Here is a 71,658-nt window from a genome sequence, read left to right on the forward strand (position 1 = left end):
AACATCATCAGCCGTACCCTGCAGATGAAATAGTTTTAATGCAATAAATAGGTGAGGGAATATTGATGTTGCTATGGAACAGTCATCTCTTCCCGAAACACCATAATAAGAAATTGTTAAATTCCCGTCCAAGGAAAGAGTTGTACTCTTCAAAAGGAAAGGACAGTCACATAGGCACAACAGTACAGCTATGTTGAACTTAATCTATCGCTTTACATGTGATTGTTTTACTAATTACATTATGCCAAATGAATATTCTTAAAACTTATAAGACCGGTGAGTGAACAGGTGAACTGGCTGTTGGACAGGCAAACCAGCAGGTTGACCGATGAACCAGTGAACCAACAGCCTGGCGGCTAGGGTCATCAGTTCGGTTTTTAGAACTGTGCTAGAAGCATCTAACTTGAAACATATTTGAAGAGAATGGAGAAAACAATATAGAGATAATCAAATCTAAAAAGGGCTCGAATCCATCCCCGCGCCACCAAACTGGTACGGGGCCAACTATTGATTTCCTTTTCATAGGAGGAAAGAACACCACCAAAATTAAAATACAAAAGCATTTCATGTCATATGGAGTTTTAAGACCTTTAGGGAATCTTGCTGTCATTAGAATACTCACATGGATTACTAACACGGGGCATTTGACCAATGCAACTTTGTCAATGTTCTGCAAACAAAAATATAGGGATCAGATCAAGGAAAAGATGAAACTGAAAGAAACAAAGTAAAATAATCACCTTATATATGTCAAACCAGTATGTATGTTTCACAGGATACATTACTCTCAAGCCAGACGAAATTGGGCTATGTAGAACCACTGCTCTCAAATGAGGCAAACGAGATGCCAAATCTAAAGTAGGGCCACTGCCAACTGATTGACCATACAGAATGATGTTTTCCTCGGAGGCCCCATAAGTTTCTATGAGACACCTATAAGCGGCCTCTATGTCTGCATAAGTGTTCTGCTCACTTGGCTGCAGAATCAAATAGAAATAAATCAAGTCAGCTATGCAAACCGATGGTAGCTGAACCTCTTAAAACAGAAAGCAAAGGGGATGAGGAGAGGAAAAGTACTTTCCTAGAAAAAGATTTGAGTCTATACCTTCCCAGATGATTGCCCATATCCAGAATAATCATAACTGTAAAAGCGGGAAAGAATATACTTCATTAGTTACTGCGTGAAGCCAAAATGGGTATTAGGATCAGTGAAATATATGTGACACTGCCAGCAGGATCATGACTGGTAAGTATCAACTATCAACAGTATCAAATGGAAGAAAACATACATATCATAAACACAAACACAGAGCTTAAAGCAAGTACAGTAATATATAAGAAATCTCCTTGAAATTTGCATAACATATTGTAGCTGCCACGCATCAAAGCAACAACTGGTCTACTCTATATTATAAGGTCAAGAAAACTAGAGATAGACCCTTTGGAAAGTCAAATATGCAAACAGATGATAGAAAGGACAAACTGGTATTGGAGCTATAAGACAGATACAAATGGTGCTCAACTGAAAAAAAATGACTACTCAAACAAGATAAGCTGGAGACACGATAGAACAATTGTTCATTGCTCCACACACAAGATTTGAAACTGGGTATGCCTAATATTAACTGGACAACTCAATTAATCTAACCAGTAAACAGCCCATCTGGCAGTCTATCAATTATAAACATAGTAACTGATCAGGAGTGCCCAATTCCCTCATCAAAAGCCTGACCCACTCAAATGAGTAGATGGAACAGAAGCTACCAACAAAAGCTCCTTCGTTCATTCACTACTACCTACACCTACACCAAAACTGATAAGAGAATCTAAACTTGGAACTGGAAAGAAACGGACAATAGTTCTAATCAAAGTGCCCAAGTGGGAAGTCATTATTTTATCAAGATCAAATCAAATAATCCGGGGGGGGGGGGGGGGGGGGGGGGGGGTCCATTAAACAGAAGAACCAAGAATTAAATGTGAACTCAATGGCCTCACGTTTTAATAGACTTCGGCAAACAAATCTATAGCTAAAACTTCTGGTCAAACCCAACCAATTTTGCAGGTACAACAGAAACAATAACCATAATAATTATACAAGAATTAATTATAAGTGAAGTGAAAGAAAAAAGGTAAAACCCCCATCTTCATCATTAACAGTATAAGATCCCTACACTAGGAAAAATAAATATCCAAACGGAGCAAACAACAATGATGCAAACCTTTTATTTTTTATTTTTCCTCAGGGCAAGAATCTTAATATTGGTAAAAGAACATATGAATGTGCCAATGAGGCATTCAGATTTTGACCAAAAATGGCGACCAAACTACATTCCGACACAATGGATCTTCAGTCCTTACCGACTGAATTATTGAAGGTATGATCAGAAGATTCACAATTCAACACTAGAATCCAAATGTTTCATTTTACGTGCACAGATACGAGAGTTTTCAAACGACTCTAGCAGTGACAATGACATAAAGTAGACGTTCCCACCACTGACTAGCACAGCACACTAACATCCAAACTTCGCAATCAGTCCTAAATCCTCTAACATTTATTAGAAAAATAATGATCGACTTCAATCAAATCAACCAATTATTGACCAGAGTGGCCTAGTCTTCGGACCACCCAGCCGATAACAACGGCCTCACGGACATTCCCATCCCGTGGGTTCAACAACCTCAATCAAATCACAAAAGTATCTAAAGACTAATACTACTTTCCATGAAGGCGTGGATGCACAACCAACTGCCAGCACGACCTTGAAGATTAAACTTCCATCGACTTTTTACGGAATAACAGAGGCCCAATAAGCAAAACCCAAGCAGTCAAGTTCTACTAAATCCAGTTCCTACCACCGTAATCAAGCAAACTAACGCTAACAGCACCATAATTCATAACGAAATGTTACTAACAGATGGGAGACGTACTTACCCCATGAGGTTGACGTTGAGGTGCGAGCTGAGCTCGACGAAGAGCTCGTACATCTGGCCCAGGTCGGCCGCGTTGCCGTGGGAGTAGAGCAGCGTGAGGCGCGCCCCGGGCTGGCGCACGTACATGGCCACCACCTCCGAGCCGCGCTTGGTCGGCAGCCGCCGCGCCTCCACGCCGCCCCGCCGGGGCACCCCGCTGAGCTCCACCACCGCGCCGTCCGCGGCGGCCGCGGCCGGCGAGGGCGGGGGCTCGACGCCGTACGACGGCGGGGAGGGCGGGAAGAAGGCGAAGCGCGCCGCCACCGTGGAGGCGACGGCGCCCATCGCCGCGCTCGCCGGCCGCTAGGGCTGGGATTCGGGGAGGCGGAGGCGGGGGCGGCGGAGCCCGAGGAGGAGGAGCGGGGGAGGGTGGAGAGATGCGGGGGCGTGGCGAGTTCGGTATTTTAATGGGGGCGGCTCCGTCTTCGCGGAAGCTGCTGCGATCGGAGGGGAAAAGGGAACGGGGACAGCGGCGGAGGTGGTTTTGTTAAGCTGCGGGTGGGGCCTCCCGGTCGAGTGGTTAGAGTGGCTAATGATCCCAGCCAGATCAAGAGTTATCATTAGGGCTTTGGAAAAAGAAAGTTGTCATTAGGCTCTTGAGTGGTGGATCATGTGTGTTTGTGGCTAATTTGGAAGGGTTTAGGGCACGTAACGAAAATTTGGTCACCATGCGATGTAGCCAAGACGTCCCCGGTGAGTCGACGCATCCCCTCGCCTCCGATCGCCGCTCCGACGATCGGGTGGCATGGACCTTATTTTCTCTCTCGATGTTTGTTTGTTTTCTTGTGTTTTTCGTTGTTTTCGTTCCTAGAGAGCGGCGGCATGGCGGTGGATAGGTAGGCGTCTTTTTCAACGTCGATGTGGAGCCAATGGAGGTGCCTTATGGCGGGTCTAGTTGTCGAGATCCCATGAGGCTATGTGTTCCTACTCTATCTTCAACTACGTCAGACAAGTTTGGAGTACGTCCATGGTCGATGTTTAAATGGCTAAGCCTTTGTCTTATCATTGTAATTGAGTTTCTAATGCATTGCGAAAGCCTATCGGTGGCGATTCTAGTATGTGTAGTTTATATTGGTAGCTAAGATCTCATTTGTCATCTATTTGTATTTGGTTGTCATGTATCTAATTATCACATATTGTTTACTTAACTACGTGTCATATGTACACTTCTCGATCTAGAACAGAAGTGGTCACTATTCATATCAACGACATATATGTTGAACTAGACCATGATGGCGCGCGTTGGTGATAAAATTTGCAGAATTTGCATAGATATATGGAGATATCAAATATAGTAGTTGAATTTCTATATATTTAAATCATATAGTTTCTCAATATTGGTGAAATTACATAGTTAAAAATTTAATGATTTCAAATAAAAACCAAAACCCAAGTAATCAAGTAGATTGAAAGAGGGACATTTTTTTTTGAAAGAACAGTACATGTGAATGAATTATTGCATCCAATTAGTAATTTCAAATGCCATGGGACTCTAATAAGTGAACTGTGATTAAATATTACATAGACTCATTTGGTCTCTTTCTGTATTAATTCCTCTATGAGGTAGATTATTCTTGAATTTGGAATTGTTAGTCAAAAGGCTATACATGATCACAAACTCACCATACTCAATGAATACAAAATAAGTTACAATTGGTGAGAACTTAAACAGATGCATGTTCATAGAACTACTTGGCAACTAAGTCAGTGGTCACTGTTACTTGGACCTCATTTTTTATCAAGCTATCACTGTAGTATGCAGTATCATATCATCACGTAGATGAAAACTGAGATTTCAATAAGGTGCCATTAAATGGAGTGTTGATAAGTACTGTAGTAAAAATAGAAAATACGTCAAACCAAAATGACCAAAGATGTAGCAAGAACTCTCTCCAATAGCTATACATGATACACATCCATTTCGAACTTATTAATTTTGACACACACTTAGTGGTACATGATACACATCCATTTCAAACTTATTAATTTGGATACACACTTGGTAACATCACCAAACAACAGCAGTGCCAAGAGCATATAATTTAAGGGAAAAGGGTTAATGTATATATTGTAGGACTGATGTAACTTTAAATTATATGAAATTATACCTGAAACCGTAATCTCTATTATGTTAAAACAAGTAGCAGTGGATAGAGAATGCTCTTCTGTGAAAAAATATCAGTACTAAATATATCCCTTCAAACATTATTTTCTGGAAACTTCCAACGGAGCATTTAGATATCCAACATTAGCAGCTCTGTTAAATGAATCTTGTGCCCAGGAGACACCAAAACCTCAAACAATATAGCTTCGTCTTGCATCTGCAGCGCACATAAATAATTCAAGTGGTCAAATGTTGAAACCATTCGCAAACAACAAATCTACAGATATTAGTTCCTAAGCAGGTCCCTATTTACCACTAATGGAAATGATAATGTTCAATAATTACAAAATTAATACAAGGCGAGCTGTTATAAGCAAATACTGCTAAAAACATCACAAATGGCGATGATGCAGTGCCAGATTTACATGGCAGCCTTTTTGAAAAACCATCTTTTTTTCTCAGTTTGACCAAGATATCCTGCTTATTACTCCTCTTGTGGTAGATAGATAACACCTCTTGGTCGAAAAACAGAATGAAATTAGCTAACTCATGGCCAGGACTGACTGAGGATCTATATCTATGGTTTCTAACATATATAGCAATTTGACGACAATCCACTTACATCGGGCCATATAATCATCCTATAGACGGGGATGTGGAGAGGGCTGTGTAAAGGAACTCACCACTGGCAGCCTCTCGTCTCTATTGTATGCACGCGTCGAAATCCACCACTGCTCCCACGAGCGAGAGTTCTGCGTCTCGGCCAATCGGACGAGGGTACACCTCTCCTGCTAGCGGAGCGGCGAGCATCCACACCACGAGCGGCCCGACTACATGCCCTCTTTATCACCCGCATTGAGCTAGGAATATAGATCTGATGCGGTTATTGAGGGGCAGGTGGTACGCGTGCCAGATGAGAGGAGAAAACAAAAACGATTAACAATGTTATGAAAGATTCGAGGTGATTTAAAGAGATAGTAAACGGGGAGTAGCACATCTTCATTACCATCAAGATGGGGAGCAGTGGCGGATCCAGGATTGGAGCAAGCCCAGGGCCCAAAAAAAAAATTTTGTCGCGAGAGAAAAACTTAACGTCCATCAAACTATAGCTACCTCAAATATGGCTCAATTACACCACAAATTTAGAATTTATAAACTCAATGCTTAAAAATACAACAAAAACTACGAACAGTATGTGAAGTAAAAAGAGTACCAAATCAATGGCTTGCTTCATCAGTTGCTTTCTCGAGTTGAGATTGAAGGCGGTGGTCCCATTTCTACAGTTGTTTCATTTTCTGGAGTTGCTTCAGTCCTCTTGGCCCCTTGAATCCCTGCTAAAACTCCGGGTGTAGACACTTCTGTTGCGGCCACAATGAAAAATATCTCGTCATCTTTTATTTCTACAAAATGAAATGAAATTGATATTAACAGTGGCAACAACAACATTCACATTCGAATACAACTCAAGTGAAATTGAATGTTTGACAGCAGCAATGAACCATAAGCAGTACTGTAGTACAGTAGTAGCAAGTCCAAACATTACAGCTGTCTAGCAGATAAAAAATGTTCAGAAAACAGCAAGTTATAGTCTAGGTGTGCCCAGCCACTTACACATCCGGCAGCAGAGAGCAGTCCTGCGCGTGGCGGAGAGCAGGAGCCAGCAGATCGGGCGAGACGGCGAGCTGGGCTGCGCGAGCGGCGGAGTAGGGCAGCAGGCGAGCAAGGGACGGCCGGACCGCGGGACGGGCGACGGCGCGAGCAGCGGAGCAGGCCAGGCGGATGAGCGGCGGAGTCACCAGCGGTCGTCACGAGCAGCGTAGGCCGGAGGGCACGGGCGAGCGGCGGATTCATCGGCGGCCGTCACGAGCGGCGGAGGGCGCAGGCGAGCAGGGGACGGGGAGTCGGGGCGTGACGTCTGCGCTTCGGGGGCGAGCTGGGCTGCGTCGTGTGCCCTGCGCGCGAGTGTGAAGATCAATAGCCTGGGCCCTGGCTGTGTTTTTGGGTAAGCCCCGGGCCCAATGGCTAGGTAATAACAAAAAAAAAACCACCCCCCGGGCCTAGGCCCTGGGGGCCTGGGGCCCAGATCCGCCCCTGATGGGGAGGGAGACGGTTGGGCTCCATCGCCATAATTTCGCCACTGCCCGGAACGGAGAATCAGGAAAGAAGACGCTGGGCGTTTTTTTAGACTAATCTGAAGCTTTTTTTTTTTTAAATTGGAACACTATGGTTCCATTACTCAAACAGGCGCAGCTAGATCGCTGGCCAACAGCACACTTAGGCCCCTCCCAATGCTCCATCTTGTACAGGTGCTAAGCCTTCCACGTAGGCAAAAAATCTGATGTGGCAAGTTATTTAAGAGGAGAGAGATGAGTATGGTGACCCAGGAAGAAACAATGCTAAGCGCGTGAACCTAGGCAAAACATTTAAAGGAAGGAAGGCCACCAATACATGAAGAGCTTTAGTTGCTAAATCATTAAATGAAGCAAGCTTAGCAACCATAAGTTAAGCACCTATGCATTGGGGAGTATAGTTGCTAAGCTATTTAATGTGCTTAGTACCTCATCTAAGCACCATGCATTGGCAGCAGCCTTACATCATCCGGCACTGCCTCCAACCACAGCCGTTGGGGCTCCTTGCCATTGCTACCCAACGCAGCAAAGGCGTGGGCGATTTTATTACAGTCTCGAGGAACAAATGAGAAGGCAAATGTGCTGAAATTTAAACTGACGGATATCTCTGAAGAGAACACCTTCCGGGGCCCAATCATACTCGGAGCTCTGTACTGCGTGCAGGAGGGTTTGGCAATCCGATTCCACCACTATGTTGGAGATTCCCCATACTGCAGCAGCCGACAGCGCCTGAAGGCATGCCTCCGCTTCAGTCTGGATTGCACTGACTGCATGTTGAATCTTTCTTGCCCCCGCCCCGACTGCATCTCCAGTATTATCACGGATTACAAATCCCCATCCTCCGGACCCTGCAGTATTATGGAACGCCCCATCGACATTGATTTTCAATTGGTCCCCATCAGGCTTTGTCCATCTGCATGCCGGCCTGGCGGTCCGTTCCGTCACTGAATTCATTTTGAGCTGCAGGTGTTCCAAAGCCCAGGATCTCACTTGAGCAGCCGTGTTCTCCACCGGGCAGATCTTCTCCCCTTTGTTTAATTTATTCCTTTGGTTCCACCATTTCCATAGCATGCATGCCACTAGCACTTGGTCTTGTTCACGAAGTGTGATAATCTGCTGTACCACTTGCCTGGCATTTGCACAGGCACAAAGCCGTAGTCGAACATCTTCCAGCTGCATTTCTCTTCGGAGTTTCTTCACCTCCTTGCATCTTATGAATAAATGGCACCCGTCTTCATCCAGTCTCCGGCAGCACAAACAGAGAGTATCACATTCAATCCCTTTACGACTGATGTTCGATTTGACAGGCACGCTATTGTGAGCCAGACGCCACAGGAACTGTTGCACCTTGGCAAATTTGACAATTTTAACCTGAAAACGAAATAAATTCACATAATGAACTGGGTGCGAAACTATTTCACACCCCTAACCCTTTTGTGTAGCGCCCGCCACGCCGGCGCCACACCCTACGGTGCAGCGCCTAGCTCCGGGGCGTTGCACCTCTGTCCACCGTGGCAGCCCACGGGCCCGCACCCAGCAGTGCAACGCCTCCGAGCTAGGCGCTGCACCTGTAATGTGCAACGCCTAGCGGCTAGGCGCTGCACTGTGACTTATATGCAAACGCGCCAGCCCTCTCCTCCCCCACCCTCCCCATTGGCAGTTACAGAAAACAGGGCGGCGGCCATCTGCACTTCCCCTCTCAATCCCCTCTCCCAAATCCTTCCGATCCGATGATTTCGTCCGTGCATTTCTTCACCAATCCATCATAGAAGATACTCTCCTCCGATCCCCTTCTTTCTATCCATAGAAAATATTATATTTTGAAGATTTGGGGAACCCTTGTTTGAATCTTGCATGTATTAGATTTGGGCAACTTTTTTTTGAATCTTGCATATATTAGATTTGGGGAACCCTTGTTAGATTAGAATGTGGTTTGGATAGATAGGTTGACATGTTTTGGATACATATGCTTTGAATCTTGCAAGTAGTAGGCGTACTTTAGTTTTTTTGAATTGAAAAGATAATCGTGTTGACAAGAATGCTTTGTTGAAATTGTTAGGATGGTTTGGCTTCTCGATGATCATTGGGACAAACAACACCGGTCGTACGCTATGTCGGTGCAGCAGCGGGTAATACTGAAAGTGGCCGGTGTTATGAATTTCATATGTTTTTTCAAACACAAATGCCCCATATGTAATGTTATGATTTGTTTGTTTGTAGGAGCTTGCACCTCTGAAGCTTCGGTCTCACGGGATCAGCCTTGGAGGGATGAGCTATGATGAGCGGTACACACCTTATGTTAGGGAGGCAGGACTTCTCCCTTTCATTGAGTTGGTCCGCCGGTCGACGCCACCCAACAATGCTGCAGCACTCACCGCGCTTATTGATCATTGGAGGCCGGAGACACACACTTTCCATCTTCGGACCGGGGAGATGACCGTGACGCTGCAGGATATTGCTATGATCACCGGTCTTCCTATCGATGGCAATCCTTTATGTATGAACACCGATTCTGAAGGGTGGCACGCGCAGATGCAAGCCCTTATCGGTATGGTTCCTCCGGAGCCTCGGGAGCCAGAAAGGGAACATAAGAAGAAGGAAAGAGTCGCAGCGGGCGCTACTTTCACGTGGATATATCGAACTTCGCTCATTGCCCCGATGATGCTAATGAGGACATGGTGAAGACATATGCTCGTGTCTACATGTGGTACGTGATATCGAGGACAATGTTTGCTGATGGCACAGGAAAGAATGCTCCATGGATGTGGCTGAAGGCGTTGACCGTCTTCGATAGCAAATGGAGTTGGGGTTCGACGACACTAGCTTACTTGTATCGACAGGTATGAAGTTGTTTCCTTTTCACTTCATTGATACATTATCAATGCGTTCTTGCGGCAAATTTGACCATGTTCTTTTTTATGTGCAGTTGGACGATGCCAGTTGTAGGCACACTGGAGGTATTGGTGGTTGTCTGCTCGCACTTTCCATATGGAGCTGGGAGCGTTTGCCGGTTGGACGACCTAAGAAGGTGAAGTACGAGGATTGGGACGATAAAGACGACCCACTACGGCTCCCCACTTGGGCTTACAAGTGGGATGTGTTAAATGAGACGATGGATGATCCCTCGGTAATGTACAAGTTGTACAAGAGCGAGCTGGACGCGATCACGCCTGAGCAGGTGAACCGACCTTGCATAAGTGATTATCATGCTTGTATCTTCACTCGATATCAATTTTGCATTCAATCCCATTATGCAGGTGGAATGGGAGCCGTATGGAAAAGGAGAGAGTTTTGGTAACCCTATAGAGTTCAGGCTTAATCCGATGTGCATTAGGGATAGGGATCTCTGGCATATGCGGTGCCCACTGATATGCAACTGGGCGGTTGAGCTTCACCTGCCACATCGGGTGTTCCGCCAGTTTGGTTTGTTCCAGCCACACCCGCCGGAGTGGGAGGACACGGACAAGTTGCTACACGCGTAAGATATAATTAACCTTGAGCACTTAGCAGCTTCTCGACGGTTTCGATGATGCTAATATTCTATTTCTAACTTGCAGGTTGGATAGGAAAAAGCAGCGGAAGATCAAGGATTGGGCCAGCCATCACAGGAAGTATGTCGTGCAGTTCGCTCTTAGTGTGGAGCAAGCAAGGGCTGGAAAACGAGCCCAGCTTCGTGAGCACTGCCCGATCGCGTTCAACAACTATCTCGCATGGTTTCTTGCAAGTACCCGCGTGGAGGTATGCAGCCGGCGTATGCTGAGGACATTCTGGAAGAACCCACCATTTTTGATGAGGTAGCCCAGCACCAGTACAACGCATTAGTCAGGAAAGGCAACTCGGTGATCCCTTCAGCTCCAATGATGAACTTTGTGGTTAGCCCTTTTTGCTTTTCCATTCGCACTTTTCACATCTTCGCTTGCCTAACACTTTGATACCGTTTCTGTTCATAGCGTGCCCAGATCAAGAAAGCAGCTGACGAGACCGAGACTATTTTGGAAACAACCCCGGCTGGCAAAAGCGATGGGGAAAGTGCACTTCGAGAATTCATTAAGGTTCACATCTCCTTCAAACTAGCACTTAACATTTGTTGGTACGTTCCATGTCTCATTCACTTGTACATGTTGCAGCGCTAGGGCCAAAAGTTAAGGCGGCTATCAAACCTTTTCGGTTGTCGTGACCCCGAGTATGCATCACCAGAACGGTCTAGGTCGGCGACACCATCAGATCCCGCTTCGGGGCAGAGCCATGGTGAACCTTTCGAGGATGAGGATGTGGGTGTGGTCACCCAAGAGGTATGTCATGATGATATATATTCATTTGTTGATGCATTGCTAACTATATCCTCACACACGGTCTTTCCATATCTTTTGTTGATGCATAGGTTGCTGATGATATGACCTTGGGGACGTACCAAGCTCGGTCTGCATACGAGTTGAAGCCAGGAGGGGAATCAACAAGTACACCCCTGAAGACTTCACCCAAAGAGGCAAAAGGACGGTCGGCACCTCGCGGATGGCGGCTTTGGATGACTATTTGGATGACGACATCGAACCGGAGGCGGAGCCGGAGCCGGAGCCGGAGCGGGTTCCTCTTCCTAGGAAGGTGAAGAAGATAAGCGTCAAGAGGGGGGAGGATCCAGCAAGCGTGGAAAGCACTAGTCATCTTAGTTTTTTTATAATGTTGAACTTCGAGTGCAATTTGTTATGTCGTTGAACTTGGAGTGGTCGTACCTTTTATGTCGTTGAACTTGTAGTGGTGGTACCTTTTATGTCGTTGAACTTGGAACTTATTGTGATGGTCCTTTCTAAGAAATGATGTCAGTGGTGAACCCTTTTTGAACCTGAATTGTGGCTGCAAATGACCCAGTAGAGGGGGGGAGGAGGCACAGTAGGTAGGCCTCAAGTTTGAGGCAAAAAAATTGCTAAGTGTCTGTGCAGCGCCTAGCTTAGAGGCGCCGCACTCTACAGTGCAACGCCTGCGAGCTAGGCGTTGCATTGTAGAGTGCGGCGCCTCCGGGCTAGGCGCTGCATATGTCTGTAACTAGCCATACTTCTGTTTTCCTCTGGATAGCTACAGACATATGCAGCGCCTAACCTGGAGGCGCCGCACTCTACAGTGCAACGCCTAGCGCGCAGGCGCTGCACTATAGAGTGTGGCGCCTCCAAGCTGGGCGCTGCATATGTCTGTAACTAGCCATACTTCTGTTTTTCTCTGGATAGCTACAGACATATGCAGCGCCTAGCCTGGAGGCGCCGCACTCTACAGTGCAACGCCTAGCACGCAGGCGCTGCACTATAGAGTGTGGCGCCTCCAAGCTAGGCGCTGCATATGTCTGTAACTAGCCATACTTCTGTTATCCTCTGGATAGCTACAGAACTGTGCAGCGCCTAGCCTGGAGGCGCCGCACTCTACAGTGCAACGCCTAGAGCGCAGGCGCTGCACTATAGAGTGTGGCGCCTCCAAGCTAGGCGCTGCATATGTCTGTAACTAGCCATACTTCTGTTGCTCTCTGGATAGCTACAGACATATGCAGCGCCTAGCTTGGGGGCGCCGCACGCTACAGTGCAACGCCTAGCTCGCAGGCGCTGCACTATAGAGTGCGGCGCCTCCAAGCTAGGCGTTGCATATGTCTGTAGCTATCCAGAGAGCAACAGAAGGTATGCCTCCAGTTTCAGGCAAAAATTTCGCTAACTGTTTGTGCAGCGCCTAGCATGGAGGCGCCGCACTATACAGTGCAGCGCCTAGCCCCCAGGCGCTGCACTGTACAGTGTGGCGCCTACTAGCTAGGCGCTGCACTGGTCTTTAGCTAGCAGGAACAACAGAAGGTACTCTACAGTTTGAGGCACTTGGACTTGGACTTGGACTTAGTGACTTTTTTAGCTATCCGGCCATCTTCATCAAAAGCACGTGCCCACTTGTTCCGGTATTGAATGTGCCTATTGAGAAACTCTTGACCCCCGGGATCAAGTTTCTTGTGTGCGAGCAATTTGTTGTACAAAGTGGCGAAGCGCTTATCGGAGAAAGCGAGACAACAATCTTGAAGATCATCGGCCAACTCCTTAAGGCCACATGCCCTATAGAAGTTCGAACAAAAGTTCCTCATGCACCATCGATGGTGCAACGGAGCATGCCCGGGAATGTCAATCTCCACGGCGTTAAGAATTCCTTGATTCCGATCCGATATGACACAAATTTCTCTTTGAGCGGGTAACACCTTCGTCCTCAAAAGATGCAGAAACCACTCCCAGTTGTCATTGTTTTCCACCTCAACCAAAGCAAATGCCAATGGCAACACCCGGTTATTGGCATCACTTGCTATCGCAACCAACAAGGTGCCCTTGTATTGTCCGGTCAAAAACGTGCCATCAATTGCGATGACCGGCCTACAATGTTCGAAAGCCCTCACACATTGCTCGAACGCCCAAAAAGCACGGCCAAATACTCTGACTTTCCTTCCTTCATGAACCGTTGTTTGGTGCCCATGAGGCTCGACCACATGAACCATGCCCGGGTTTGTCGCGGCCATGGCTAACAACAACCTCGGGATTCGGTTGTATGCTTCCTCCCATGTACCATACAACATCTTAAATGCGGCTTGCTTCGCCTTCCATGCCTTGCCGTATTTCACCTTGTAATGAAAGATGGCTTTCACAAGGTCAATGACATGTTGGACGCTCATTGTTGGAAGTGTGGATATTGAGTTGGAGAGCCTGTAAGCGATGAACTCGGACGTGAGTTGTTTGTGGTCTTGGGACACAATCTTGCCATCCACCCTTTTGCCTTGGCACATGTGAGTTGGCACACAACTCACTACATGCCAAGTAGGACCTCCTTTCCATGGTCTTGCACGCACAATCCACGGACAACCGCCACGGCGTCTTGCCACTCCTTGTTGGACCTCCTTTCCACGACCTCTACCACCACCACGGCCTCTTGTAAGTCCAAGTTGGACCTCCTTTTCATCTTCACATGCACATGCAACCGTGTAGCGCACATTGACGTCCGAGTGCACCACCTTGTGTGGACGATAATGCGTAACCGAGTAGTTGTCGAGCCACATCTTCAAATCCAACAAGCTGTCGAACTTAGAACCTTTAGCAATCCGGTTCTTGTCGTCTACCAAATCACGGTGAGAGCTTGGCCTAACCCCAAGAGCTACACATTGGCCACCATCTACCACGGCTTCATCCGCGAGACTAACATCCTTGAACCATGTAGTCCGATGATCCCGACCAAATACCTTCTCGAAAGCTTCGGCCTCCTTCACCGTGAACCCCTCCGCATCAACTTGTTCATCGGGACCATCGTCATCCGAGTCCGATGCATATGCACGGGAAAAAGGGATGGAATGGTCCATTGTCTCTTGCACATGATATTTGTCGAGATCACCCACATTGTTGTCATGGAGATCAACTTCATTGTCATCGTCCGCATACTCATCATTGTCCTCTTGCAAAGATTCATCTTGGTTGTTTCTACACGGGCTCAATGTTGGCCTCACTTCTTGGGTCAAAAGAGGTTCAACAATTTCATCTTGCTTCAAGGGTGGGGGGCTACTAGCAACCAAAGGGGAGGGGTTCCGGTTCAAGTCCAAATGCAAACTTGACTCAACCTTCTTCGTTGCAAATAACTCAAGAGCCTTGTCTAGTGATTCAGCCACCGTCTCCTTGTATGCAACCCAACGTTGCTCCGAGTTGACACGCATTGTCTTCCAACGGATGTGCATTCCAAAACCAACGTTATGCCTTCCCTCCAACTCAATGATATCACTAGGGTCCATCCAATTCAAATCTTTCCTAACTTGTTGCAAGAGCTCCGCATAGCTAGGACTACTATCAAACACAATGTCTAGCTCATCCGGGTCCGGTTCTTTATTGCCTTTCAAAAAGGCGTCTTTGTCCCCATGATGAACAAACGCACATGTTCTTCCCATCCCTATAAGCATTCAAAGAACACAAGGTAACATTGCTTGCATGAGTACTAATCCATGGATTAACACCGAATACAAACCCTAATATATATATGAAACAACAACCCTAACCCTAACCCTAACCATAACCCTAACCATAACCCTAGCCCTAAACCTAACCCTAGCACCAACATAAGAACACCCATAAGAATAACCCTAGCATACCAACAAAGCCTAATCATAGAAATTGGCAAACAAACATCTCACATCTCCATGCAAATCTCTAGATCCAAACAAAACTAGGGTTTCCCCAAACTACCAACAAATGAGCAATGGGAGAACTTTACTTCGATCAAAACAAAGGGATCGGAGATTATTACCTTGAGGGAGGGTTCACTTCGAAATCCACGGACAAATTCTTCAAATTTGCAAGATTTGGAAGAAGATTTGAGAGGGGGGAGAGTGGGAGAGGGGGCAAAGCTCGGGGAGAGAGTGTGTGGTGGGGGGGTGGGGAGGGGGGCCCAGCCAAGTGGCTGGATAAGTCACAGTGCAGCGCCTAGCCGCTAGGCGCTGCACATTACACGTGTAGCGCCTAGCGGCTAGGCGCTGCACATTACAGGTGCAGCGCCTAGCTCGGAGGCGTTGCACTGCTGGGTGCGGGCCCGTGGGCTGCCACGGTGGACAGAGGTGCAACGCCCCGGAGCTAGGCGCTGCACCGTAGGGTGTGGCGCCGGCGTGGCGGGCGCTACACAAAAGGGTTAGGGTTGTGAAATAGTTTCGCACCCAGTTCATTCTGTGAATTTATTTCGTTTCGAGGTCAAAATTGTCAAATTTGCCATTGCACCTTGGGTGGGCAGGGTATGTCCCATAGCTTTTTCCAGTCAATCTCCGGCTGTACTGGGTTGATAGTAGTAGGAACAGCTGCATCATCTCTAGCTTTTATATAGACCTGATACGCCGACTTGACGGAGAATTGGCCCCTCCCATCATAGTGCCACGCGTGAAAATCCTCAAAATCCTCTCTTATAGGCGTTGCCAGTATGACAACAACATCTTCAGGCCAAAAAATGTCCCGGACTAGCTGCTCATCCCAAGTCATTGTCATAGGGTCAATAAGCTCCGACACTGTAGTAAGTACACAGTTGCCACGCGGGGTTCGAGGTCGTCGTGTTCCATCCTTGGCAAGCCACGGACCAGACCAGATGTTTATGTTGGTTCCATCTCCCACCATCCATATAACACCTTCTTTCAGCAATTGCACACCTTTAAGGATACTGCGCCAAGTATATGAGATTCCCACCTTTGGTTGAGCATCCAAAATTGATGTATCAGGGAAGGCCTTGAGGAATCGGGCACATAAAGAGTCAGGGACCGTGAGCATTCGCCAAGCCTGCCTAGCGAGCATGGCAAGATTAAACCCATGCAAATCTCTGAACCCCATACCCCCTTTACTCTTTGGTCGCGTAAGTAACTCCCAGCTTAGCCAGTGAACTTTCTTCATATCATCTTGCTGAGCCCACCAATATCTACAAATCATTGCCCCCATTTGCTCACATAGTGATTTTGTCAGGTCAAAGCACGACATAGCAAAGGTGGGAATCGCTTGTGCACAAGCCTTGATCAGCACGTCCTTAGCTGCCCTTGAGAGTAGCCGCTCGATCCAGCCTTGAATCTTCTTCCATATTCTGTCCTTCAGGTACTCAAAGACCTGTGTTTTTGCTGCACCAACATACACAGGAAGGCCGAGATATTTTTCAGTTCTAGCATCTGCTTGTATGTTCAAAATATTCAGCACCACTTGCCGGTCCTCACTCCTTGTATTCTTACTGAACATCACTGAAGACTTATCAAAATTTATCATCTGCCCCGAACAATTCTCATATAGTTCTAGCACATGTTGCAGTGTCTTGGCACTTTCGCCATTGGCTTTCATTAGTACTAATGAGTCATCTGCAAACAACAAATGGTTGAGACTTGGAGCAGTACTACACAGTTTAAGCCCTTCAAACTACCATCTTCATCAGCTTTATTTAGTAGTGAAGAAAACCCTTCAGCACACAGCAAAAAAAGGTAAGGAGACAGTGGATCTCCTTGGCGTAATCCTCTCCCTGGGATAATCTCCTCTGTGTAGCTACCATTGATTTTGACTCTGTATGACACCGATGAGATGCAGAGCATGATTCTGTCAATCCACCGTCTGTCAAAGCCCATTTTTTCCATCATTTTTTCTAGAAACTTCCACTCCACCCGGTCATATGCCTTACTCATATCCAACTTGATAGCAGCAAACCCATCTCTCCCCTTCCTCTTATTCTGCATATAATGTGTGCATTCATAGGCAATCAAGATATTATCTGTAATGAGCCGGCCAGGTACAAATGCGCTTTGGTTTGGAGATATAATGTCAGAGAGTATTTGCTTGAGTCTATTTGCCAGTACCTTTGACACCAACTTATATACCACATTACATAAACTTATTGGTCTCAGGTTCTTCATACTATCCGGATTTTTTGTCTTGGGGATCAAAACCACACAAGTATCATTCCACCCTACTGGCATAGGCCCTCCATTAAGAACACTCGGTACCTCATGCAAGACTTTATCACCAACTATATCCCAGCATTTTTTGTAAAACAAGGAGGGCATACCATCTGGTCCAGGAGCCTTGAGATCTCCAATACTATCAAGGGCAGCCAGTACTTCCTTCTCAATGAACTCCTTGCAAAGCAATTCATTCATGGCTGGAGTCACTCTTGTGTCAATGTGACACAAGAGTTCCTCCATGCGGGTACCTGCAAAAGAAGTGAAGATGTTCTTAAAATAGTTAGTTACTACTTCCTTCATGGCTCCCTCCTCCTCCACCACACTCCCATCCTCTCTCCTCAACTTCTTTATTCTGTTCACCCTTCTCCTCTCCGACGCATAGGCATGTAAAAATTTTGTATTTCTATCCCCCCATTTAAGCCAGTCAACATGATCCCTCTGCTTCCAATAAAGCTCACGTTGTTTCTCAAGTCTTGCAAGTTTAAACCGCAGTAGCCCTTCTCTTTTAACTTGATCCGGCCCAATTTGTCTCCTCCTACAAGTTTCCAGATCTTTCTTTAGCCGGGAGATCCTCTTCTCAAGATCCCCAAGGACATTCTTATTCCATATACATAGCTTGCTCATAAATCCCTTCAGCGCCTCCCCCACCTTCTGCTGGTTCTCCCCTATCTCCCTCTCCCATTCTTCTTTAATAATCTCCTTACAATCTTCTTCCTCCAGCCACCGAGCTTCAAATCGAGGCACCATATTTCCACCCGACCTCACTCTTCTTTCGGCCAACCCTGTGGTATCGATGATAATAGGACGATGATCAGAGTGGCGGGGGTCTCCATTTGTCACCGTAGCAGCTGGGAATCTATCTCTCCATTCATGCGAGGCAACCGCCCTATCGAGCCTCTCCCGAATGTACTTTTGTGAGGTGTGGCTATGGTTACGCCACGTGAAGACATCTCCCATAAAGCCGAGGTCATGCAGCTCACACTCCTCCAAAGTCATCTTAAACTTGTCCATACACGCTTGTGACCGGGGCACCCCTCCTTCCTTCTCCCAAGAGTGCAGCACTTCATTGAAGTCCCCCGCACACAGCCAAGGCTTGCTATTCTGCTGTTTTAATGTACGCAGCAGTTTCCAAGTTCGCTCCTTCTCCTCCATCTTCGGCTCCCCATAAATTCCTGTAAATCTCCAAGTGAAACCATCCTCTTCAGTAATCCCCGTGTTGATGTGGTGTCGCGATACAAACCCAATAAGCTTCACATCCACCTCTCTCTTCCAGAATAGAGCTAAACCACCTCCTTTTCCACAGCAGTCCTTCACCACCATGTGAGGCATACCCAGTTTCCATCTTAAACCCTCCAACCTGTCACGCACCATCCTTGTCTCTGACAAAAACAACACATCGGGGTCCTCCCTCTTCTGGACGTCCAGAAGGCCTTTAATTGCCGGGCCGTTCCCCAACCCCCGACAATTCCATGTTATTAGCTTCATTGATCCCAGCAGGACTGCTTCGGCAACCCCGCTTCAGTTGTTTTTGGTGGCTCGACCTCCTCGGTAGCATCCTGGCCCTCCTTCCTCATCTTCTTCTGTGTGTTTAGGTCATCTATCTCCATATATTCTCCTCCCCGCTTCCCCACCATACTGCCAATCACTTCTTGGGCCGCCACAAAACCCTCTCGCTGCTGCCTCTTGAAATTTCTGCCCTTCTTCTCCTTTTCATTCTTCCCTCCATTCTTACTGTTCAAAGCACTATTATCCGTCCCACTTTTACTTAAGTCTCCCTCCGCATGATCTTCTCCATGACCTCTCTCTCCCCCCATTTCAGAAGCATTCTGCGAGTGTGGATCAATCTGCATGTTACTTTGCATATCTATCTCCTTGTTTACTTCAGCCACCTCCTTAGGGAACGACAGTTGTTTAACTGCATCACTCCTATTTTTTACATTGATGTCATGCTTCTCTGCTGCTACCTTAATCTTCAGTGGGCTCGTAACCTCCTCACCCCCTCCACCAGTATGTCCACTACTTCTAGAGCTCGTCCCATCCTACCTCCACGTGGGGGCATCGCTGCCTGACCCACCGCTTCCTCTGCCAAAATTGTATATCTTCCAGTCTCCCTGGTTCTGACCGCCACCCCCACCCCTACCTCCACTAGGGTTCCTACTCCCGCCGCTCCCTCTTCTATCATACCACTTCCCCCCTCCTCCTTCGTCTCCCTTCTTGTATTCCTCCTCTGCCCGCATCCAAGGACCAAAAACTGAGGTGCTTCGCCCTTTACCGGTTTTTTCACACACTCTTTTTCACCATGACCAATGATACCACATGTATAACAAAAATCGGGCAAGTACTCGTATTCAAATCTACACCAGAGAAACTTCTTCTTCCTCCTCTTCTCGCTGTCCTTTCCCTCCACCGTACCTTCGGTTTTCTCCTCTTCTCTCTCCAGAACAAAGCCTCTCATCAGAGGTAACTTGATGTCCAGTTTGACTTTAATTCGGAGAAATTTACCCGCCGCCTTGCCATCATGACCCACATCCACCTCCACTAAATCATGGAAATCCTTTCCAATCAGCTCACCCGTAGCCCGGTTCATCGATCCCAATGGCAGCCCAAAGACACGGATCCACATTGGTATGATGTTGAACTCGTACTCCTCCACAGTCTTGTCCGGGTCGAACTCCTCCATGACCAGTAACTCCTTATCAAACCACCACGGCCCATCCTCAAGCGCTCTTCTCCATCCCGATGCTTGCCGAAACATGAACAGAAACGTGTTTTCTTCTAGCTCCTTACAGTCCACCCCCTTGATTGGGCGCCAAATCCTTCCCAGCGTGTGCCCAACTACCCCAGCATGCGCCGGCCTCTCTGAGAGCAGCCTTCCCACCGCTTGCAGTTCATCCGACACCCAATCGTGGCCCTTTTTCTTTTCGTTTACACCGATCTTCAGGCCCCTCCTCTCCGCCACCGACAACCTCAGCCCCTTCATGAGCCCATCTACTTCCTCCATATCTCCTAGCGAAGCCTAGTCGCTCAGGTCCACGCCGAAAACCTAGGGATGAATTGGTGTATTATGACCGTGCTCCCTAGTCAACACGGAAGGCCTATGGTGGTGGGACGGGATGAGAAGACGGCGGACGGTGATGCGGCAATGGTTTGCTTTGGGAGGACGCGCTCACGATCATCCACAATCACACGGCGAACGATGACACAGGCTAGCGGCGGCCAGAACCCTAGACGAGATCCGATCGCCCCTCCGTGATTAACGCTAACCGTCACCCAGGGGACGGACAACTAATCTGAAGCTGGGCAAGTGGCTAGGAGCAGATAATGCTATTGGGCCATCGAATCAGCCAGCCTAGGAGCCACGGCCCAGTTCATGTAAACGCACCGAGGTCGGTTTCCGGAGCAGCGACCCGATTAGGTTGGGCATGCGGGACTCGTAGCGTGGCGCGGGTGAACGAGAACGAATGACGGCGCGTGCTATCGATCAGGTACGTACATGTAGTTAATCCGACGGCAAAGGACGCCAAATCGCTGTGGAGGGGCGTAGGTAGCTCAGTCTTACTGTTTAGTAATTAGCAACCGAGGAAAAATATTGCACACAAAATTGTTAGTGGGATAGTGTCGTGGATGAGTTGTTGGAGTTTAGGAGAACAAGGACATGGTGGCAAGAGTTCCCTCTCTCCGAACCTAGAGGAATCACCATGGAAAACATCCATCCGACGGTGGAAGTGACTGCTTAAAACATGGTGGTGTGCACTAGAAGAACTAAAGGAGGCGATTGTCGCCGGGGAGGAGCCTAGTGAGCAAAACAACCATTTTACAGTAAACTAACATCAATGAATATCAATGGCATGTTTTTTTTAATTCTTTTTTAGTTTCTTTCCAGTTTGAATTGTGTGTTCAGTGTTCTGTTCAGGAGTGGTAAGCGAGAGAAAACTAAAAGCACTATAATAACAAAACAAAAAAAACCTTGAACTTTGGAAGCATTATTAGAAAAGGAGTTCCAACGGAAAAGAGAAAATGCTGAGGCGTCAAGCCATCAACTTTTGCGACAAACTTCCATAAGGTGCAGAAAGCTAGCATGTGAAGCAACTTAAAATGCTCGACATGGCCTGGATGGAGAGGACACGCTATTACTTTCTGATTAGGATTTGGCGGTCGTGCTTAGAGCTAATAACAATTGTCACTCGCATGTCGGCCGGGGTCTAACACTCTGGGCGTCATATATCGTTCGCTACTTACTGTGGACTCTGTACACTGTCAATGACCTTGTTTAATTAGCAGGCAGTTCATACCTTGTTTAATTAGCAGGCTGAATTTTGTGATATACACACTTGCAGACCATATTTATAGTTTTCTCTGAGATTTCTGACTAGACATGTTACTGGTTTGGTCTTTTTGGGCTATGTTATGGTGTACCCTGCTTCAGGTTAAACTCGTCTCATCTCATTGAGCCAAAGGTTAATCTGTTTGCTTCAGAAATCAAATCAGGCATAGTATAATACATTTACAAGGAAATCATTCTAGGCTATGTATGTTTCCAAACATTGACTGTTTACTGAGAACAAGGAGAAATATAGCATCAGTATCCATACACCAAATGTATCACACACCAACTCATTCATATGCCCACACATGATAGCCAAGCCAATACATACAGTTATTACCCACACACCAACTCATTAATCTTAATCAAGCCACACATATTAAATTATTATCCACACAGCAACTCATATACATATGCATACACAATGACCAAGCCACACACACACACACATTAAAATGCGCATTTGTCAAGGGGCCATGTCTCGACACACTGTAAAACCCCATTGAACCTGTAAACGTTACCAGCTTCCACTGTGGCTTCGGCAACTTGCCCGCCATAATGCAGCCGTAGAACTGAACTATTTCTGTTGTTAAACCACAGCACTGCTTCCTGGAGCTCCCCTTTCTCCCAGAAGATGCTGACAGTGGTGTCACCCCGGGCCCTCAGCCCTTTGACACACCCTTCAGGCCACTTGTCGCGTGGAAGCGCGGGCAGTAGATGCAGGTCAGCGGGAGTGCTCTGAAGCAACATTTCAGCGATCGCAGCTGAGAATCTGCAGGACGGTACAGAATTGGAGATGCTAATATTACTTTCAGACAACAGCCACATACCCAGAGTTGGTTAATTGGTAATTACGCAACCCGGAAACTGTCAAACTGATCAGAGAGAATGAAGCATATATCGTATACTGAAAAAGTAAGAACCTTTCGTACCCAAAGTTTCCATCGATCTGGAATGGTGGGTGTGCTGTCCACAGATTGGTATACAGTCCTCCTTCGAACCCAACTTTTTCACCAGGTGGAACCAACGTGATTAACTTCAGGATCATTCTGTATGCATTTTGGCTGTTAAGAAGGCGCGCCCACAAAGCCATCTTCCACGTGCTTGACCATCCAGGTCCATCTTCCCCTAGTAAGAAACAATGATGTATTAACTTCCGATTTGAGGAGAAATGTCCCTTTATTAGTAAGTGTTATGCAAACCTCGTTTGTGAAGACTATTAGAAATAGCTTCGCAAATCTCAGGATTTCTCTGCATGGTTATAGTATGACCAGGATAAAGACCGAAGAGATGTGACAGGTGCCGATGGGTAACTTCAGCATCCTTAAAATCTTGTGCCTCCGTGAAAAACACCAAGATGTGAGTCATATTATAATAGAAATAAATCCAAACCCAAGCAGAGCTTGAGCATTTACCCATTCCATGAGTGTTTGATCTTCAGCAATCGTATTCTGAGGGAGCCTTGGAAGCGCTTCCTTGATATTCTGGACCAGAGGAGTATCAGATTTTCCCAAAATCTGTTGCGTAGTAGCATCAAAATATTATCTCTGAGAGATGATGGAGTCAACACACATTTCACAAACAAAAACAAGAAAAAACTACACCAGCATATTTTTTTTATCTTTCTGATTATATTTTATAGTGTTATAACCAGTTACGGCATTAATTGTTACCTCTGCAGAAGAAATGACTGCCGAGAATATCTCTCGGATGATTGCGATATCCATTGTAGTTGAATAGCTTACACTAGCTTGCTGACCACCAGTCCCTGGAGCAATGAAAACATGCTCGGGAGAAGTAGATGGGTTTGTTTCCAAAAGACCTCGAGGTCCCTCAATCAACCAATCAGTCAGAAACAGCGCGCATCCTTCCAATAATGGATATGCAGTGTTCTTCAAAAAGTCCTAGAAGAAACATACAAGAATAATAAGAATTTCAAAACTGTGAGATGCCAAATGATACTGCTGTAGGAACACTGGGACATCCTTGATACAGTTTTAACAAGAAATATAGTTTCAGAAAACATTCCAGTGTTGCAGAACCCCATAATTATGTGAGTATCAAGGTAGTAATGAATCGAAGACAAGTTGCACAATAAGAGAATAACAATGTGGTAACATAAAACTTGCAAAACATTGAGACGTTGTAACCAGACTATATTTGCAAAATAATATGAGGTAGTAAGAATATTTATATGAGCTAACAACATTAAAGCATATCTATTTCTTACTTTGTCCAATAAATACTGGTAGTGCTCCCAAAGATGCGTACAAAGCCAGGCACCCCCCATTGGCCACACTGAGAACCTGGCATCTTCATTGTAAGCTGATGATTTTGCCCATATGTCTGAGACGTGGTGAGTTACCCAGCCACTTGCTTGGTAATTGATCTGTCACAAACAAAGAATTCCCCCAGCAATCAGATGTTTTGATTCTTCTACACGTTAAGGATGTTATGAATGGAAGAAAGACACTGATTTCGTCTAGGTAACTTCGCCTCAGTTTAGAGTTAACAAGTATAAGCACAATTATCATAAACAAACATACTGTTTGCAGGACTTGGCAATCAGAACAAAATCTAAAGTTCAGTGGCTACCTGTCTACCTTTGTGTCATGGATCTAAATCAGATAGTCTACTGTCAACCTTTTTTTATTTTTGTGTGCGACATGCACATGTGTGAATGTGTGTGTGTGTGTTTAGCTCCCGTGGCGAGATAACACATCTCTAGCAACTGTCGTGGGACCTAAGAAATTAAACTGTTCAGTAAGTAGATTTCAGTCATGCCTTTACAAAGTTGGTCATGTGTTGTCTGGTGGCATATGACATATTTCTCCCTAGTATAACTTCCCAAGGTATTACAATTCTATTCTCATGCTACTCACATTTGTGGTAACCTCACTGTTTCACTAAAATCAAATATTGAAAGCAGTAGAACTTACTTTTGCAGTCTTAGTTCCGTTAACTGCAAGAGATGCTATGAAATCAAGTAGTGGTTCTTGGCATTCAGTAAGGTTGCAAGGAAGTATTGGCCAATAATTCATCTGAAGATTTATGTTGAGGTGCGGAGCACAGCTGCAAAATTAAAACAGTATGAATATTTGATTCTTAAGGCCCTACTCACATATCTCCCAGTTGCCTAAGTTAGCAAGTCAGATATTTTATAGTCAATTCATCAGCAAGTGCATGTATTAGAGTAGGTAGTTATCGCCTCACATATAAAAAACAGATAAGGGAAATGAAAAATAAAGGATATCGATGCAATAACTTTAGACATAAGAATAACTTACTCCCATCCAGGCACGAGGTCTTGATTCCAAATTCCTTGCAGATTAGATATCTGTGTTCCAGGTCGAGAGCATGAAATGAGCAGATATCGACCATATTGGAAGAGAAGTTCAACCAAAGAAGAATCCTCGTCGCTTCGAAAACCATTCACTCTTTCTGCTGTAGTCTTGATGGCTTCACCAACTTCTTTCATGTTTATTTTTTCTATAGCTGCTGCTTGTGATAGCCGCAGACTAACACGGTGAAAAAGACCCTGGTAATCTTTCAAATGAGCAGCTTTGAGCTGATCAAATGTGAGATTCCTACTCATATTCATGGCCCTCAGAGCAGCTGATTCAGGATCCAGTTTTGAGTCTGACGGATTCACAAGAGGCCCATTGAATGAGGAAGCAGCTGTAACCCACAAAAGCACCCAATCTGCATTGTCAATTCTCAAACTTTGATCATTTAGAACTGCTACTTTTGCAGCAGTGCCGCTCATCTGCAGGCTAAGGACAGCTGCAAACCTGATACCAGTAGCATCGTTGGCTTCATTTTCTTGTAGCTTGTGTCCTTGTGCTGGACAGGTGCCATCCATGATCATCTCATTTGCATTCATTACACGAACTCTGTGGTTTAACTTACTATTTAACGATAAAGTCAATGATACATGTTCTGATTTGTTTGCTGAAATCTTGGTAACAATGACCTGGTGTGGATTTGAGCAGAAGTGCTCCCTTGTGTACTGAACTTCTCCAATGTTGTACGTGATAATTGTGGTAGCAGTATGCAGATCAAGCTCCCTTTTGTAGGAACTATACTCCTGATTGGATGTGTCAAACTCTAGATTCATATCTCCAAGAGGTTTGTAGACCTTCATAGCATCAAGATAAGATTGTGTTATGAACTTCTATTGCAGATGTGTAATACTGCATCTTGCAACAATAACCTTCAACTTGAAAATCAATGGTAAGTTTAGTTCAATTTCTTCGGCTATGATATGCTATTTTTGGAAATAATACTTTTCAACTTATAACAGGTTAACAAAACAATGACCTTTTATCATGGTTTTTATAAGTAAGAAAAAAAAGGTCTCTTCCAACATTTTTTTGCCGATGGTCCATACAGCCATGGTGCAGTAAAGGCTAAAATGTTGCATATATCGTCAACCAAATCCCCAACTATAACGAAGTAAAACACACATTTAATGTGCAGTAAGATGCATCATATCATAATTCGGAACAATACTCAATGACGGCAAGGGTCAAGGAATTCATGGTGCTAGGTCCGGCCTCACCGCAACACAGCAATCAATAGCATGCTCCGACGTGCAAAGCAGAACACCATGGCATATAGCATACCTCTGTTAGACCACCGAAAAGGCCCGAAGCCGCATTGGTGGCATCCACAAACCGTCCCTCGTCGACGAGCTTCCTGACGGCGGCAAGGGCGGCAGGTGCTTTCGGGTCGGTGTAATCTCCCGGCACACCGCTCCAGAGAGTGTCAACTGCAAGAACAATTATGGTTACTTTATCCTTTCACTTGCCATGATACTCATATAAGGGAAGGGACGATGGTTTGGTTCGGGAGTTTCGTCGAACACCCTCCAGGCGCCGTTCTTGGTCGAGTCATGAGTCACAACCCGGTTTGCTGATCTGATCCCGCTACGTGCTCCGTTTGAAACACCCGTCGTGAACAAGGAATGGCAGGCGGCTGAACTGGAGACCGGGGCAAAAGCGTAGGCAACGGGGGAGGCAGCTGGTACGTACGGTTGAGCTGGAGCTTCTCGGAGGCGACGCCGCCCCAAACCATGGCGCCGAGGCTGCCGTTCCCGATCGGCGCCGAGTCCGTGAAGTGCTCCGCCGGCGACGCGAACACCACCTTCAGTGGCCGCTCCTCCGCCCCCTCGTCCGCCCACCGGCGCGCCCGGACCCGGTCGCCGTCCATGAGTGGAGCGGTGGTCAGTGGTGGAAGAGGGAGGAGGAAAGCTTGGAGAAGCGGTGCCGAGCGAGCGAGTGCTTTGGCAGGGGAGGCGGCCTGCGGGGGTTTTTCAGGGTGGCAGAGCTTCCTTTTTTCGCAGTGGCGTGTATTGGCGCCAACGGAGAGGACAAAACGCATCGTGTAGCGTAGCTTCAAAATGGCAGTGTGCGCCTTGCAAGGCTGGCTGGCTGATCCGTCCGTGTGAGCGATGGATGCGATCGTTGCGTGGCACTGTGCGCGCGCTAGTGGAGTGCACGGCATGCCATACCGATCCCGATATGGCGAGCATCGTGTCGTGCACCGGCAAGGCTTTCCTTTCTTCATAGGGAGGCTTTTGATTTCATGTCGTGCTGTGGCGGTATTGCTCGCACCGCATTTTAGAGCATCTCCAGCCGCGGCCGCAACAAGGCTTTCCAGGTGATTTTTCGGCCGCCGGCATCAAAAAAATCGGCCCAGTCACGTTTCCAGGGGCTTTTTTTTCGCCGGCTCGGGTCGAAATTGGCGCCGGCGGACCCAACCCGAACCCGGCGCGCTGGGGGGCGCTCGGGTACGCCGGGCGAATCGTTTTTGGCGCGAAAGCGCCGCGGGTCAGCCGCGTCAGCGACACCGCCCGCCTCGTCTTTTCCCGACGCCTCGGTTTCCCGCGGGGAATCAATGGCAAGGCTGCCGCCGGTCAGCTTTGCCATTGATTCCTCACGGGCGGCGCGTTCACGGGGCGGTGCGCCGACGCCTCCCCTCCCTCGGACGCATACACACGGACGCGGCGCGGCTATATATGGCCTCGCTCGCCTGTGATGAGTGACACCTCCCACCTCTCCCGAGCGCCGCCGCCGAGCTCTTCTCCCCCAGCCCTCCCTCTCCCGAGCGCCGCCGCCGATCTCTTCTCCCCCAACCACTCCATCTCCCGAGCGCCGCCGCCGATCTCTTCTCCCCAGCCACTCCATCTTCCCGATGGCGAGCGTTTCCCCGGAGACGAGGCGGCGGCCAACGGCTTCGGCCGCCGTTCGCTCCGCGAACAGGAGCCCCTGTTCCAGGCGAACATCCCGGCGCCGCCGGACATGCGCGCCGGGCCGACGGGCTGGAGGCTCAGCAATGGGGGAGTGCCCATTCCCCCGTTGCTCGACGCCGTGGCCAAACCATCCTACTTCGCCGACGAGGTCGAGATCGTGCGCGCCTCCCTCACCGACGCCGAGCTCTCCCTCCCCCAGTACACCGCCGACAACCACACGGCTTGGGCGGCGTACTTCGAGCGCCGCCAGCAGCAGCGGCTGGCGTCCACCAACGGGGCGCCGGCGGTCGGCAGCGTGAAGAACAGCGAAGGGCGCCACCTGTGGTGGGGCGCCCCCGGCCGCACACTTGAGGGCGTGCTGACGCACCTCGAGGGCGGCAACAACCCGCCGTTGGCGTACCCCCCGGCGAGGGCGGCCGCCCCGGCGCACCGCCGACGCGACGGGCAATGGGCGCCAAGGAGGTTCGGCGCGTCCTCCTCCTCTTCCTCCTCCCGCTCCTCCTCCCACTCCTCCGGCACTCCGACGCTGCTCGGCGTCAAGGCTGAGCCCGGCATCGTCATCAACGAGGGCGGCCGACGCGCCTCCTCGTCGGCTCCTCCTCCGCGCTTCGTCAAGCCAAAGACGGAGCCGGGGCTGGCGCCGGTGAAGACGGAGCACGGCGAGGTCGAGCTTGACGACGACGCGGCCCTTGAATGGGCACGCCAGGGCTCCATCAAGATGGCGACGGAGCGCCAGCGCGCCGCCCTGCGGCGCTTCGAGCAGCGCCGCCGAGGCCGTGACGAAGGAGGAGTCGTCATCATCGACGACAGCGACGACGACGACGACGCGTCGCCGCCGCCACCAGCCGGGGAGGGGTCCAGCAGGGGCGCCCGAGTCAAGGAGGAGGCCGACGATGGCGGCGACGACGGCGACTTCTCGGCCTTCAGCAAGTTTTTTTATATTAGTTTTTATATGTAATGGCGACTACTCGAATTAAATCCGCGAATATAAGCCCAAATTTGCCGAAATTTGGCGTGTTTTAGCCAAACTTTGCGTAAATTTGCTATTCAATTTTTTTTCCCGCGCCTGGGGCCGGCCCTGGGGGCGGCGGCTGGGGGCCAACTCGCCCCAGGCCCATTTTTTTCGCCGGTCACCCCCAGGCGGCGATTTTAGGCGCCCCCTGAGGGGCCAACGGCTGGAGATGCTCTTAGGCCCGGCCTCTTTTGTGATCGTTATACATCTGGCAACAACATTGCTAATCTGTTCTCATCTAGCGACCGTGGTATGGAAAGTGGAGTGCACGGCACATTCGTATGATTATTGTTGTGGACCAAGTTAAAGGGCCCGTGCGTTTCGACGGAAGAAAAAAATCATAATCGCCAATGACTAAGACCGTATTTTGCTGCATCATCGAGATGCTCTATCTCCTCCTTTCGAGTTGGTTAACCGAGTGTAAGGAGCTATTACCTTCATTAGTTGATATGTTATTGAGAACCTAAAATCATGAGGACATACATTTATGTACACAAACTAAAATAAATAAATGTATAAGAAATTGATGTTTAATTGGTAAGTTGACAAATGTTCATTAGTGATTACAAGATTCTTTCTGACCTTTAAAAACATTATGAGAGGGTTTGCACGTAACATGAAAAATATTTTTCTCTCTCTAAGGAGTGCACAAAGAAAATTCGCCTAGTTATATCAGGTCAGTTGAATACATTTGTTGAGCTTAATCAAATAGCAAGGTTTCATGTTTGCCGACCAAAGATTTTACCCACCCAATAGTAAAATCTAGCAAATAAAGCAAAAACCAGTAAAAATAGGCAAAGGATTTCCAGACTCTGTGCCATGGGATTGCTCCTATTGTCGAAAGGTTAAAACTTAAAACCATGGAAATTCGTCGCCTGAATGAATGCCTGTGTCGCCGAGCAGTTAAGCTATCTGCGGCCATCTGTGGCCAAGGTGCCGTGATGGCACTCCTTGGATAGGTGGAGTTGCGCGTGTGAGCTTCTCCTCGAGGTCGTGCACCTCGGTAGGCTTGCCAAAGAGCTGCCCATGAATGTCATCGAGCACAGCCTCGCGGTGTAGTGGCATGTGAGGCGACGGGGTATGGTGTGGTGAAGGGAATCGGAAGGTTCACGGATTCGCTATTTCTTAGAACAATGAGATGGGTTCGAGGGCGGAAAATCCTATATGACGCTCTCTGTGTCAAGGAGTTGACCGAACTCACAGAGAGCACACCAAGCGATCTAAAATGGGCCGGCCCTTTTTGTTCATAAATTCAAAAAATGTTTGGAAGTTTCAAGTTTTATTCAAATTTTCAAAAAACGTTTGTGTTTTTTGAAAAGTGTTTGGAATTTTCAAAAATGTCATATTTTACATAAGAATTTTAAAAAATGTTCATGTTTTCAAAAATCACAAACTAAAAATGTACGGGAATATATAAAAAGTTCATGTGTGCCCAAAATTGTTTGCTTTTAAAAAAATTCAAAATTTAAAATGTTCTTGATTTCAAATTTTGTCCACAAATTCAAAGAAATGTTCCCGTTTTCAAACTTTTGTTCAGGAATTAAAAAAGGTCTCCATTTTTTAAAACTTGTTCACAAATGCAAAACAAGTTCCTGTAGTTAAAATTTATGCACAATTGAAACATTGTTCACAGTTTTTTTAAACAGTTTGTTAAAATTTGTTCGGAATTAAAAAGAATTATTGTGAATTTCAAGAAGAGTTTCAAAAAAAGTCAAAATATTCGATCTGCCCCTGCAGTTAATTCTTAAACTTTTGTGCGGCATAATAGTCACAAATATGCATAGGCTTCACTGGCTAGCAATATGCCTCCGCAAGGTGTTGGTTGTGAGTTAGATTCCTCAGTATTACACCAAAAATATTTATATTTTTCCACTGCTTGTGGGCTGGCCCAGACGGGGTCTCCCCCTTGCGAAACAAAGCGTTTTTTTAATCAAACGAAATGTTTTTTTTTCACTTACAGGTGACATCGGTGGGCAATATTTTACAACTTTGAGGGCAATTTACGTGATGGACGAACAGAAATTTTTGTCCATTTTTAGTAGGTACAAATATAGATATAGAGATTTAGATAAAGATTTCAGGTGGGCTGGGTACGCCGTGCGTCCATGCGGTCGTTCAACTAATTTTTTTTACCCCCTCAAAAAATAAAGCTAATGTTTTTTTCAGGTGGGCTGGATACATACAGCTAATGTATTGCTTTGTTTGCATAATCTTGGAGTGTCCTTTTTATAATTTCAACAACTATTGTATGGTCCCTTTTATCTAGTTTTGCTTTGTATACATAATCTTGGAGTGCCCTTTTTTTATTTTGAATAAATATAATCATCACCCCTGTTCATTTGCATCTTTATGGAGATTTTGTGCTTGGCTTTGCTATTTTACTCGTTGTGCTTCACTTTTATCCCTTGGAGTAACAGAATTGGCAATATGCGGCTATAATTCTGCGCTTCACTTGTATTTTGTTAGAAGTTAAAGGATTTGGGTGGCACTTGTTTCAGTGATATATCTTGAGCATATTATCTTTGGTTTAGTACTAGAAATTAAGTCTTGCATGCTTAGGATGGTAATTAAATTGATGGAAACACTAAAGGAGAGTCTATTTCAATAGCTGTTTTTTTTGGCTTTGGTTTTAGGTAATTCTTATCACTAAGGATTTGTATGCAAAGTAGCTATTGCTATTTGAAGATAAGATAATGTAATCATTGTTTAAAATGAACCTTTGCCTTTCTTTCACCTAATAAAAAAATGGGGACTCTAATGAGAAGCTGGAACTGATTAGTTTTATTTGCATGCAGCCATTATAGACTAGCGTCATTGATGCGGCCGGGTGCGAACGATGTTCTTGAACCTACCAATCAAACCAAATGGGATACTTGGCTTGTTTGTACTATGCTCTAGTAATGTCGTGAGCCACTACTTGGTTGATGAGTTATTTATGATTAACATAAGTCCTTGAGCTTTGAGCTTGAACTACATTAAACCTTTATTGCTAGCCTCTTTGGTAGTGAGCATTGCTCGCTCTCACATTGAGGCATGGTGCATCATTCGCTAGTACATCCAAACCCCGTGGAAGAAATTTCACTTGTTCTCCTACACATAAACTCAATCATCTCCTCAAAACAGCCACCATACCTAACTACTTATGGCATTTTCATAGTCGTTCAGAGTAAATTGCCATGCACTCCCATTTATGTTACATGATAGAGATATGTTGTCATTATCATATGCTTTGCATGGTCATTATAGCTGGCACTGTGTTTTTTATGACTTTTCCATTTTTTTCATTATAAACATTGTTACGCTAGATCATTGCTATCCAAGTACACTGCCAGAGGTATCATGTAGAGGGATTCTTTCATGTTCATAGCAAGAGCTATGCTTGCATTTGGATGAAGTTGAGTAATGATCATTATTGAAAGGTGTTGCTTCTACCTTAGAAAATAAGAGATCCATTTTTTTTAGAAAATAGTCCAAATAATAAAAAAAATGTGTCAAGGAGGCACCAAAAAAGTGTGTGTGAAAAAGAAGGAGCAACACCGGTATCCTTTTTACAGTACACATGCAAAAGGGCTTCAAAGTAACGTTAAGTGCTCATACTAGAAAATTTCATGAGTGCTTCAAAGTAACACCACTTCATTGCATTCCATTATCGAGAGTACATGATTTCATACATACCACTGGGGAACTTCACATTATAGAACTTGGCTTGTATACTCCAATGATGAGCCTCCTAAAATGAGCTCTAGATCTTCATGAGCAGGCAAGTTAGATGCACTCCCATTAGTCCATAGGAGAGCTCTCGTTCATATTTAGCTTCATGTGCATCCTAATTGTATGGCAACAACTACTTCTTGCACAATATGGATCATAAGGTCTTTCTCTTGTCCTAATGTTCAGCTGCATTGTTGCAAGACTTTCTGAAAAATAATACACAAATATATTCTTATGCGACCTCCACAAAGGTAACAAACTATGTATTTCAAGAGTAGGATATTTTGGACACCGAGCTCCACGAAGGCCTTAATTTCAAAAATTTCAAAATTCAATCTTTTTAGTTTCAAATATTCTAAAAAATACATATTTATACAGGGATGTAATGCGATGTGTATAAAATATCAGGATGAGACACCTTGAATTGCGAGCTGCACAAAAAACTTTCATGGACTTTGAGGGTGAACAATACATATGCTAAAAAGCTTTAGATTTATGTTTTTTGTGTACCTCTCATTTTAACATATTTTGACCTGAAAATTTACACATGTACATTATGTCTCTAGGTATATGTGTAATTTTTTCAGAAAAACTAAAAAGTTAGAATTTTGCAGCTATCAAATTAAGGCCTCCATTTGGCAGTTTCGATGTACTATTCACTATAAAAGTACCTGATTTTTTATACAACTCACAAAGAAAATACTTCATTATGAAAATTTACACACATACAGTATACATCTAGAAGTAATTGTGTATTTGTTTTAAAAAATGGAACTTAAAAATATTTTTGAACAAGCCTCACTCCAACATCTGCCCTCTATAAATTAATAACGAGGCGACGGACCTATAGAAAACAGGAGTACAATTCTGTAAGGAATAAGTTGCACGTTTCTATCAAGATTCTGAATCTATACAAAGTTGCATTAACAAATAAAAATAGCTGCTCCGCGCTTGGTTCACTAAACTCCAGCTATACAGGGTTTTGCATGAAGCTATTTGCATATAGTGATATCACTTTACTGGACAAATATTGTGAACCGGCAAGATATGATCTTTGTCATAAGAATGGATATGCAGCTCAGCTGAGATGAGCAATGTCGATCTCATCAGGGAGCTTGAAGGTCTCCGCAGCCCCAAACTTCCTCCTGCCATCCTCCCACTCCTCGTCATCCACGTCGTTCTTGTGTTCGTCACTGTGGTCGTTGTGGCCGTGTGACGACAACGGGTCACTGAGGCTCATTGACTTGCAGGGTTCGTTTGCTAGCATGGTCACCTGGCCTTGGTGTGAGATCTCAATGACAATAGTGTCATCGTCCTTTGGGAGGGGCTGCTTCCAAGGTTCCCCGTCGACCCTCATGAAGGTGTGGTCCACCACGCCTTTGTGGAACTCGAAGCGGATCCTGTGGGCCTGGTTTTGCAAGATGCCAGCATGAGATTGCAGGGTGGGAAGAAGAGAGTTTTGATGCAGGAAGTTGCAAAAACACATTAATGCACTGTAGCAAGCAATCTTGTCTATATTCAGTTGTGAGATGCCAACAGGACGGGAGGGACGAAAGAAACACTTCATACCTGTGCAAGGCGATGGCCGTGCCCATTAGGAGCCAACAGAACCAGCCCGTGCCAAGCATCGCGGAACCCGACAACCTCAATAAGGCCATCATCGACGTAAGGCAGTGTGAACTCCGTCTGCACATTGCCACGGAAAACATATGAATCATATCAACATGCAGCTCAAACAAAAATTGATGGGGCATGGCGCATGGGAACTCACATTTATTCTCCTTGCGCCAGGATCGCCCCATGGATTCAAACCTCCGGAAAAACTAGGTAGGTTCACACAGACGATTGATCGAATGCTGCAAGAGATAAAGTAGCACAGATTACAACTCCATCTACTACCCAAGAATGTTACAGAAATGATGTCATGATATAAGTAGACCACAAAGAGTATGTTGTAAGACAGAACAGAAGAACAGAGTGACCAAAAAATTCCATCATATTTGTAAGCATGTATGCTTAAATTACAGTATACAAGAATAGAATAAAATGCACTGTAGTGAACTGGAAGACATCAAAGTTCACCTGTGATGAATTTGTAGTTCTTCCCAGTGGCCACCAGGCTTTTTCATGACCTTCACCTTTGCAAAGTGAGGAATATTCCTGGAACAAAGCATTCCAGCTTATCAACAAAGGAGATGAAGATACCAACTTCACAAATATGTAATGTATAACCTTTTGTAACCTAAAATAGTCAAGAAATAAGCTGAAGACTTGATCTGAATTACAAATAAATAAATTAGCCTTGAAATGTGGCTTGTAAAGTACACTCCCCTTGCACTTTATTGGCAGGGCTCTTGGAGTTCTGTGTTCTGTTTTTCATATAAAATTAGGGGTTGGATCCAATCAACAAACTACCTCGAAGACGGATGACTTAGAGAAGCGCAAAACCATCCTTGTTTAAGTCCAAGCTTAGCATATTGTCCCTGTATAGATGATTGCATTAACAATTCACAAGGCTCGGCATAACTTGAAAAGCACTATCTGGTCATTTGTCTAATCGACAACACGGGATGGTAAGGAGATTGTCTCCTGAAGAATACAAAAAAAGAAACCTGATTTGTCAGCTGATTTTTGAATTTATCTGGATTTCTCTTCCTTTCAGTATGAAATGCATAAGATATTTCTGCATCCATCCCTGCAACATGCAAAAACATGATCATCATGTCTGACAACCCAGGTTTTTCACAGCAATATATGCTTGAGGGTTCATGAAAGGAACTTGAGATTTTTAATCTGCTATGGAATTAAACAGCTAGACACTGTAGGGTACATACATAAAGTTCATTCATAAACAGTTAAACAAGTAGAAAGCGTACGGTATGTGGTTCATGTTGGCAATAAATTAGGTAGATACATAGAGAAACCCTTACCCATACTAAAGTAATTCCAAAATCCTCCGCGGAATGTGTGGTAACCTTCCTGGAGAAACAAGGAAAAACAAACATGGAAACTTTGAATTAGATTTGGTAACAAGTTGTCTTACTTTGATGGAACATATTTATCAAGAAACATAATACCATAAGAAATACTTGCATAAAGATATATTTTTTCTCGACATGCGTGTTGGGATCCTCCTTATGTGAGATGTGAGGAGATGACCATTTTAAGACTCTAGTCAGTCCAAAGTTTTGCAAGAGCCCACTACCAATTAGTGTTGTGACCTAAGGACATTTTTAGACTTTGAACAAGGGGAAAGCAGGATGTCTAGCCTCCCATACAGAAGCCACCAACACAAGCAACAAATTTCAGGTTAGCCCCCATTGGAGAAGAGAAGAGAAAGCCAAGAGATAAAGGAAGGAGAGGAAGATTAAAGAAATAAGCTTGCCATCGAGCAAAGGTATCTCATCCCCAAAGGTTTTTATTCTTCAAGCTGTCGTTCCAATATGTTGGTTAGATTCTTCCAATCCCTAGCTCTTGCAGCCACAAATCTTATTGTCATCCAAGATAGAGAAATCTCGAGAGAGCCTAGAAGATTAGGGTGGCTTCGGCTCGTGATTTTTACCCCAACTTGGGGTTTTCTGTGTAAATATCTGGTGTCTCGGTGTGTTGATATTGCTATTGCAGTTCAGAGGTTCTCTTGACTTGGACAATGATTATTTGTTGTGTGGGTTGCTTCCTCCATATAGGTTGTTGCATATGTTTCCTTCCGTGCTGAGCAACGACCCTTGAGTTAGTACATTAAGTGGTGCAAGATTATTTTGTTTCCGCTGCAGTTTTAAACCATAAGTATGCTAATTCACAACAAAGTGCTATCAGAGATAGGTTTCCCAGGAGGTTTGCTTATCCCGGTTGCTTGGTTGTTGTTGGAGTTGCTGCTCACAATGTCCATGGAAGCCCATGATGTAAGACATCCTTTGCTGGAAGCCCATGATGTAAGACATCCTTTGCTGGAAGGATTTATATGAGCCAGTTGTGAAAGATAATATACCTACCAGTGTCATGGAAGAAGAATGGAGAGTGTTGAACCGAAAAGTGGTATATATGATTCGTTTGTACATCAATCGTAATATATTCCACCATGTTGTAAATCAAACAAACAGGTATGTGATGTGGCAGAAGTTGGAATCCATGTATGAGAAGAAGAATCCATGGTGGCCCCGGTAGTCAAAATACTTGCAAAGATTGAGTGCCGAGATGGCAGCAGTGTGATTGAGCACTTGAATGTCTTCCAATGCCATATAAATCAACTCTCGACCATGAAGATCAACTTTGAGGACGAGGCGCAATCATTATTGTTGCTGAGTTCCATGCCTGATAGTTGGAACACCCTCATCATGTCACTTGGCAATTCAGCTCCGGATGGTAAGCTGGTATTGGAAATGGTGAAGAATAGTATGTTGAATGAAGAAGACAAAAAGAAGGAAAAGGGTGAGAATGACGCCTCTTCTGCTGATGTGTATTTGGCTAAAACCCATGGGAATAAGGAGAACCGTGAACGCAGTCATGCACGATTTCAGCAAGGCATGGGTTAATCCAGGGAGATCAAAGTCAAGATAGAGAAAAGAGTTTACTTCCTTTCATTGGGGTAATCTGGGAACACAAGAGTGGTTGCAAGAAATACAAAAAAGAGCTTGCAGAGGGTAAACATGCAAACAAAATCGAGCAAAAAGCTAAGAATAACTCGACCATGATTGCACAAGATAAGGACTATTTAGTTATTGAAGATGAAGAATTTTATAATGTTGTCCGTGATGATGCAATGAGTTGTGGATTCAGGTGCGGCCTTTCACATTACATCACACAAAGAGTAATTCAAATCCTACACTAGTGGCATTACTAGCCAAGTGAGGATGGGAGTAGTGGTTCGTCCACCATTCGTCAACACAGGTTGCAGGTTGGTGCTCGATGACGTGAGACATGTTCCGGATATAAAGTAGAATCTATTATCTGTGGGCAAGTTTGATTGTATCAACATAGGGTTGTTGGAGACATGCCCTAAAGGCAATCTAATGATGATTATTTACTTATGTATTCATGAGTTATTTGTATTTTCCTTGAACAACATCACTGATATGTATCAATAAATATGTGACTTGTTTGTGAGACTATATATTATCTGATTTTTTTTAATGGTCCATAGTCGATAAGGTTATGCGGACACACACCCTTTGACTAGTATACGATTCGGTTGATGACTATGTTTCACAAGTCATGGGCATAGAGATGCCAACCCGATAGTATGGACTCGGGGATGGAGATCACCGAGCAGACAAACCCACTATGAGACGCAATGAGACCCACTACGAGTCGCAGTGAGATCAGGGGCGGAGCCAGGAATTAGACATAGGGGGGCGAGTCGGAAATTTAAATTTTCACAGCCCGTGACGAGTTATAAACGACTTCCTTAAACAATTATTTTTACAAATAGAATCTAAAGCTTAGCTCGTAAAATATTGTACCAAAGATAGATCAAACATACAACTAATAAATTTAATTATAAAATAGAAGGATATCAATAAGCAGCAATGTTTATTGGGTTTTTAAAGAAACTTCTTATCGGTAAAAATTAACATATCGTCTTACATGCTTGACTAATAGGCTGCTAGGTAGTAATCCATAAAACAGACTGAACCAGGTACTAGTATAGTGTACGCCAGCGTACCTTTCAAGCCTTAGATCATGCTTGTATACTCGATGGAATCAATGACATGGCTAGATGGCTGAATAAACAAAGCGGTTAATTACATGGAAGCAACTTGCATCTTTGCCTTAGTAGTCTCCTAGCGTCGGCGGCACCGGCGAACGGGAGCAGCGCCTGGCTGTTGGCGAGCGGGATTGGGGGTGCAGCGAGCCATTGAGCGGCGGCAAGAAACCCTAGCGATTAGCGAATTGGGAGATAGATTTTGGATCAGATAAACACACAGACTTAAAGAAATATCAAACTTGTAGGCCTCCTGCCTCTAAACTGATGGTTAGAATGGGTGGATGGGCTACTATTTGGGCTTTAGTTTGCATGGCCATACATTAGCATAATTTGACTTGAGGACCTCACATGTTCTCAGGATGAGGATCGACTCACTTAGGGTCTATCAAACGCTACTCCGCAACTAAGTAGTTATAAAGGTAGCTTTTGGGTGAGTCGTGAGATATGCAACGAGACATGGTTGACCAAGATGGGATTTACCCCTCCGATATGGAGAGATATTCTCCAGGGCCTCTCAGTTGATCAGATTCAGAAAGCATGGTCATGTGACTTGGGTTAAGTGTTAACCCGGTTCAGGAATCTGTATCACGGTTTCGAGGAGAGGTCGAGCTACCACAAGGGTGACAAGTACTCGCCTTGAGCTCTGCTCAACAACATATATTGTGAGGCAAAAGGAATGTTGCATATGACATATTGTCGAGGTTCATGAACCAACTTTATGCACACATGGGAGTTGGCATGTTCTGGTAGGAGCCACTACCAACTATCGACTCGGGTGGTGTCCATGTGTAGGTGAACCTATAGGGCCGCACACTTAAGGGGCGGGAGCCATTCGGATTGGATCTGAGTGGAAATTGGGTGTGGACTCCTAGTGAGCTTCAAGTGTTCAGTCCACGTCGGGATCTATATAAAGGGGAGTGGGAACACCTTTTAGGGTTGATCTTTTCTCTCCCACCACAGCCACCGCTGCCGCCACTTCCCACGCCCATATGTCACGTGACCGGACCGAGCGGTAGCCGCCCGACGCTACTCCTCGTATATGTGGATATCTTGGAGGCATCACATATGTGGTGCTTGGATGAACCGTTCACGGGAACGGCAAGGAGTTATTCAAGGGATCTGGGAGGAACTATTCACGAGAGATCGGCTACACGAGGAGGTGACTAGGTTGATCAGACACACGCACCACCAATTGTACTTTCACTACCATGACTGTGTGTCTAATAGTAAAACCTGATCCGTGATCTATCCCCAGCACTATGATCTTGGTTGCGCGGTAGAAATTTTTATTTTGTGCTAGCATAGCGTTCCGCGTGCCTCAACAAGGGTTACATTTTGTAAACTCCCGCCAAACTATGCGGATAATGCTCTTGATATTATGCACACTCATGTTTGCTCTATGACTGAAATAATCCCTTCATGGAGCATTATAATTTGTGACTTCCATTGATGACCATTCCAGAAAAGTTTTTGTATATGTGATGGAAAACAAGCATCATTTGCTCGAAGCCTTCAAGGTGTTCCATGTGAAAGTTAAAAGAAGTGTGTGAGATAATACAATGGTGGTGAATATGAAGGTCCTTTTGAGAGGCATCGCAGAAAGTATGGCATCAGGCTAGAGAAGAGTAGTATGGCATCAGGCTAGAGAAGAGTTCACCAAAGACACCTTAGCTCAATGGACTTGCAGAGATAATGAACAGGTCAATCAAAGAGATGGTCACAACAATACTCTCTCATGCTAATTTACCTAATCCATTCAGGTTGAAGCATTAATGAACAATGTGTATGTTCTATCTATCTCCCTCACTTCATGTTGCACGTGATATTACTCAGAGAGTTTGGTCAGGGAAAGAGGTGCCATACAAGAACTTGAAGGTTTTTGGCTGCAGTGCATGTTCCAATGGACGAGGGGTCGAAGGTTGATAGCAAGACAAAGCAGTGCATCTAACTCAGCCGACCAAATGAAGAGTTTGGTCATAGATTGTGTGATCCAACCAATAGGAAGATTGTGAGAAGCCAAATGTGTTGTTTGTCGAAGATGAAACAATTGAAAATATTAGGAAACTAGAGAAGCCTTATAATGATGATGCCAATGATGGTCCACCTGATTCAACGCAGGTGCAACAACAAAGAAGCAAAAGAGGTATATTACCTTCCATCAAGTATCCACCACATCAATATGTGTTGAGTGATGCACGTGAGTCCTCATGCTATGAGAAGGCAATGCCTGGTGAGTATAAGAATGAATAGTTGGAAGCCATGAAGGATGATATGAAATCCCTGTATGAGAATGGCACCTTTGAGTTGGTGAGTTTGCTGAAGGGAAAGACACCTCACATCCAAGGTACAAGGCTAGATTGATCCTGGAAGGTTTTAAACAGAAAATGGGTATTGATTACAATGCTCCGGTGGTCACCACAGATAGGAAATTGAGCAACTTGATGTGAAGAAAGCATTCCTACATGATGATCTAGAGGAGGAGATATATATGGAGAACCTAAAGGAATTCATGGTTTTAGGCAAGGAGCACTTAGTTTGCAAATTGAAAATAGTTTGTATGGTTTGAAGCAAGCTCCTCGGCAGTGGTACAAGAAGTTTGATTCTATTATGACTGGGCTTGGTTACATAAAGCACAACCCGATCATTGTGTCCTTATGAAGAGGTATGCCGAGGGTGATTTCATTATTCTCTTGCTTTATTTTGATGATATGTTGATTGTTTGGAATGGTACAAAGATGATTGCTCTCCTCAAGAAGTCATTGAGTAAATCATTTGTCATGAAGGATTTGGGACCAGCTAAGCAAATGCTTGACATGAAAATCTCCCGTGATAGATCAAACAAGTTGTTTTGGCTCCCACTGGAAAGATACATTGAGAAGGTACTTAAAATTTTCAACAAGATGCAACATCTTCTAACTCTCCGTTTGCAGGTCATCACCAACTGGCTGCTAAACAATGTCTTACAAGGAAGAAGGAGAAAGAAGAAATAAGTTTAGTACCATACCAATGTGTTTTGGGCAGTTTGATGTATGCCATGGTGTGGTGTGCACTAGGCCTGATATCGCCTATGCATTTGGAGTTGTTAATCGGTTCATGAAAAATTCAGGCTAATCCTGTTGGAATGCAATGAAATGTTCTAGGTATCTCAAGTGAACTTCAAAATCATGTTTATGATTTGAAAGTGGTGATCATGTATTGCATTGCTATACACATGCAGATTATGATGGTGACATTGACCATAGGAAGTCAACCTCACGATACCTGGTGACTTATGCAGGGGGCAGTGTCATGAAAATCAAGATTGCAAAAATGTGTTTTGACGTCGACCGTAGAAGTTGAGTACATAGTTTTGGCTGATGCATGCAAGGAAATGTTGTGGATAAAGAACTTTTTGCGGGAGATAAGCATGAAGCAAGAGAAGTATGATGTGTTTGCAACAGTCAAAGTGTTATTCACCTTGCCAAGAATTCAAGCTATCACTCTTGTATAATTGGATTTGAGATATCATGAATTCCAAGTTGCTACAACTTGAAAGATCCTTACCAATAAGAATGGTTCGGATATGATGACTAGGATATTGCCAAGCGAGAAGCTACAAGCATGTTGCAAGATAAAGGGCATGACGAGCCCACCTCATGGGTCAGAGGGGGGATTTGTTGACATGTCCTCATGTGGGTTGTGAGGAGATGAACCTTTGAAGCCTTTACGCAGGCCAAAGTTGTGCAAGTGCCCACTACCGATTAGGGTTAATGACCTAAAGACATTTGACTTTGCACAAGGGAAAGGGGCCTCCCATCCAACAACCAACAACAAGTGACAAATATCACGTTAGCCTCCATTGGAGAAGAGAAGAGAAAATCAACAGATAAAGGGAGGGAGAGGAAAATTGAAGGAAAAAACTTGCCATCGAGCGAAGGGGTCTCACTCTAAAGTTTTGAAGTTCAGATCCACCATCTTGTCTCCTTCAAGCTGTGGTTCCACCATGTTTGGTGAGATTGTTCCAACCACTAGCTCTTGCAACCACAAATCTTGTTGTCATCCAAGATATAGAAATCTTGATGTATGAGAGTCTATAGTGCTACCTAGAGAAGAACTTGTTATATCTCATCTATGATAATAAAGAAAGAAGATTTGGATGGCTTCGTACTATGGTTTATTATGTGTGAGCACCTGTACTACAATCGGCAACCACTCCTGGAGGCGCCATTGAAGGTCGAGAAGCTATTCAGCATCTCCACGGAGAAGACTGAAATGTTATTTCTTCCCATGAGTAGACTGGGCCTTGGGCCTTTTTCTTACTTTACTATGGTCGTGGGTCAGTTCCAAAAAGAATAAGATGGTGGTGGGTCACTCCTAAAAAAAAAGATGGTGATGGGTCAGGCTGGGGCAGATGGCACACTAGTTCAGTAAAGCCATTCCTTTCTAGAAGATGGAATTAGGTATCAATTGATCCTTCCCTTTAAAAAATGCTATCAATTGATCATTGTCTAAAAAAACTATTAATTGATCCTAAAAATCGATACTAGGGAATAGCGAACAGGGACGACACTCTCGGTACTCTTGTCCTCCCTACTTTGAATCAATATTTATTCATATATATTTTTCAAATTGATTCCATGTTATAAATTGTCGGCTCACTGTTGTATTAACTTTATTTAGTGATGCATATTTTATATATTAAATTTTGACCTTCATATGTTCATATAGGCCCATTCTATTTCTTATCTTGCTGATTTTGCATTTTAATTCATAGAAATTTCTTTGCTATCGGTTTTACCATACCAAATTGCAACATCGCAAGTGTAATTTGGCTCATAAGATGGTAGCCGCAATTTGGCTTGATATCATGTGCTACCTCTAGCGGCAAACGCTTGATCTTCTATGACCAATGCTTTGATCTCTCGTGCGTCTTGGCTGATGATGCCCCCATCATCGCCTCCGCGTGGCCACATCGAGAGGCCGAGTCGCCAGGAGGAAACTACACCGCGCTCACCAATCACTGTGACCACTAGAATTTAGATCAAGTATGTCTCTTGATAACATTTATAAATTACTTAACATGGATATTGTTTTCGATGCATTTTAAATGTTTATTGATAAAATTGTATATAGGCATATATTGATTATTTTGATGTTTATATTAAAGGGCCCCTGTTCTAGTTTGGCCCCGGGCACCCAAAATCTCAGGACTGGGCCTAGGTTTATACCCCAACTTGGGTGTTTTCCACGTAAAAATTTGGTGTCTTGGTGTGTCTATATTGCTACTACAGTTCAGATATAGAGATTCTCTTGCAGTGAAGAGATGCTGTCTCGGTGTGTTAATATTGCTCCTACAGTTCAGAGATTCTCTTGAAGTGAAGAGATGTTGTCTCCGGGTGTTGTGTGGGTTGTTCCCTTCATATATGGTATTGCATATGTTTCCTTCCGTGTTGGGCAACGATCCTTGAATTACATGAAGTGATGGTGAGATAACTTTATTTTCACTGTGGTTTTAGACCAAAAGTGTGCTAAATCACAAGAATGTTCATCAATCGTGTGACATAATTACTTGACCCACGCCCAAACGTGTGACGCCATTACTTGCATAAATACATGCTTACCACATCGTGGGAGTCACCACTTGACACACGGTGGAACGCATGAAGTGAATGAGGCAACTCTAAAGGAGCAATGGGTTCACACGGACCTTCTTTTGGAGCTCGCATCCTCAAAATTAGATGCCAGCTGAAACATTAAAGTGGGCTTCAGATTAGTACCTTGCGCATGCATGAAATACATATATGAAGCATGAGGAGATAAAATTAGCACCGAAGCATATACATTGTTGTTAATGTTGACAAGGTAACCATTTTTTTAAATCTTTCGAGCAAGCCTTACATGCATCAAATAAATTGAATAAGAAAATATTAAGGTGGCACCTATCAATTTTAATCTCTTTTGCATGCTTCACAAGCCCAAGGAATAATTTTACAGCCTCTTGGTCTGTAGAAGGATTCTCCTTTCCCTGCGATGTAGAATTCAGGATGAATAATAATACTTCCCTACATATAGGAAGTGTGAAAGAAAGAGCTAAATTTGTCAGCCAATAGCATTGGCATCCAAGCTGCAAGAAACCAATAGACATTAAAGAACTTCTACATGTACCGCAGTTTAAAGTTTAAACCAAATAAAACATTAAAACATAACGGCTTCACGCCATGCACAGTACTAGTTCATGCATTGGCACAGACTTCAGCTGAATCACCACTTCTCTGCTACCTTTAACCATGGAGAATAAAGAAACATGATTTGGCTTTTAATGGTTGGAGCAAACTTGAGGCATAAAAAATGAATGGAATTTGTTTTACACACATACTGTACACACTAGTTGATCACCTACCCATCCAAATGAAAATGGAAGGTTGTTTCCAGTTCCCAGAGGTACGGTGGCAATTGGAGGTGGGTGGGAAAGCTTAAGATCACTGACGACCCCAAGCAACCAACTCGCTGTACCATCGCCACCTGCAACCTATCCAAATCTATTCAGTCAAGAGCATGAAATGGAAAGCCAAGAAAGGCATCATCTTCGCATAATATAACTTGAAGATGGTATCACTTACAATTAATCTCATAGTCCTCCAAATTTGAACGGCAAGAATGTCTCCTTCCATCTTGAGCCTTTCAACATTCACATATAAACGCTGCAAAACCTTATCCGGAGCCTCTTCTGAGAGATCAATAACCTGAAAAAGAACTCAGTGGCTCTGACAACAATTCCAAATTCAAAATCCAAAGACAGAATAAGTACCTGGGCTTCATTCAGAAGTTCACGGTATGTTTTGATCAAACTACTTCCAAGTTGACCGCCAGATTTAGAATTGATGAACACTAATACAGGACACTGTGGAGCATGATCAACAAGTACTTGTTGGGCATCTGGTCTCAAGACGTAATCTGGAATGCGGTACTCCTCCAAAGGCCCACATGGCTTCGGATCTCTAGGGGTTTCTATCTCCTCTTCCATCCTGCAGATTAGGTGCACACATTTTAATGATTTAGTTTAACTCAGCAAACTACAATGTCAATGTATAATGATATTTGTTGTATTTAGCATCACGCAAACAACAAATCAAACATATTGACGTCGAGAAGGGTAAATAAAACCCCAAGGGCATAATGAAAAGGGGAATTGAGTTAACCATGAAATAAAAACCTAGGTAAGGCCTTAAATTATCCACAATCATGAGATTTATGTTTTTTAGTTCCTCCAACAGAATAGGAAATTTCAATATTATGTAAGAATTAGCAATCCACTAGATCTAATATTATGTAAGAATTAGCAATCCAGCAGATCTATATTCATATAAGAAACATGAGTGTGAGAGATCTGGAGCATTTTGGTCTTCCATCTTCCTAATTCTTCAAGTATCACGTAAGATTATAATCCTAAATATCATATACAATAATTAAAAAATCATAAGAGGGGGACATTCCACCCTTTTTCTTAGGAAAAGCATAAATAATATGCAGCAAGATATGCAATAATCTTGTCACAGGACAAAAATAATATGCAGCAAGAACAAAAATAATAACCAATTTTTCTCAAGAGGACGGATGCATGCATGCATCTATCACCGCGAAATCATTCACGAAACGGCTATACAGAAGGTATTCTGATCACCAAGGTGCTCGCTAAACAGAGAATTCTCGAATCATGATGTCTAGATAAGAGTAATTTAGCGCGCACCGCGTCCGCCGTTTGATTGCGTACCTGAGATCCCGAGGTGCGCCGTGTACGGGCTCCGCGCGGCCGAGATCTAGGGCGTGTGTGGTTGATCCGATGCTCCGATTTGGAGGGGAATGAATTGGAGCAGGACGAGTGGTATGGTGGGGGAGCGATGAAGAGGGATGATCGGAGGCGCTCCCGTTCTGGATTCACCCGCTCTTTCTCAATCGTTTTGGGCCAGCATGTGCACTGTTCCTCACTCCAAAAATACACAAAGAAGTATGTCCAGTCAAAATATAAATAAAGCCAAACCAAATATAGGGTGATTCCTAGCATACCTAACAAAGACTACAATGCAACATGACACACAAGGGGAAAAAAGAAATGCATATATGTGGATGCCAGTCAGGGGTCGGCGCACCAGGGCCAACGCTGAGGTTGCCGGACATGGCCATGACCCGACCCTCTTGGCCGAAGTCGATGGTGCACGATGCTAGTAGACCCATGTCCGGGCGGGGATCTCTGGGCTCAAGGCACCAACAGTGCCGCCCAATGCACGAGCCAGACCCCCACAATTGCTTAGCAGCCAAATTCGCGCTGAAACACATCGCCTTGGTTGGGGAAGAAGCCAGAGAATCTCTACTTCTAATGGATGACTTGGTGAATAGTCTTCGCGGTTTAATTTCGCTGGTTTTTTTTGTCATCCTCCCACCTCCGGTTTTTTTGTCATCCTCCCACCTCTGTTAACTCGCAACCCTCCCGGAAAAAAACCGTGCCAAAAAAACCCTACGATCGATGCCTCGTAATCATGGTGAAGGAGCGACGACCCCTCGATCTATTCGCGACGCGAACGCCGCCGCCTGGCAGATCCCAGGCGCTAGCCGTGGATCCCTTTGCCGGCTCCGAGGGGTCGTGGAGGCGCCGCCGCCGAGGTCCTAAAGGAGGTGCCGCCGCCATCGTTGTGGACCTCCGGGTCGCCACCGGGACACCTCTGCTGAGGTACGCCTTCGCCTTCGCACGCCGCCTACCTCTCCTATCGCGATCCCCTCGATCCCCATTTGCCGCCATCGTACGCACCTCGATCCCCTCGAACGCCCGCGCACAGCCGCCCTCTCCCGTCTCCCCCACACATAGCTGCTCTCTTCCCCGCCAGTGCTGCCCTCTTCCCCGCCCTCAAGCGGGGATGCCCCAGATCGAGTCTCGCAAGTCAGCGGGGCAGCGGCCAGATCTGCCTCGGCCACATCTCGTCCAGATGGATGGCTCTAGGAGAGGTAGATCAAGGGGACAGGTACCGTGTGGGTCTTCTCTTTCGGGACGCCGCTCCGACCCGATCCGGTGAGGAGGCAACCTCTGTGTGCGGCAACGAGGGCGGCGGCCGGCTGCGTGAGAGGTCGATCTGGTCGTGCCTCATTGATGGGATCGGGATGCCCACCGCCGACGGCGCTGCCTTGCTACCAAAGGGGCACCCTGCCGCGGCCAGGGACTCGCTACCGTCGAAGCACGACACCTCACCGCCACGTATGTTGCGTGTTGTTGTGCTGCAGGTCCTTGGGGTTGGGTGCGGCAACTCGCGACTCGAAGATGATCTTTTCTGGTAGGGCGTCGCCGGCGGCGGCGGCACCTGCATAGACCGTCTCGGTGCAACAGAAGAGTTCGGAGTTCACTCCCCGAGAGAACAGCTCTGCATGTACATTTGTTGAAAGACTGATCTGCTGAACTTTCGATGATTTCGATTTGTCTCTGACATAACCTTTCCTCTTTTCGTTGATACGTCCGAAAGAGATCCTTATTTCACCTTTTGTTTATAGGTATTCAACGTGAGGAATTTCATACTTTTGGAGTGGAGGAGTAAATTGCACAAAAGTACCACAATTGGGGCATTGGAAACAGATTGGTACCAAGTTTCGTAATTTTTACATGTCAGTACCAAGTCTGGGACTAGACGGTACAAAAAGGTCTAAATCGCGTATAAACGCGTATTGACAGTGTATCTGACCGGCAGGGCCCGCCTGTCAGCTACTGACGTGGCATTTTTTTGCAGAAACCCCCCGCACGGTGGCGCCCGGTCTGGATCGAGGGGAGGATCCCTCGAGCCCGAGCTCCCACTCGCATCACCGCGGCCCCCGCTTGCGCCGGAGCTGCCCCTGCTCGCACCGCCGCGGCATCTGCTCATGCCGTCGTGGCCTCTACTCGCGCCTTCCCTCTCCGCCGCGGCCTCTCCTCGCGTCGTGGCCTCTCCCCCCTCCGCGGCGGCGCCCGATCTGGATCGAGGGGAGGAGCCCCTCGAGCCCGTGCTCCTTCGCCTCCCGTAACCCCCGCCCCGCCCTGGCCTCCTCCTCGCCACGCGTGAGGACGAAGGAGGTGCGGGGGGGGGGGGGGGTTTCTGCAAAAAAAAGTGCCACGTCAGCAGCTGACAGGCGGGCCCCGCCGGTCAGATACACGGTCAATACACGTTTATACGCGATTTAGACCTTTTTGTAACGTCTAGCCCCAGACTTGGTACTGATACGTAAAAATTACCAAACTTGGTATCAATCTGCTTCCAATGCCCCAATTGTGGTACTTCTGTGCAATTTACTCGGGGTGGAGCTATCAAATATATGTGTGCTCGATGTTGGTCTTTTAATCCGGATCCCTCGCTGAAGGTGCTTGATGTTGGTGTTTGAATACTGCTGCTGTACTTCAAGGTCTGTAGAAGCTCTTGCAATGGATTCTTTTTAATGATATTATAGTTTATTTTCGTTTAGATTTGGTATTGTTGGTCTGTCCACTTAACCCAGTCTGTGGCAGCAGCTTTTCATGTCGTTTCCTCGCCAACATATGTCATAATTTATCATGTACGCGTGCAAATGGTTTTTGGCTATAGTATGAGTATATGGTTCAGAGAAGTTCGGTCAGATGAAAAGCATGCTTAGCATCTCATAGTCGTAGGCTATTCCTTTTAACATTGAAGCCATCCAGGTTTTCAATTACGGAGATGATTTGGAAACTCAGCATAGAAAATTATTTACTCTAATGCAGATTACACATATTAAGGCCTTTATTCTTTTATATTTGTGCTCGTACTAGGCAATATAAGGTCTCCAGTGCAAGCATTAGCCCATCTTTAGCGCTCATAAGTACACTCTTGCTAAGATTAATCTTTGATATATATAATTCATTGCCTGGATATAGTTTGCTCTGAATGTTTTTTTGCTCTTTAGTCTATGAAGAATTACAAGGAGGAGGATAATAGAGCAGCAACTAGAGCTGACCATTGGCCTATAAATGCAGCAATGTTCTTCTAGAGGTGTGATGTTGGTGGTGATTTTCTTATCCGGGGATATGGATGGGGCGGGTCTGTGGGCACCATGCTGACGCGGAGAAGGAGGTGCAGGTAGCAGGGTGCTTGAGGTGAGGTGGCTGCAGGGTTGCTCGAGAAGAACAGGCTCATCAGCACCACCTAGATGCCTTTGTCATCAGCAATGTGGACAAGGTGCAAAAGGGATATCTCCCTTACCTCTTATTTAGTCTGAAAAATTTAGCAATGTTTGGTTTGGCAGATTTAACAGTCGTTGGTTTGGAAATTTGTTACCTATAGAAGTATATGAATAACATGACTAATATTTATTGAATTTATAGGGTTATTGTTTTTTTTCTACAAAGTCAGTTGTTACATTAGGAAGAACATCGTCTAAAATCTTGACAACATAAAGGAGCATAGAGTTAATAGATTATGAAATCCTGATGCACCCTTCACTAATTTTTGAACACATTTATATTATCCAGGTTCCGACCTCATTCGCTGTGATGTCTTTTTTATGTGGGCGAGCAAAACATTTTTGGGAATGATACTCCCAAACTTTGATTTCTTGGTTGTCGAATCATGGTGTTGATTAGATTTTATTTAACCTTAAATAATCTATTTATATTGCGGCTGTGTCTTTTAGCTCATCCTTTAGTTTCTCTTCTCCCTTCGCACAAGATTTTATTGTAGGCTACCAAGTACAGTTATACCACTTAAATTCTTCCTATCTGATTATGCAAAGCTTGTTCTATACTCATTGAACTTTGTTAGATAGTAGGCCATCCTATCATTGTGCCTAAATATATATGTTTCCCTGTGTTTATAGTATCTTAGTCCAGTAAAATGAATGTTCTCGAGTAATTAGAGGTATTTGGATCAAGTGAATGTGGGAATACCACTAAAATCGAAATCATAATTAAAAAATATTGACCTTTTTCTTCAGGGCGTCTGTTCCTCCTCCCATGGTCAGCACCACCAGCTACTCTGAATCTCCTATCAGAATAGTATGAACTATTAAATAGGGAACTTAATGCTTATCATTGTTGATGTACATATGTACAACTAACAATGTTTGTGCTGCAACCAGCTTACTTTATTGAATTTTTAACATAGCTTTCTATTTCTGAGGCAACGCATGAGCATGGCGTTGTCGTGGTAGAGCCCAAAATGAATGGTGGTTCCAGTATAGAAGTAGGAGGTACTCCCACTAAGATGGGAAAGCGGTTGCCACCCTTGTCCCTTGTTGCTGGCCTGCCATGACGACATCAATCACTGGCTCATTTAGAACACGAGTTACTGGATTTAGTGAGAAGCCTGAGGGTTGTGAGTTAGCGGGATGGGGGTTGGGGTTGGTCTGTTCAGCTACGGTTGTCTAAGTGGAATAATTTCACTACATTAGAAAATGTGGCAAATTGCATGAGCAAGTGGTTCAATAATTTTTTCAGGGGATGTTGCCTAATTTCTACAGTAAGCAAATAAACAGTGTGATGAACTTAATAACTCTCTATCTTTATTTGCTATTTCTCTTATTCATACCGTGTTTTCCCCATTTATACATGTAATGATGGTGAACTTAGACTTTGTGTAAGGTGAGCCATTCTATTTCCTTGAGCTTAACACCTCTGTATTCTTATTTCTCCAGAAAGCTTTCAGACGATACTCACACCATCCGATTCCTTGAAACATGAAGTGTTTATCTGATCTGTTACAATCCAAGGTTTGTTTATTAGCCATATTATTTATATTCATAAGTAGTATATAGTTGCCTCAGAACTGTTAATATGATTTTGGATGATATATTATGATGCTGACAAGGAGGTTACTGGAGCTCATTAAAATAGCAGTATGAAATAAGCCTGCATATATTTGTTGGTTTTCAATTTAAGCCTTTCAACTCAACTGAAATTATTATTTGTACATTATTTACTGACATTTACCTCCTGTTTTGCAGGCTATATAGAATGTTTGCATGTTTTAATCAAGAAGTCCTCAATAGGTGGACTGGCTCAAAATGGAGAAGCATGCTGGTAGCTCTTCTGTTGATTGTATTAAGCATTTAAGTTCGTAGCAATTCATAATGTCAATATCTTTGGGATGCTTTGTAATATTTTAGAAAACTGTGTTTTTTTGGCCTGATCTTGCGTGCTGTCCATAGACGTCCCCATTTCCTTCTCACATATGGTATTGGTTTTCAGATAGCTTAGATATACGGAGACAATTTGGTGGTGTCAATTCTCTCTCTCTCTCTCTCTCTCTCTCTAATAGAATAACGAACAACCGATAAGACTAATATTATAGACCTTCTCCTCGGTCCTACCGTGCATTATTTGACTTTTGTGCTAAGACAAGGAAAATATGTTGTGAACTTGTGAGTTGTGACCTACTCCCTCCGTTCCTAAATATAAGTCTTTTGGAGATTCCAATCTGGACTACATACGAAGCAAAATGAGTGAATCTATATTCTAAAATATGTACATATATACATATGTATGTAGTTCGTATTGGAATCTCTAAAAATACTTGAATTTAGGAATGGAGGGAGTATATTTTCTGGCAAGTTTTAGCCTTTTTATTTGCATTTGATGCTGCAAGTCATTTCACCCTTTCACCCTTATATTTGATGTTAATGTCTGAGTGTATGTCTAATTAGGGTTTCTCTTCAGTTGGTTGGTGTTCGAATATGAGTTGATCGCTTCCCTTTTATGGCATATCTCCTATTACAACACACACATTTCCTTTTGAGTTTTATGTGAAAATGCTTTTGAGCCGATACACAAAATATGAAGTTACATAACTCAAATAAAATTGAAAAATTGTTACGAAAATACAAATAAATGCCAATAAATTTTTAAACAATAAATGTTATCAAAGATTGATATGTCTACCTGTCACAAGAGAGGTAGGAGTAGCATGTTCTAGAAGATGTGTTTTTCTGTAGTACTTTCTAAATGGTAAATTGTATGGTTTCAAGCGCCTAAATCCATATTATGTAATAGTTTGCCAGCCAATTGCGTATTGCAATGAAGTTTTTGGTTGGAACATCTTGAAACATTTGTTTAAAGGAAAAAATCCTTCATGTTTGTTTTTAATTAATGGATAATAACAATGCACATTCTTTCATGAGGCAATCGATTTTAAGAACTAAAAAAGGCATTCAAGTGTTATTATCATTTGTAATGCATTGCAGAATAAAGAGTTCAATGTTTGTGTACCACCTTTTTTTATTTTGCGCATCAGGTGTATATGGTCGAATTACATTTTTTTTATCGAAGTACATTGCAAGCGAAGAGATTCCAATTACTTTTTTATTTGTTATTGTCTATCTTTCTATGTATGTAAATTTTTACATGCAACCAATACAAATTTTCAAATGCCCGTGGCAACGCACGGGCAGTCTACTAGTGAAACGTGGGGATGGAGAGGGGCGGGGAGGAGGTGGGAGAGGCCTTGTCACCACCACAGAATAGTCGACGGCGTCACAAGAGAGGCATGGACGGGTCCCTCGAGGGGACAACGCGAGGATTGGGGGGCACTTATGTAGAGGGTCACATTTCATGCTCACAATCAGCACAAGCTCGTGTCGAGGATCACATCCAACGTTGTAGCACCCATCCCTCTCCTCCTACATGTCTCCTGCACCCACCCCATGTGTGTCGCCACACCACGCTACAGACTATGGTTGCTTCCTCTATGAGGTAGCCATTGCTTCTTTGATAGTTAGATTGCAATCAAAATCATGTGGCTAGCTCTTACCTCGTGGCCAAACCTTACCGAACAAGTTTGAAGTTTTTCTACCAGTCGTAGGGGGGAGCCACGTCCCCACCACTCGTTGTCTTGTTGTATTACCTCAAAAGCACGGCAAGCCATCGAATACATAGGACAGTTGAGAGCTACAAAAAGGGAGAGGGAGGATAGGCGACATGTTAGACAGACGATATAACACAATTCCACAAGGCCGCGGTGCCTTCCTTAACCTGATCGCTATTAAACTATTGAATTCATGCTTCACCCAGTTGCTCCAAAAATCCGAACTGATGGAGAGAGGCAGGAAATATATGTCAATACTCCCCCTCACATCTAGGCTATTCTATTCCTTAGACGTGATATCGATGTAGGCAGTGGAATCTTTTTTTTAATACTGCAATGCTAGAGTCTTGATCTCAAGACCTTTTGGCTCTGATACCATACCGAATTCATACTCCAGCCAGTTGCTCCTAAAGTCTAAACTGATGAGAGACCGGGGCAATATATTTCAACATGAACCTATAGTTCCATGGGTTGTTGTCCGTAACCTCACGATAAAAGCAAGGCCTCCACAGTGCACCACCTGGAGTTGAACACCAAGCCGTGGCAAGCTTTCCAAATGTGCTAGAGGATAATGCTTCTCACAGCATCCCACGCCCCCGCGACGGAGGGAGGAGACGCAAGTAGAGCAGTGGTAGAAGAAATAGACATGGCAAGCCCCAATCACCCGCTAGGCCACCGCCGCCACCGAACACAGGAGGAATAGGTGATCCTCGTCCTTGATATTGCCACACCTTTCATAGAGGGCTGAGGGGGGAGTAATTTTCGTGGTGCAAGTTCTTCCGGGTGCTAAGTCGATCCGACACTAGAAGCAGTACAAAGATTTTGAGCTTGTTGCGAAGGCGCGCCCTTCAGATCATGCCAGCCCACGCGGACTCGACGCCATTGGAAGAAGTGCACCTCCCCCCACTCGCCATAGAGCGAGCATCGATAGTCCTACACTAGCGCTGCCAATTATCTACTCGTCGACCCGGCCTTTTTGTTTGCGTGCTCGTCCGCCGTTTGAGCGAGACAACGTCCAGTAGTTCCCATCATTCGTTATTTTTTGTTTTATTACTTTTAATTAAAAAATAAATGAAATATGTTTTAATTTAATTTTAAAACTGTCCATCGTGCATTTAAAAATGGTTCATGCAGTGCAAAATTTTAAAAAAATGTATGTTAAAAATTATGACATTTAAAAAATGTTAAATCATTTCAAAAAAATATTTGTGTAATTTATAATTTTTTTTATAAATGTAAAAGTGCTATTGGAATTAAAAAAATGTTTTGTTCAATTCAAAAAGTGCCCATGGCAATTGGAAGAATTGTTCATGCATTTCGAAAATATGTTCGTGACATTTTAATAGAATATTTATAAAATGTAAAAATTGACACAAAATTTTATACAATGTTTTGCACCATTAAAATTCTAATTCTTAACAAATGTCTTGCATGGTTAAAAAAATATTAATGTTATTTATGAAAATGTCCGGTGTGTGTTCACAAAATGTTCACCGTGTATTAAAAAAATGCTCAGTGATTTGACAAATGTTCAAGTATATTTCAAAAGAAAATGTTCAATGTGTATTTGGAAAATATTTAACTTATACTTGAAAAATGGTTAACATGTTTTTGAAAAGGTCTACATGTGTTAGGGAAAAAATGAAAGAAAACCAAAAAATTATTGAAACCTGATATAAAAATACATAGAAGACAAAAAAATAAAAACACACATGGAAGATTCTAAAACTGATCCAAACCGGTCAATAGATACTTCCCGAAATTGCTACAGGGAGCTACAACGTTGGGCTTGCTCATTAGCTGAGCACCAAAGACGAGAAGAGGGGATGCCTCACAGTAAGTGAGACATAACAGACAGTCCCCTCGAGTTAGGGTTTTGTTCTCCTCCTGGCAGCACCTCGGCATCGACGTGGAGATCACGATCCCCTCCGCCTCTCCTCCACCGATCGCCGGCGTCTTTGTACGGCTGGCAAGCGTGGTTGGAAGGGTTCGGCTTAGGGAACCTCCCCGCCCGTGGAATCTGTGTTCTCTCGGGCAAGAGATCCGACGATGGGCTAGACGTCCGCATCTGATGCGGCGATGAGCGATATGGAAGCGATGATGAAGGAACTGGGGTTGAAGGAGGATGATCTGATTGACGTTGTGGTAGAAGATGGTGACATCCCAGAGGAGGCTGCCCGCTGGATGGCAATAGCTTGAGTGAACACGGACAAACAGTATAGCCAATACTGGTTCTATCGTAACATGTGTGTCGCCTGGGATCTAGCGAAAGAGGTAAAATTTCGGCCGCTTGAAGAAAACCTATACACCCTGCAATTCTCCTGCCTCGGTGACTGGGAACGAGTTATGGAGGATGGACCTTGGACTTTCAAGGGCAAGGCAGCCGTCATAGAGCCGTATGATGGAATCACTAGGCCATCGTCGGTAGAACTGAAAAAAATTGAGATGTGGATCCAAATCCACGATCTTCCAGAGCTCTTCTTTGGCCTGATCAAGTTCCTGGCTGCTACCGTAGGAGAGTTCATCTTTGCTGAACCCAAGTCTCAGGATTTTGAAGGAAATTTCTTCAAGGTCAGAATCAAAGTGGATGTTACTAAACCCCTAAAGAACGTTGTTTCTTTGGTGGTAAAAAGGAAGAGGGAGATCTTTAGGGTGAAATATGAGAGGCTACCTGATGATACGTCTCCGTCGTATCTATAATTTTTTATTGTTCCATGCCAATATTCTACAACTTTCATATACTTTTGGCAACTTTTTATATTATTTTTGGGACTAACATATTGATCCAGTGCCCAGTGCCAGTTCCTGTTTGTTGCATGTTTTATGTTTCGCAGAAACCCAATATCAAACGGAGTCCAAATGGGATAAAAACGGACGGAGACTTATTTTGGAATATTTATGATTTTTGGGAAGTAAAATCACCGCGAGACGGTTCCCGAGGGGGCCACGAGGTAGGGGGCGCGCCCTGGACCCTCGTGGGCCCCCCGTAAGGCGGTTGATGCCCTTCTTCGGCCGCAAGAAAGCTAATTTTTAGGAAAAACTCACGGCAAAGATTTCAGTCCAATCGGAGTTACGGATCTCCATATATATACGAAACGGTGAACGGGCAGCAGAGGGAACGCAGAAACAGAGAGAGACAGAGAGACAGATCCAATCTCGGAGGGGCTCTCGCCCCTCCCACGCCATGGAGACCATGGACCAGAGGGGAAACCCTTCTCCCATTTAGGGAGAAGGTCAAGGAAGAAGAAGGAGGAGGGGGGCTCTCTCCACTACAAAAAAAGACACATCCGTGACATTTTGGGCCGAACGAAAAAAAATTATGTCATACATATGACACTTCTATGACGATAATTGTGACAAAACCCGGTATCATCATAGATGTGGTGGGCTCCTACTTCTATGACAAAAAATCATGACAGAAAATGGGCTTTCCGTCCTGGGCGGGCCGGAGACGCAGCTGCATGACATTCTTTGGGCCGTCCATGACGGAAAAAAACGTGGTAGAAGCGAGGGGGAGGAAAATTTCAGGGAGTTCCCGGTTACGGTGGGAGGTCGGGGGCCGAGCGATGCGCGTTTCTCTCGTACACGTATGCGCGTGTGTGCGAGGCGTTGGCTCTAACTGAACCCGAGCCGAGTGAGGCGTTGGGCTCTAACTGAACCCGAGCGATTGCACTGCAGGCTACGCGTTACTGAACCCGAGCGATTGATCGATGGCTGTTAACTGAACCTGATCGAGCGATTCCTTCGCTACTGCTGCTAACTGAAGCCGATCGATTGGATGAACAGGGAGCGTTGCGGGGGGGGGGGGGGGAGGGTTGGATGAACAGTGAGCGGTGGCGTTGCCTCTGGATGAACAGGACCCCGTGGTGTGGAGGGCTGGATGAACAGTAGACGGTGGAGGGGTGCCCGTGGAGGGGTGGTTGAACAGGACCCCGTGGTGTGGAGGGCTGGATGAATAGTAGATGGTGGAGTGGTGCCCGTGGAGGGGTGGTTGAACAGTAGCCGGTGGAGTAGCGCGCGGTGGAGGCTGGATGAACAGGAGCCCGTGGAGGCTGGAGGAGGTCGACGGTAGCCCGTGGAGGTTGGAGGGGGTCGACGGTGGAGATGAACAGTATCCCGTGGAGTCCCGTTTTGTGGTACGCCACACCCCTCCCGATGAACAGGACCCCCGTTTCGACCGTAGGAGGTACGTTTCGTCCGTTTTGCGGTACGCCACACCCCCCGATCAACAGGACCCCCGTTTCGACCGTAGGAGGTCCGTTTCGTCCGTTTTGCGGTACGCCACACCCCTCCCGATCAACAGGACCCTGTTTCGAACATAGGAGGTCCGTTTCCTCCGTTTTGCGGTACGCCAGGCCTCGTTTCCATCACCTGTTCCGTCCAAGCCCTCCCGATGAACACGACCACACATTCCGTTCCGACCCAGCCGGTTGACTCCCACGCGTTCCGTTGCCTCCCAATGAACACGACGCATTCTGTTGCCTCCCCATGAACATGACGCATTCCGTTGCCTCCCCATGAACACGACGCATTCCGTTGCCTCCCCATGAACACGACGCATGCCGTTGCCTCCCCATGAACACGACGCATTCCGTTGCCTCCCCATGAACACGACGACGACGCTGTTTCTCCGTTCCGACCCAGCCATGTACACGAGCCCTGGCCGTACGTATGCGCGAGTAGGCGTTCGAGACCCCGCCCGTATGTACACATACGTGGCCGTATTTTCTTTCTTGCACCTTGGCCGTTGTACGTACGTGTACATGCTACGTGCGCGCCTCTACTACGACACGTGTGCGCCTCTACATCCACCAGTATATATGTACGTACACGTTCGCGACCAGAATGACAACGCTACGTACGCTTCGACCAGGTGGGTCCCGACTGTCAGGCACTTCCTTGCGTGCGAAGATGTAGCTGGTGGGTCCCAGCAGTTAGGGGGAAACATTTTTTTTTCGTGAAATACGGTGGCCCGTCCGGTGGGTCCCTGCTATGAGGTGGAGGAATAATTATTTTGCACGTAATAAGGAGGCACTTCCTTGCTGCGGCCGTGGACCTAGCTGTCAGCCTCTCCATATACAGTCCACGTCCGATGGAAGCCGTTCCTTGACCACGTTGACCACGCCGCGCTGAGAGCACCAGGGCGGTGGATGACGGCGAGGCCTAGGAAGGGGACGACGTAGAGCCGGGGAAGACCCGGCAGTGGATGCCCACGCGTAGAGAAGTACGAGGATTCACTGGTTCGCTGTGGTATGAGGCTGTCGTCGCCGCAGAATAACAGGGGGTATGGGTGAGTAGAGGGATGGCCTGGGCAGCAGTGGGAGTAGTAGGGGGCGGTGAGGCCTCCGCCGCATCGCAGCCGGCCACGGGAGGCAGGATCACGAGGCACGACCGGCGCTGGTTTGGGCGGCTGGAGCAAGAAGACCAGAGGTTGAAGAAGCACTACGGCCGTTGGATGGACATCGTACGGTCACTGGAGCTAGAATCGTGCATATTGACTAAGTTGACAAAGCCCTCCGTCCCCGTCAACTTAGTAGGCCCACAAGTCAGCCTGCCACTATACTGGGTCCCAGCTAACAGGGGGAGTATTCATTTTTTTGTGCGTAATAAGGAGGCACTTCCTTGCATGCGAAGATATAGCTGGTGGGTCCGAGCTATCAGCGGCGGTAACGTTTTTTTCGCGAAATACAGAGGCCCTTTCGGTGGGTCCCTGATGTCAGGTGGAGGAATCATTATTTTGCGCGTAATAAGGAGGCATTTCCTTGCATGTGGCCGTGGACCCAGCTATCGGCCTCTCCACGTACAGTCCACTTCAGATGCATGTCGGTCGTTGACCAGGCCGCGCCGAGGGCACCAGGGCGGTGGACGACGGCGAGGCCTAGGAAGGGAACGACACGGAGGCAGGGAAGACTCGGCAGTTGTTTCCCACGCGGAGGGGAGTACGACTGTACAAGGGTTTACTGGTTCATCTGCCGTCGCCGGAGAATAACAGCAGGTGTGGGTGAGTAGACGGATGGCTAGGCCAGCGATGGGAGTACGGTGAGGCGGTGAGGCCTGCGCGGCAGCAGAGCCGGCCACGGGGAGGAGGGAGCAGGCAGTCCCGCCGGCGCTTGTTTGAGCGGCTGGAGCATGAAGAGCAGAGATTGAAGAAGCACGACGGCCGTTGGATGGCCATCCAACAGTCACTGCTTGTGCGTCAACCTTTTTTTTAGGAAAGCCTCAAATTTGTGAAAAACAGCATACAACCCATCTGCCATTATTTCTAATAATTTATAGCCCATTTGCTAATTATTAAGGTTTTTTTTGGAGCCCATATTCTTTTTGTTAGCATTACAGCCCATATTGTGGCCACGGTTAAAAAATTATACGAAATTTTGCATATTTCGACTCACATTCAAACCGATTTTAAAAATAAATGTATATCAATATAAAATCCAACAAATTCTCCACACATAAAAATTAATGTAATTTAAAATCTCAAAATGAAAAAAGATATTTGAAACTAATTGCCGGTTTGATGTGTTTTAAAAATGTACAACCCATTTCTCATTACTGATGGGCCATTTTCTCGGCCAGCCGAATGAAAGCTCTCCTCGTCTTGAAAGATTTGCAGCCCAACAGGCCTGACAAAGCGACTTACTTGGCAAATCACAAAAAAATGGGTTGTGGCCGTGGACCCAGCTGTCAGCCTCTCCACGTACAGTACTCTTCCGATGGAATGTCGTTGACCACGTTGACCACGCCGCGCCGAGAGCACCAAGGCGGTGGACGACGGCGAGGCCTAGGAAGGGGACGACGCGGAGCCGGGGAAGACGCGGCAGTGGATGCCCACGCGGAGAGGAGTACGAGGGTTCACTGGTTCGGCTGCGGTGTGAGGCTGCCGTCGCCGCAGGGCCTGGCTAGCGGTGGGAGTAGTAGGGGCGATGAGGCCTCAACGGCAGCACAGCCGGCCACTGGAGGCAGGAGCAGGCGGTCTCCCCGACGCTGGTTTGGGTGGCTGGTGCAAGAAGAGCAGCGATTGAAGAAGCAGCAGGACCGTTCAATTCAAATCCAACGGTTACTGCTGCTAGAATCGTTTGTTGACTAAGTTGACAAGCCCTGCATATGCGTCAACTTAGTAGGCCCACAGGTCAGCCTCCCAACCGGTGCGCCCCAGATGTCAGTGGGAGGAATCATTTTTTTCGCGTAATAAGGAGGCAGTTGATTGCGTGCGGCCAGGCCAGCGGAGGGAGTAGGGTGGGCCGGGGAAGCCTGCGCGGCATCACAGCGGGCCACAAGAGGAGGGAGCAGGCAGTCCCGCCGGCGCTAGTTTAGGCGGCTGGAGCAGGAAGATCAGAGATTGAAGAAGCACGTCGGCCGTTGGATGGACATCCAACAGTAACTGCTGCTAGAATCGTGTGTTCACTGACAAAGCCTTGCGTAAACAAGTCAGCCTCGAAATCTGTGGCGTGTACAGCCCATTTGCTATTATTTTATAATTTTTACTCATTTTCTAATTCATATGGAATTTATTGCAGCCCGTTTTCCATTTTTAGAATTGCTGGCCATTTTCTGGTCAGTACCAGGGTCAAAAAATTAACTAAATATGTGGGAAATTTTGAAAATTCGCAAATTTTTGCTGGGAACGAAATATTCTTAATCCAAAAATTAATAGCCATACTAAAACAAATTTAAAAATAAATTAGTACTATGTCATGTTAAATCCAATGAAATACGTATAAGATATCAGTGAAGAACAAAAACAAAAAAAGAAACTTATATCCCATTTGCTATAATTTTTTTGGAATTTTCAACCCCTTTTGATATTACTTTTAACAGACATTGACCATACTCTTAAGCCAGGCCGGAATGCATCCCTCCTCGTCTTGAAAGATTTGCAGCCCAGTAATTCGGAGAAAACAAATAGGCCTAGCTTGGGTATTCTTCAAAAAGAAATACTGGGCTACCTATTTTCCCAAAGAACTGGTGCATGAGCATTTAGCTTTTATTTATTTACTTATTTATGTTTAGGGGACCATGAGCATGTACCTGGGCCGGATTCATGTGAGAGCCTCCCTTCCAGTTAATTATGGGCTTCTCTATTGGGCCTTCATCAGTGGGCTGCATGTTATCAACAAGTGGAAAATGTGTTCCGTACGAAAAATAGTATGCGCTACGTACGGTACGGGGCACTAAAGGATCGAACCGTGCAACGACTTCCAAAACATTGTGTTTGTCATTCTAACAACACATTTATTCAACCAACAGACGAAATATACTACTGATTGTACATTGAAAATAGCAGCAGCAGCAACCAGGGCTGGGGGTGCAACAGAAGCAGTAAGCAGGCCAGAAGAGTGAAGACGCAGCTCTCTCTTCCAAACCAAACATCAGCCATCATTACAAAAGGGCTACCAAAAAAGAACAAGTGTATGCATCAAACTAAATAAAGATCCTACTACACCAAGTGTACGCATCTAACTAACTGGCTCAGTTAGACGTTACTATTTATTAAGCTGTGGAGATTGGCTGACGGCTTGAACCAGATGGGTGCCTGACGGGGGAAACTCCAGCCAGCAGGTCGAAGTCTGATACTTGCGACCCTCTCTCCTACTTTGGGCTGCAGAGCGTGGCGGCACATATCAGGGTATGGTGCATGCAGAGACGCATGGTACGCTGTGTACACACAGTTTTGCCTGATGAACGAAACCGCGCTGCCATCATGATCCTTGCCGTCGGTTATCTCGTGGTTAATCGGATAATTCAGTCCGACAAACAGAGAGCGTGTACCAAGGCTACTTACCAGCCTCCAGTCAAAAATTCCTGAAGGCCCAGAGAAGCTGGGATCCTGCTCAAAGACCTTGCAGTGACTGTGATTGTATTCCGCGAAACAACACGTCCGGTACGTGCGAACGATCATCAATCTTTCGCCGTCGTCTGATCGAGCCAGGAACCACCTGCAACTGCCATGCCGCTTTTCTTTGAAAGGTTCTGGGATTAGGAAGGGTAGGGACACCAGGCGGCCTACAACATCATATCAAGTTGGAGTCAAATAAAAAAGGGCTCTTGATTTAGTCAATCTTAAGAACAGCATGTTATGAGCATGAATATTTTTTCAGCAAATGTTGATAGTAATATAAGCAAGCCATCATGATATCATAGGAAAGTAACATACTGCTGTAACAGCCGTTTGTAGCGATGACTGGAGTAGGCCAGCAATACGTCCAGCCATAGAAGGAGTCGACAGCGTAAATGAAGCCCTTGTGTTCAATGGCATCAGAGAACCATGGAGGATGTATGATCCTGCGATGGACGTGCAGATTTATCCACTTACCGCAGTGACCTGTCAGATAGGCGAGACCGCGGTTGAAGAACGCAATTAGCCTGAAGTCTTTATAATTCGCAGATCTTGTGGGCACTTGGCAGATTACAACCTTGAGCAAATCAAACTTGGTATCATGTTGGCTACTGTAAGATTCCGAGTATTCTGGGCCGCGGTGCCAAAGCAATGAAGTGTTAATCGAAGGAAGGGGGATCAATCGCCGGGTGTAGACCTCCACGAGCATCCAGCTGCCGCGACCGTCGACGAGCACCATCCAAGACGTGTTCATGCCAACCCAGTACATACCGTTAATGTAGTTGAGGCTGACGGGGATCGGATCGCAGTCAAGGGGGTTGATGCTCGCCACCCTACGATCGTTATGCTGCGTGACACGCCGTTTCTGAAGATCAGGCGGCATCAACAAGCAAGGAGCTAGCTTAAAAAGCTCTGGCCTGAGGGCTTTGAGTAAACGGTACATCCCCGACGAGCACGCAGCGAGCGGCATGGTACTGAGATTGTCCACACGTGAAACAATGAGCTTGATTACCTCTGTGTGGAGCGAATTCCAGCCACTCTTTCGGCGGACGCTGCTCGGTTCTGCCATTGTTAGTGCTTGGGTTTCGGACGAGGGGGGAGGCGCCTTAGCGGGGATGGAAGATTGGACGAGATTATGTGCAGACAAAGATGGAGAAGCGAATATGTGCTGCGGGAAGTGGATAGGTGATGATGACTACAGCACGCCGCTTGACTTACGAGACACATACCAGCAGCGTAGCGTCATGTCGATGCCAGACAACTTGCTTGAGTGATCACAGTACCGGTACTCCCTACAGTGCTATGCCCTAACTTGCTTGAGTAGAGTAGTAGAGTAGGACTCTGCTCTACTACTAGCACCGGAGGAGTAGTATATTCTAATCTAAAATAGTTACAAACTTCAATGCCCGAGCGTGGAATGACTACGAACCGTGCTCAAAGACCGTGTCTACGTGGTGTTTGGACATGGGCGACAACCTCAACGCCAACGGTGCTGCTCCCGTTGCACCGTATGTGTTTCTGTCCTTCCTGTTCGAAATCGTGGTAAAATTCATGTTTCTACTCTGTATCCTACTACTATGCTAGTCCACATGATTAGTTATATCTCTGTTATAGCCGTCATGATTTATTTTGTGCTTATTCGGATTAAATCTCATAGTAACTTGCTCATATATTCAACTGGCGCAACGTCCCCTACAGCCACTCCCGATTCATGGACGGCCTGGTCGATGCCTCCAAGGAGCCCTTCGTCCACTGCTATGAGTGCCCGATGCCGTTTTGTGGCTCGCCGGTGGACATGGTGCATCACCTCACGGATGCGTGCAGCGGTCACTGCTGGCCCTTGGCGGATAATATCAAGTACGAGACGTGCTACCCGTTCACCATGCCGGAGTTGCTAGAGGATCACCGCCGCCTGCTAGTCTCGGAGGAGGACGGCAGCGTCTTCCTCTTGATCGTGGGCACCGGCGAGGCCCGCGCAGGCCGCCGCCCCGTCTCTGTAATGTGCGTCAGGGGCGACGCCGCTGACACTGACACTGACACGAGGCCGATGTACGGGTGCGTGGTCAGTGTTACTACCCCTCCGGGTCGCGTGGGCAGCGACACCGGCCTCATCAAACGGACTTGGACTCTGGGGAGCTGGGACTATCCCGCCAATGTGGACTTGGAAAACCCATGGCATCCTTTACCTGCCGACGCGGTGCACGGGGACTCCAAGGAGGTTCACCTGGACATACGCGTTATCAAGTTAAATGTTGATCATTAGTCTTCGCTCAATGTAATCCGTTGTCTAAGCATGTGGAGACTTCCATGCAGGATCTTGCTCTATTGGAGTATCGCGCATGAATAAAAGTGTATCCGTTTATGGTTTAGTCTAGAATCTTCCATGTATGAATTTTTACTACAGTACTGGTGAAAGACTTACGATGAACCATTTCTTACATCTCCTCTGCCCGCTTGCAAGTCATCCTGATTTAATCCCTCCGTCTAGGTGTATAAGGGCATGGTTAATATTACTTAATAGTATAGCCAACTGTTGACTATAAGAAAGTGCCATGTCATCTGTAGCCAACATGTATAACAATCGATACTCAAAAACTAATTCTTAAAGATCATTTCTTGCAAAGCACAATAAGTGTTATTTCTTCACAAGTTTTGGATGCAGGTTGAACAGTTGAACGCTTTTGTTTGCAAAAGATACCTTTTTATCTATTTCACCCGGATGTTTGTGAGCTCTAGAGATGAAATAATATCCGAAGAAACCTATCGATACCCGTTACACATGAGATGACCCCACATCCTTTGTCAAAATAAACAACTCCCCGATCAATGCATTTCACTCTTCAGTGCAACGCACGGGCACCTTACTACTATAGATTAGTACGACCAAAAATTGAACTAACATTATATATAGTACGATAAATGCTGATGCATGTCACCTAAAATTATATCATTCAAAACTATGTTCAAATACGAATCCAACGATATAGTTTTTGTTGACATGCACTAACATTTTGTCAGTTAAATCTTCAGTCAAATTCAATGGGGGGACTAATAAACCACGACCGATGTAGTACAAGTGTAGAGGGCGGCGCTGCACGGGAGTCTCACCTCTCACCCCGCTCGTGGCGCCGCAGTAAAGCCGTCATATCACAAAACCCAACCACTCCCAGTAATAAGTGGCCTGGTAAAATAAACGGACAAGCAACCATCACATCCCTCCGTCTTTTTTGCATTTCATCTCTCTGCATTTACTTTCTCCGGTTCATCTCGCACACTCGATCCCTAGCTACTACTCCTAGGGCCAGTTCTTTTGGCGGCTTCCCCAGCTTTTCCCACAAGACTAGTCACAGTGGAGAGTAACAATAAGGCGCCTCACTCATTTATTTGGGCTTCTAAACTACTACTCCGTCCTGGTTTATTCCTCACCATTGTAATTTGTGCTAAATTTTGACCAAAGATTTAACTGGTTTATTCCTCACCATTGTAATCCCTCCGTCTAGGTGTGTAAGTCATCTTACGAAAACCAAATAATCCCAAAACACTTAGGCACGGTGCATTAACTTCTACTCCGTACCTCGTTTCTTGTTTCTTGACATATCAACCAATAAGAGATAAAGAGTGTGCATGCTTTTAATGACTTGAGATATCAAACACGACATGCAGTGGTTAGTTCATTGCATGCAATACTATTAATTAGCAAATAAACATTAACGTTTCTCGTTTTCTCCTCCTCCTTGGTCACGGTGCACAGCCTAAGATGACTTACTCACCTAGACGGATGGAGTAGTGCATGTGACATGCACTAACATTTCATTAGTTAAATTTATGATCAAAATTTGACACAGATTACAATGGGGACCAATAAACCAGGACGGAGGTAGTAGTTATGGGATTACTAATCTAGAAGCCTAAAAGAACTGGCCCCTAGTACTCCTACTAGTAGTAGTACTCAAGTTGGAATTCCAATTGCACGGCACAACTTGTTAGGCAAAAAATTCGATACAGGGTGTAGGAAGCGGTTTGGGAATTTGCATGCCTTTCCAACCAGTGAGATACTCCGTACAAAGTACGACAGAGAAATAACCACAGAGAAGGAAGCTAAAAGTAAACAATCAAACGAGCATTTTTGCATTTGTTTTGCATTGAATCATTTCACAAGCTTGACTAGTGTTGTTTTTCTACTTTTACAAAAACCGCATCGTAATGTTAAAACGTGCATTTGCACGTACATATGTAATAGTAGTACTCCCTCCGTCTAGGTGTATAAGTCTTCCCTCCTTCTTGGTCACGGTGCACAACCAAAGATGACTTATTGACCTGGACGGAGGGAGTAGCACAGTCTGCAAGCATATATCGAGAGAGACGTGTAGTGCGATAGTATATAGTAAAGTTTGTGCTATATGCACGTAATTGCAAAATACGTACGAATACAGAAGGTTTCCAAACTTTCCCTTTTACATACTTAATTAAGGATGCTAAAAATTCCTGAACGTTCGGGATTTATCATTTGCGTCCCAAAACTAATGAGATCGCCTTACGAAACAAAAAATTATACTCCTCCTAAAAGCCACGGCGCTCGCAGGAGCGCTTGCGGCGCGCCACGAGGGCCCTGGTGCGCGGCCGTTTTCCAGTGCACCGACACAACGCCTCTTCCTCAGCCTCGCAACTCGCGAGGTGCTGATTGGCGGCTTGCCGGCGGGCGAGCGCGATCTCACCGGTGTGGTGATCCGGCGCCAACAGGTACTCCTCCTCGCTGGAAGCGTGCACCCGGTCCACGTACCGCCAAGTGTAGATGAGGCGCTTGGGCCCGACTGCACTCAGGGCGTCGGCACGGGCGTCCTCCGCCACCCTCACGGCCCTCGCACGAGCCTTATGCCAAAGAGTCAATTGCCTGACTCTCTCGGACGCGACATAGGCCTCCCAGGCAGCTTGTTCCGCGGTGCGCTTCTCTTCCTCGTCCTTCTTCTCTGCCTCTATTTTGGCGCGCTCTGCTGGAGGCAAAGCCTCCCACAAGGCGACATCCATTTCTTTCCAAAGCTCCTCAAGGCTGGGGGGGCTCGGCGGGCGGCGCGACATTCTCCTCATAGCGGGGAGCCGACGCGTCCTCCGGCGCGTGTGCTGGCGAGATTGGGAACGCCGACGCGTCCACCTCGACGCGTCGCGGCGAGGAGCGGAACGCCGACGCGTCCTCCTCGACTAGTGGCGGCGAGGAACGGAACGGCGACGCGCCGCCTCGCGGCGAGGAGCGGAACGCCGACGCGTCCTCCTTGACTAGTGGCGGCGAGGAACGGAACAGCGACGCGTCGCGTAGCGGCGAGGAGCGGAACACCAACGTGTCCTCCTCGACTAGTGGCGGCGAGGAACGGAACAGCGACGCGTGACCGTCCGCGCGGTGCAGCGAGGGGCTCCTAGGGCTTGGGAGGGGCGATGCCATGGTGGTCGACGTGAGAGGGAGGGGGAGGAGATAGCAATGAACGTGAACGTGAGGGGGAGGAGATAGCAATGAACGTGAACGTGAGGGGGAGGAGATAGCGATGTCGTGGGAGGCGCAGTATTTATAGCGAGCAATGGCACACCTACGTAAGATATGGACTGAGCTGCACTGACTTAACTGCAGGTCCAGTTGCGTCACTGACATGTGGGCCAGGTCAGTGACCCAATGCACATGCAGCTAAGTAACAGCTACGTGGGCATATTTGTTGGAGTAAATTACGGGGGAGCGAAGGGGTGGAAATATTGCTGGTCACAACGGATTGGACGAGCGTGGGGGGAGGAGAGTCATGCATGCATATTTTTTCACACGGGGTGGAGTGGTGGGACCGTCAGAGGGAGAAGGAGAGTTTGGCAGGCATATTGTTTCCACACATGGAGAGGGAAAGATTTGGAGACGAACGGGCTTCCTGCAGGTATGGGGAACGGTGCATAATAAGTCATCTTGCATGCCACCATGCCGGGCTAGGTATAGTCTCAAGTCATTAAAAACATACACGCCCCACACATATTCATATTTCAAGGTGCACTAAATTATTGCATGCGATGATTAAGGCTGGCCATAATGGTGGTATCTTAGCTGGTATCATGCACACGGGAATAGCAAACATGCTGATGTGGCAAAGAATTAAAGAAGAGAGGGGGGTTAGAGTAACTAGTGTTCATGCATGCATTGGTAAACACATTTTTTTGTGAAGAACGACAGCACTAGTTGAGTACTTTTGCAGACTTCAAAAACTATTCCACCGCCTCTACTATCTTGCTAAGAGTAGGTGAAATTTTTGAATCGAGCCCTTTAAACTAGAAGGGAGGTAGTGGTACTCTAAGGCTGGTCATAGTGGGGAGTAACTTAGACTAGTAACATGCATATGTTACTAGTCTATGTTACTACCTCTATAGTGCATAGTATCATAGATTAGTATCATAGGTGGTCTCATTTATTGCCATGCATGACACATAGTAGCATCACATTTATTATGTTATGGTATCTACCTATGTTACTATAACCATCTCTCTCTTCTTTAATTGCCTACCACATTAGCATGTTTGCGAGTCCCAAGTGCATGATACTACTTACGTTACCCCCACTATGGCCAGCCTAATAGCTAACCTTGTTGTGATGACAAGATAGGACATGGCACGCACCTGGACGGAGGAACTAGTCTGCATTGTGCATTTAAGTTTTGTCTGAAGTCTTAAAGGGCGCGACCGTGCGAGGGAGGCGAAGGTCGTGGGAGGCGCGACGTTTGACGGAATTAAGTGAAGTTACATCCACGCGCCGGCATGGCATGCGAACAGGCAGAAGCTATACCGTCAGGCCTACGATATGGGTCTAGTAGACATGACATCTAGTGGGTCCCGCATAGTTCTCGAGAACTCTTTGGGGGCTTGCAGCCGTTTATCCACCGGGCAAGCCAGCAACCCCACGTTGTTCGCACGCCCTACTCGTCCCCGTCTTCTACCTTACAACAGTTCGCTCCCAGTCGTCCCGTCCTTTCACATTAGTTCGCTCCCAGTTTTTTTTGCGGGGTACAACAGTTCAACTTCTCCTAACCCTCCTCCAAAATCCATGGCCTCCCAAATCTCCATGGTCGCCGCTGAGTACCAGGTTAGAGCCATCACCGGCGATCAGTTCATCGTCATCTACACACGTGGATCCGAGACGGTGAAAGCATGGCTTGCTCGCTTCCTACGCATGTTCAACAGTTCAACGGATGAGTGGGTCGCTGGGCTAGATGTTGAGTACACCACAGTCCTGGGACGAGAGAAGGATCTAAAGGACGAAGAGAGGAAGAAGCCCGCTGTGATCCAGGTTTGCGTACATAACGTTTGCTTGGTCTACCACATATGCCATGCCGACGTTGAGTGCCGGGATTTTAAGAACTTCCTCAAGGACAAAAGAGTGAAATTTGTTACTGTAGGATTTAAGAACAACAGGGATGTCCTGCGTCGGATAGGTCTCGTTGTAGGCCAGCCCTTCAATCTTCAGAAGGCAAGCCTGGTGTCCTCCTCTCAACCTTCAATGCTGACCCTGGCAGCAGCCATGATTGATCCTTCGTACGCTAAACTGAAGAAACCTCATCACGAGTTTCATCATGCATGGGAGTCGAAGACATTAGATGAAGATCACATCATGTACGCAGCAATGGATGCCTACCTTTGTTTAAATATCTACAAGGGTTGGATGAAGAAGTAGAGCCCAGTGTCCGGTTCAAGCAAAGAAGCGTCGGCGAAGAGGAAGAGGAAGAGGGATGAGGACGAAGTCGAGGACGTGGACTCGGACTCCGAGTAGGTGGCAGTGTCGTCGCTCATGCTGGTTCTACTGCAGTGTCAAGCAGACTAGTTACTTAGTTTATTTTCAAGGGTGTGTTGTGCTGAGGTCCCAGCAGAACTATGTTTATGTTCTTTCTCGTTATTTGAACTCTTTAGTACGTACAGTAGTACTAGTACTATGTCTTACTACTGTTCTTCTTGCAGTTGGTACTACTGCTCGTATCTTCGTGTTCCTACTGTACTTAATACGTTCATACTAGTAGTATAATTTGGGTCAGTCGATTTGTGAAATAAGTTCGACGGAGCGAAGGAAGAAGACGGCAGAAGAGGTGGAAGAAGCCCTTCTAGCCATCCATGTTGCATCAAACGGCTCACATGAGTCGACTGACCCAAATTGCTCCTCCAGATTGCAGGATCCACGTGGCATTCAAGGTCTCGAAGGTAGATTCCGCGTCTGCACCCGGTTTGCGGGCTCGACACGCGCGCGACCGGCTTCCGCCGCGACAGCCACCATGCGCGCCTCCTTCGCGCGGGCGGAGACGACAATGACACGCTAGTTCCTCCTCGCCGGCGTGCTGGAGCACGCGCTCGTCCTCCTCTTCGTACGGTGCGTGCATAGACGCGGCTCCACCAGCTGCTCGCGTGCTTGGCAGTGCGGCGGCATCGCGAGGAGGGACTGCAGACGACGTGAGCGGGCGAGCCTTCGGCTTCATGGCACAGGGATGGCGGCGACACGGCGGTGATGGGCGAGAAATTGTTGGCCGGAGCAGGCAGGCGCCGGCATGCGCAACGGTGGCGGAGGCATATTGATGAGTGCATGTGTGGGAGCTTACTTTAGTTTTATATATAAGGTTGGTCAAACTTAAAAGAAAACTGTACTAGTACACTAAACATTAGACTTAGGCAGCGCTTTTATTAGTTAGTACCACAGCCACGATACGGAATCCTGTGCAAGCACGTGAACCGCGGCCGCGCGGTCGATCGAACGGTGCGTCACCGTGTCGCGCTCGAAGGACATCCACCGAACCTTTTTGTGTGTGTGAAAACAATCCTCGAATATTACTCAACTTTTTTTCCTGCGAAAGTTCTTGACGCTGCAATATTTCCATATATTTGAATTTAGCTCCAGTTCGTGTTTATTTGGATTTGGACGTTTTAGGTGCGCCCTAGTTTTTTTAATACTGATTTTGTGTCTGTGACTGAGAGAGAACGTGTGTATGTGTCCAAATGTGTGTTGTGGCGGAAGGGCAATGTGGAGACGGTGTGCGTGTGATACAGACATAGAGAGGTGTGAATGTGCAAATGATCATGCATGAGTGAGACATAGACAGATGCTGATACGTTGTGTATACATGAGAGAACGGTCTTCTAGTTTACTTGTGTGTGTGTGTGTGAGAGAGAGAGAGAGGGAGAGAGAGACAGAGAGAGGAGCATCCGTAACACAACAACCATCTCTCTCGATTCGTCCGTCACTCGCACGGTCGCATGCAACACATGCATCAACGCGCACATTTTGACACCCTCACCCGGCCCCTGCCCACCTCAAGGCCCGCACAATCTCTTCGTGAATACCCATTTGTCTCCTTAGGTTTGTTTT

The 71,658-nt window shown here is 45.9% G+C and overlaps 3 protein-coding genes and 1 long non-coding RNA gene across 13 annotated transcripts in view; 1 reads left to right on the forward strand and 3 right to left on the reverse strand.

Annotated features, from left to right (window-relative positions):
- LOC123165400 (alpha/beta hydrolase domain-containing protein 17C) overlaps positions 1-3,423 on the reverse strand; it is a 4,723-nt gene extending 1,300 nt beyond the window's left edge. For 2 of the 3 annotated variants that reach the window (XM_044583036.1, XM_044583037.1), the window contains exons 1-5: positions 2,936-3,423; positions 1,106-1,142; positions 741-977; positions 623-670; positions 1-18 (exon numbers count right to left, since the gene is read on the reverse strand). The exon at positions 1-18 is cut by the window's left edge and continues 413 nt beyond it. In XM_044583036.1, the coding sequence (XP_044438971.1) occupies positions 1-18; positions 623-670; positions 741-977; positions 1,106-1,142; positions 2,936-3,258 (663 nt within the window). In that variant the 5' untranslated portion in view covers positions 3,259-3,423. The remainder of the gene's footprint in view (positions 19-622; positions 671-740; positions 978-1,105; positions 1,143-2,935) is intronic. The other variant, XM_044583035.1, reaches the window with a different exon arrangement.
- An 18,727-nt stretch (positions 3,424-22,150) lies between these two features.
- Positions 22,151-27,381, reverse strand: LOC123163706 (alpha-L-fucosidase 2). Of its 2 annotated transcripts, none has more exons than XM_044581063.1 (10): positions 27,017-27,381; positions 26,609-26,754; positions 25,271-26,121; positions 24,923-25,055; positions 24,214-24,372; positions 23,657-23,887; positions 23,399-23,467; positions 23,186-23,321; positions 22,916-23,111; positions 22,151-22,755 (listed from the first exon to the last, which is right to left on the reverse strand). In XM_044581063.1, the coding sequence occupies exons 1-10, from the start codon at positions 27,363-27,365 to the stop codon at positions 22,434-22,436; spliced, it is 2,592 nt and encodes an 863-aa protein (XP_044436998.1). In that variant the 5' UTR covers positions 27,366-27,381; the 3' UTR covers positions 22,151-22,433. The 2 variants fall into 2 exon arrangements, with proteins under 2 accessions (XP_044436998.1, XP_044436995.1); XM_044581060.1 differs by having other exon boundaries at positions 23,399-23,500.
- Positions 27,382-33,720: 6,339 nt separating this feature from the next.
- LOC123163707 (diacylglycerol kinase 5) lies at positions 33,721-46,633 on the reverse strand. Its single transcript, XM_044581064.1, has 13 exons — positions 46,414-46,633; positions 45,451-45,667; positions 45,263-45,385; positions 45,043-45,171; positions 44,582-44,667; positions 44,264-44,387; positions 35,890-35,938; positions 35,572-35,654; positions 35,375-35,442; positions 35,042-35,119; positions 34,731-34,815; positions 34,529-34,645; positions 33,721-34,367 (listed from the first exon to the last, which is right to left on the reverse strand). Exons 2-13 carry the CDS (start codon positions 45,664-45,666, stop codon positions 34,038-34,040), a joined length of 1,488 nt encoding a protein of 495 aa, XP_044436999.1. The 5' UTR covers position 45,667; positions 46,414-46,633; the 3' UTR covers positions 33,721-34,037.
- A 486-nt stretch (positions 46,634-47,119) lies between these two features.
- On the forward strand, positions 47,120-51,788 carry LOC123163708 (uncharacterized). 7 transcript variants are annotated; one of them, XR_006481968.1, is made up of 7 exons: positions 47,120-47,367; positions 47,913-48,055; positions 48,177-48,323; positions 48,410-49,055; positions 49,642-49,843; positions 51,297-51,371; positions 51,606-51,788. It is a non-coding gene; the product is annotated as an uncharacterized lncRNA (long non-coding RNA). The 7 variants fall into 7 exon arrangements; XR_006481969.1 differs by having other exon boundaries at positions 48,177-48,287; XR_006481973.1 differs by having other exon boundaries at positions 48,177-48,262.
- The last annotated feature ends 19,870 nt before the right edge of the window (positions 51,789-71,658 follow it).

The sequence above is a fragment of the Triticum aestivum genome, chromosome 7D, assembly GCF_018294505.1.
Source record: "Triticum aestivum cultivar Chinese Spring chromosome 7D, IWGSC CS RefSeq v2.1, whole genome shotgun sequence".
Lineage (NCBI taxonomy): Eukaryota > Viridiplantae > Streptophyta > Magnoliopsida > Poales > Poaceae > Triticum > Triticum aestivum.

Coding starts and splice junctions, on each gene's coding strand:
- LOC123163707 (XM_044581064.1), bottom strand. CDS start 45,666: ATGGAAGAGGAGATAGAAACCCCTAGAGATCCGAAGCCATGTGGGCCT. Junction 44,668..45,042: donor TTCCATTTTCATTTGGATGG/GTAGGTGATCAA, acceptor TCTACATCGCAG/GGAAAGGAGAATCCTTCTAC. Junction 34,816..35,041: donor GAACTACAAATTCATCACAG/GTGAACTTTGAT, acceptor TATCTCTTGCAG/CATTCGATCAATCGTCTGTG.
- LOC123163706 (XM_044581060.1), bottom strand. CDS start 27,365: ATGCGTTTTGTCCTCTCCGTTGGCGCCAATACACGCCACTGCGAAAAA. Junction 26,122..26,608: donor TTTTCGGTGGTCTAACAGAG/GTATGCTATATG, acceptor GATGCTATGAAG/GTCTACAAACCTCTTGGAGA. Junction 22,756..22,915: donor CAGATCGATGGAAACTTTGG/GTACGAAAGGTT, acceptor ACCGTCCTGCAG/ATTCTCAGCTGCGATCGCTG.